General features: G+C 45.4%; 1 pseudogene; it reads right to left on the reverse strand.

Annotated features, from left to right (window-relative positions):
* Window positions 1–23613: 23613 nt before the first annotated feature.
* LOC138667331 (oocyte zinc finger protein XlCOF22-like) lies at window positions 23614–51570 on the reverse strand (annotated as a pseudogene).
* Window positions 51571–72089: the final 20519 nt, after the last annotated feature.

The following is a 72089-nucleotide window of genomic DNA, read 5'->3' on the forward strand; positions in this document are numbered from 1 at the left end:
CTTAACCTCATCACCTGAGGAAGGAAACTCAGAAGCCGCAGTACCACTCTCATCCACCAAAGGAAGCTCATAGACAGAACCAGCCGAAGTACCACTCACGACCACAGGAGGGAGCTTGGCCACAGAATTCACAACACTAGACGCCTCTTCACAGCCTAAGAGCTAACTAGCCCTAGAAATAGAAAATAAAGCCTACCTTGCCTCAGAGAAATTCCCCATAGGAAAAGGCAGCCCCCCACATATATTGACTGTGATTAAAGATGAAAGTCACAAACACAGAAATGAAACAGATTTCAGCAAAGAGAGGCCTGACTTACTAAACAGACTGAGGATAGGAAAGGTATCTTTGCGGTCAGCACAAAACCCTACAAAAAGACCACGCAGAGTGTGCAAAAAGACCTCCGCACCGACTCACGGTGCGGAGGTGCCACTCTGCATCCCAGAGCTTCCAGCTAGCAAAACAAAATCATGATAGCAAGCTGGACCAGAAAACAATTAACAAATAATAACTAGCAGGGACTTAGCATCTGCTGGAGTAGACAGGTCACCAGAAAGATCCAAGAGTGAACTGAACCAGTACAAGAACATTGACAGCTGGCATGGAGTAACGATCTGAGTGGAGTTAAATAGAGCAGCCAGCCAACGAATAAACTCCGTCACCTGTGGAAGGAACCTCAGAAGCAGCAGCACCACTCACAGCCACCAGAGGGAGTCCATGGACAGAACTCACCAAAGTACCATTCATGACCACAGGAGGGAGTTTGATAACAGAATTCACAACAGGTGTGGTATTGGTCACCCTCTCCTTTCCATCATCACAATGTCAGCGATATCCACATTCCCATGATGGTGATACCGCTGAATAGATTAGTGAATCAGGGAGTGGAAAGCTCCTGATCCACCATTCAGCCTTTGCTTCTGTGATAGAAATATATTTATCATATAGATCTCACTTGCATTTATACTCCTTTAATCATATATACTCATATACAAGCCTATATATCTATATACTCAGCTAGTTTATAATCTATTGCTCAGCGTGACCACATGAGCTAGGCCAGATGGTTCCTTGGTACTTTACAAACACCATAAAACAGGAACTTAGGTCAGATGTCCTGAACTAATGTCTAGAATCCCACTAAATCTTGCTGAAATGGCAGGATAAGGGTGACAGCTGCTTCTAAGCGTGCTAAATCAGCTTGTTGCCAGGTAGGCTTTAGTCAGAATATGCCATGTACTCAGTTAAATATATTATGTACTCAGTCAGCCAATGAAATAATAGCTAAATTGTATGTTAATTTACTAAATACCCCCTTTTTATACGCATCTGCAGCGCCCCAGAGTCCTGGTCGTTGCAGTAACGTTGCTCTGCCACTAGGGGAGTGATGTTGCGTCTGATTGCACTAAAGGAGTTCACCTGACCAGGTATCACAGTCACACATTACACTTCACACTCTGGCCACCAGGGGGAGCAAAAGGCACTATGTATTAGGCCACTCCTCACACTCTGGTAAAACTGGGGGTTGGACAGGAAGTTAGACAGAAAGTAGCCTAGGAGAGCTCCAGGGAGGACCTGTCAGAGGTGGGTTCCTGGCAGGGGCCTAGCAGAAACGACAGATCGTACGGAGCCGCACCTGCACTACCTTGTGGCGGCATCCCAAGAAAGGACACGAAGTGAAGTATATTGTGGAGAGGTGAGAAGCGAGATCGTAGCACAAAGGAGATAGAGCCAGTAGGAGTCGTGCGCCGAGATTGGCAACATCCTACTGAGGCGCGAAGCCGGTGGCCGCAGCACGAGGAAGTAACAGACTTCAAGCATTACTTCAGACAGCGGCAGGACAGTTAATTATAGGTTGGCTGTCCGACATAAATCACCTAAGAGGACATAGGAGGCAATCGTGGGAGAGGGGCGACTCTAGGGTCCCAGAATAACTCCAGGCCTACCTGTCATACGGGTTCGTCCCAGCCACATCATCTGGGGGACGGAGAGAGAAAGAACTGATACGAAAGTTGTGAGAACTATCCCGTGGTGCTCAGCAGAGAAGGACTACAACACACAGGCGCTAGTTGGTAGGCACTGATTTCCACCTACAAAGGGAACTCTGGATGTGCCTTGGGACCGGCCGGTCTCAGCCAGCCCTGTTAGCAGTGCTCTGGATTGCGGATCCCGAAACCTTCAGTAAAAAGGTAAAGAGACTGCAACCCTGCATCCTCGTTATTCCTCGCGTCTTGCACCACGCACCATCACCTCTCATTGGACGCCCCTTAGCAGGGTCACGGACCGGGTATAGCCACCGAGACAACCCCAGGACCGAGACAGAGAAGGCCCGGTATCGAGTACCCCGCGTCCCTGCATCTGGGGGCAGTCCACATCTATAAAACTATGTATCAAAGAATAATCCAGAGATCTGAATGGAATGTTATCCTGTCACTTTCGTGTCAGAGTCATTCTTTCTTGAGCGCTCAACATATCTGATCTGATAATTGGGAACGGCTGCAGCACACACAGGGATAGATTTATCCAAACCAAATCAAATTTCCATAACACTTCTAAGTTTGAGACTCCGTGCACTGCAGGCACAATGAAGTCACTACATCACACCTGTAGTACGGAGCGTCAGTACTCACACCGCACAGACCAGAGCAGCGCTCCTCAGGAACCGGGTTGGCGGAGTAGTGTGTGGTTTATTTTTTTTTCAAATATCAGGAATTGTGGGGGCATCATATTAAGAGAAGAGCTGTTGGGACTCTCATACTGAATGTGTGGCTGGTAGGGGCCATTATACTGGGGTTGTGGTGGACTGCAAATGCCTCCATACTGAGTGGGGGTTTTATTTTGTGTAGCAGGTTGTGGTGGCCATAATTAGAGATGAGCGAATATGTTCGGAAAACGATCACCAAACATAAATTCGGCACGAATATGGTACATTCAGATTCATGATCGGTATCACGAGCATTTTTCTTAAGATTGGAAAAAGTCAGTAACATTCGGTAAAAGATATAATAGAGGGAATGGTAGCCAGTGAAGAGATTTGCAGACGGGGGAAGCGGAGGAGTAGCGAGGAGAGAGATGAATTAGTCGGGCAGCAGAGTTAAGGATGGACTGGAGAGGTACAAGGGTTTTAGCAGGGAGGCCACAGAAAAGGATGTTGCATTAGTCGAAGCGGGAAATCATCACACATCCTGCATCCCATAGTCCAGTGCCCATATCCCTATCACACATCCTCCATCCCATAGTCCAGTGCCCATATACTATTATTATTTATTTGGCACCATACATCCTGTACATGAGGAGGGGTTACATACAGATAACACAGTAAACTAACAATCACAGACTGATACAGAGGGGCGAGGACCCTGCCCTTGTTGGGGTTACATTCTGCAGGATGGTGGGGAAGGAGACAGTAGGTTGGGGGGTTGCAGCAGCACCCTCTATTTGATGTGTTGTCAATGTGAAACAAGGGTCAGCCATACCAACTGACCACAGAAGCAAAAGAGGGGTTTAGGGACTGGAAGGAAGCCATTCTCTCAGCCCCAGGACTAGGAATCCCAAGTTATGACCTCCCTTTCCGTTTGTACTGTCATAGATCAGGGGGACATGTTATGGGTGTACTGTTTTAACACAAATACTTGCTAATATGCAAGAGCCACCAATCCCTAATGTAAATCTAGAGCTTTATGTAAGGCTACGTTCACATTAGCGTTGCGCCGCTGTTGCGTCGGCGACGCAGCGGCGACGCAGCGGCGACGCGCCCCTATGTTTAACATAGGGGACGCGTGCGTTTTTTGGGTGGCGTTTTTCGCCACGTGCGTCGTTTCCGACGCTAGCGTCGGACGCAAGAAAATGCAACAAGTTGCATTTTCTGTGCGTCCGATTTTCGTCAAAAACGGCGCACGCGTCGCAAAACGCGCGCGTTTTTGCGCGCGTTTGCGCGCGTTTTAACATGCGTCGCGCGTTGCGTCGCCGACGCAGGGCGGCGCAACGCTAATGTGAACGTAGCCTTAATGGGTCACAGTTTTTTTTTTCAAAGACATAGTACCTCATAGAGGTTGTGCAATAGTTGATCAACATGAAGTGGTAAAAAGTGAAGCTATACGTTCTAGGATGTCTGCTCAGGAAGCTGAATCGAAAGCACTCGCTGAGGCATGTATAATGGCAGAGCATTTACTGATAGTGCCACGCATTCTGCATTTTCCATGATTGCGGTCCCATGTGGAAGAGCAGAAAGTTTATTGGTTCTTCTGGTAAACCCGTTAAAAAAACAGAGTTGGTGGCTCAGCTTCTGAGAGCACTGGAACTGCCCAAGAGAGTAGTAGTGGCTGGAGCTGGAGCCGCCCCTCCCCCGAGCAGCGTAAGTGGAGGCGAACATGACCATGGGATGGAGGGAGGGGTTAGGGTTAATAGGGAGGAATAGTGGAAAGAGCGGGAGCTTATATAGTGGTGGTGGTGGGGGGGCCAAGCAGTTCCCGCTCTCCAGGCATCGTGAGTACACCTTACCTGACAATGGCTGCGGTGGACCAGATCCTGGAGAGCCTGAGGGCTGCGGCTGCCTCGCACCCTCCCGACTGGCTACAGCAGCAAGTGGGGGGCATCCTTGGGAGCGGTGGTCAGGCTGCGGCGGCGGCTTCCCCGCTGCGGCGCTCACGCCGCGCCAGGCCGCCGGACCGACTCTCACCCGACTCTGCACCTCGGGCCCCCCGTAGGCGTAGGAGCCCCTCCAGGGACCCTCCAGGCCGGGCGCCAGCGGGTCGCGGTGCTAGGGGGCCCCGGCCTGGGAGGAATCCATTGGCCACGAGGGGTCCATCTTCGGCTGCTAGGCCTCCGCCTCGCAGCACTGTAGGGGCGGAGCCTGGGCGAGCTGGGCAACGTGGAAGGACTTGTGCGACGGGGGGCCGCAGCGGTGATGTCCCTGCCGCGCGGCCTGCCTCAGCGTCACCGGTGGCTGCGCAGAGCGGAGGTTTCGGTACGGGCGGCTTGGGGTCTCATGCACTGGGGCCGGCCCCGAGTACTGCAGCAGGATACTCTCCTGCCCCGGGAGTGCAGGATGGGATGGCGTTTTCACCAGGACCGGTTGGTGGCTCCGCAACTTCGTCGGTGCAGTCATTTGGAGGGCGGCTGGCACCAGATCTGACACCCTCATCGGCTGGAGCATCGCAGGGATCGCAACTGGATTCAAGCCAGGGGCCCAGCACGGCATCCCCCTATGATGGATCGTCTGCAGCGGGACGGAGTCGTCAGGACCCTGGTACTCTGGCTGGAGGGATCACAGCTCCTTCGCAGCCTGGTGAGTGTGCGTCTTTGTCTTCACAATCTGCTCAATTGTTATCCACGCCAGTGGTTCGGGGTCTGCAAGGCGATGGAGGGTCTGTTTTTGGGGCCGTGGGCCCGAGTGCAGGGGATACAGGGGGGTAAGTGCGCTTTTGGAGAATGTGAGGGATTTATTGACAAGATTGGAGAGGGGTATGAATGATCAGAGGCATTTGGCAGCATGGATAGGTGCTGGCGGTGTGGGTATGGGAACGAGGGAGGTAGCGGTTAGCCCTGTGGCTCCTGTTTCGGTTTCAGTTCAGACGGAGAAGGAGAAAGAATGCCGTATTCACTTGGATGATAGGGCGCATGGGGAGGTGTATGTCTGTTTTGAGGGCCCCTTGGGGGCGCACCTTAAAAAAGAGGTGAGAGAAAAAATTGTAAAAGATGAGTATGTGGAGATTTTTTCGTTACTTCCCCTTGAAAAATTTAACCTGGATAAAGGGAAGAAAGAGGACAGTAAAAAGGAGGAGGAGGAGAAGCGCAGATGGCGTTTAATTCCTCAGACTTTTGTTAACTGGCTGCAAGCCTTTGCTATTTTGGCTAGTGTGATTGGGGAGAAGGCGCCGGAGAATTGTTCGGGCCTGTTCTGTTACATGGATTCTATTGGGGAAGCTCATAGAGTGTATGGGGGCAGGCTTGGTTGAGGTATGACGAACAATTTCGTCAGCGTAAAGCGATTCGGCCGACATTGCGGTGGGACCAAAAGGATATAGGGCTTTGGCTGCGCGTGATGGCGCAGTATAAATTCAGTCATTCCTTTCAAGGGGGGGCCGGATCTTCCGGTCAAGGTAACCAGTCCACCAGTACAGGGGCGTCAAGCCAGTCCGGTCAGTCAGGGGGGCATAAGGCAGGTCTGTGTTGGCAGTACAATGACGGACAGTGTAAGTACGGGGTCAATTGCAAATTCAAGCATTTGTGCTCCCATTGCAATGGATCCACACATGGGGCAACAAAATGCTTTAAAAAAGGCAAGTCAAAGACAGGGGCAGGGAATTCCTATGGGGGTGACGCCGGTGAGGCTGGAAAGGATGGCCCCCTATCTAAGTAGATATCCTTTGAGGGAGGCGGCAGAGTTGTTATTCAGTGGTTTCCAGGTTGGTTTTGTTATCCCGGCTCCGTTGTTTGTGGTGCCTCGGGTCCTTAAGAATTTACATTCGGCTTTGGTTCATAAGGAGATTGTGTCGGAAAAATTGAATAAGGAGGTGGCGCTAGGGAGGATGTCGGGCCCGTTTTCGTCATCACCGTTTAAGGATTTGGTAGTCTCCCCACTGGGTGTGGTCCCTAAGAAGGAGATGGGTAAGTTTCGGCTCATTCACCATCTTTCTTACCCGCGTGGACTATCGGTTAACGATGGTATCGCTCCTGAGCTTTGCTCTGTGGTGTGTATGCATCATTTGATGAAGCCATTGGGTGGGTGCGTAAGTTTGGGAAGGGGGCGCTGTTGGCAAAAACGGATATTGAGGCAGCATTCCAGTTACTGCCTGTTCATCCGGATAGCGTAAGACTTCTTGGTTGTTTTTGGGAAGGGGGGTTTTTTGTGGATCGATGTTTGCCCATGGGTTGCTCGTTATCATGTGCATTGTTTGAAACTTTCAGTTCGTTTCTGGAATGGGCAATTAAGGACGTGTCAGATTGTGATTCGGTGATACACTATCTGGATGATTTCTTGTGTGTGGGCCCGGCTGGGTCTGATCGTTGCCATAGGCTTCTGAAGGCAGTGGAATGGGTGGCGGAGCGGTTTGGGGTACCGTTGGCTCCTGGTAAAACGGAAGGCCCGTGCACGTGCTTGAGTTTTCTGGGCATTGTCATAGATACTGTGGATTGGGAGTTTCGGCTGCCTGTTGAGAAGATTGAGGGGCTTCGCCAGGATTTGGTCAGAGCGCGTCGGGTGAAAAAATTGTCATTGCGGGATCTGCAGTCATTGTTGGGAAAACTCAATTTTGCGTGCAGGGTGATGCCGATGGGGAGAGTTTTCGCCAGATGGCTGGCAAGTGCTATTGCGGGTGTTCGAGCCCCGCATCATTTTGTGCGGTTGTCAGCTGATTTAAAAGAGGATTTGGCGGTATGGAGCACTTTTTTGGAAACTTACAATTGTCGTTCATTGGTGATGGAAGAGGTTGTGGGCAATGACTTGTTGGATTTGTTCACGGACGCGGCTGGCAGCAGTGGTTTTCAGAGCGTACTTTCGAGGGCAGTGGTGTGCGGCACCTTGGCCTGCGGAATGGTTCTCGGAAGGGTTGGTGCGTAATGTTGCGTTATTGGAAATTTTTCCTATTCTGGTGGCAGTTCATTTGTGGAAGCAGGAATTCCGTAACAGGGGCATTCGTTTCAACTGTGATAATATGGGGGTGGTGTGTGCGGTTAATGGTCTCACTGCATCGTCACCTCCGGTGGTAAAAGTGTTGAGACAGCTGGTTCTTTGTTGTTTGGAGTTGAATTCTCAGGTTACGGCTACTCATGTGCCTGGGGTGTGTAATTCAATAGCTGATTCTCTTTCTTGTTTCCAGTTCGACCGTTTTCGGTCCTTGGCTCCAGAAGCGGAGAGCAGCGGTTTGCAATGCCCGGCGGAACTTTGGCTAGTGGTATCCGGGACGCAGAAGATCTGATAAGATCGTCGTTGGCTCCCAAGACGTGGGAGGCTTATCAGGCGGCTTGGTTGTTATGGGAAAGAGAGTTGTCTTTTCACCATGGTGAGGGTGATCCTGATGGACAGGTGGGGGTCTTGTTGTCATGGTTGAGCCAGGGGTTTTCTGAAGGTTGGTCCTGGTCTAAAGCGTCGCGTTTGTTAGCTGCTTTAGCTTTTGGTTTTAAGCTAAGAGGACAGCGGGATTTATCAAAAGTGTTCCTGGTAAAACAGGCAGTTAAGGGTTTTCGTAGACAGTATAATCGTTTGGATTCTCGGCATCCAATTTCTTTCGTGATGTTGGAGCGGTTAGGCGAGGTGTTAGGTGAGAGTTGTGAGTCGGAATTTGAACATTGTTTGTTCAGACTGGCGTTTTCTTTGGCCTTTTTCGGCGCTATGAGAATTGGAGAGTTAGTGTCTCCCAATAAGAGAGTAGTGGGGGGCATTTTGGCACGCGACGTAATTTTGTATGATGGGCGTGTGGAATTTTGGTTACGTCGATCTAAGACGGATCAGGCGGGTCGAGGTAAGAAGATTGTGCTCGGCTCAGTTAGTGGTTCAAGAATGTGCCCAGTTGATTGTTTGAGAGTTTTTTGGGGACGGGGTTCGTCCAGGGCGGGTTCGTTGCTTTGCCACGGGGACGGTTCCTCGCTGTCGCGATATCAGTTTCATATGGTCTTTAAAAGGGCGATTAGAGCCTTAGGTCAAGATGACTCTCGATTCGCTCCTCATTCGTTTCGGATTGGGGCATCAACCGCTGCAGCGGAAGGGGGTCTGGATTCCGAGGTCATCAAGCGCATTGGTAGATGGAAGTCTAACAGATATCGCAGTTACGTTAGGAATTGATGGTAGGGTGCTGGGTGACATCAGGTTTGGTGTCCGGGTCGTTTTAGCGTTGGTTTAACTGCATGTGTTTGTATTTTTTAGATTCCCCCCCACTGCTTGTGTGGATTTTCGGCCATTCTTATGTCCATTGGGGAGCCCTGAGAGCTGATGTGCGGTCGGAGGGTAGACAGCTGGGATTCGATCGCTCGGTGGCGGTGGTTCGATGGATCGGATTTAGGGGCTTGGTATGGAACAAGGTGCTGAAGGAAATCCACAAGGCAGTTATTTTGGATAAGTCACCTGATATTTTGGTGTTGCATGTGGGGGGTAATGATTTGGGGGCAAGACCCTTTAGAGAATTAATCAGGGATATTAAGCAAGATTTGCTTCGGGTAGGGCTTTTATACCCAGGTGTGGCAGTGGTTTGGTCCGAGATAGTGCCGCGTAAGCATTGGCGGAACATGAGATCTTTGGACAAGCTTAACAAAGCTAGAATTAAAGTAAACAGAGCGGTGTCTGCTTTTGTTGTACGGAATGGGGGAGTTGCCGTGCGGCATTTTGAATTGGAAAAAGGTGATGGGGCCTTTTGGTTGGCAGATGGTGTCCATCTGAATGCAGTTGGAATGGATTTCTGGGCACTGGGATTGCAAGAAGGTGTGGAGAAGGCCATAGCGTTTCGTTCTGGTGGGGTCTTGGGCCTTTGAGGTGTTCAAAGACCCTCGTTGTGGTGGCTGGGGGGAGTCCTTGGAGTTGGTGGAAATTGGGTTGGGGGAGCCATTGGCTGATGGCTCCTCTGTATTTAGAGGTCAATTGGTTTTGGATCTGGTGACTGGGGTGGGGGTTCCGGCAGGGGTGGTCGGTTCTCCTGGAATATTAGCGTGAACAGTTAACCCTATGGGGTTCTTTGGTGCTCCCGAGCCAGTAGGGTAACGGCTGGGAGTAATTTTGGTTTGGATAAAGTCACGCTATGCTGTGTTGGTCACCAGATTCTTGGGAGCTCCAAGGACTCCTTCACAGTTTTAATGATTGGTGTTTTTTATATATTCAATGTTTGTTTTATGTTAAATAAATAAAAAGGCTGCTGTGGCCGATATTATTCCAAAGAATATGTTGTAAGTGTGTTATTGGTGGGCAATGGGGTTGGCAAACGGAGGTATGTACAAGTTAAGTAGGATGGGGTGTTTTTCCCCGTTACCCCAATCGCTCGACATTACCAGGGTCAAGTAGTGGCCGGAGCTGGAGCCGCCCCTCCCCCCAGCGGCGTAAGTGGAGGCGAACATGACCATGGGATGGAGGGAGGGGTTAGGGTTAATAGGGAGGAATAGTGGAAAGAGCGGGAGCTTATATAGTGGTGGGGGGGTGGGGCCAAGCAGTTCCCGCTCTCCAGGCATCGTGAGTCCCGCCCGCCCGCCCTATTTGTTATGGTTAGTGGGGGTGGAATGTTATTTTATGGGGAATTTTTGTATCGGGTAACAAGGGTCACTGTGGCTTTGGTGGCTGGGGGGAGTCCTTGGAGTTGGTGGAAATTGGGTTGGGGGAGCCATTGGCTGATGGCTCCTCTGTATTTAGAGGTCAATTGGTTTTGGATCTGGTGACTGGGGTGGGGGTTCCGGCAGGGGTGGTCGGTTCCCCTGGAATATTAGCGTGAACAGTTAACCCTATGGGGTTCTTTGGTGCTCCCGAGCCAGTAGGGTAACGGCTGGGAGTAATTTTGGTTTGGATAAAGTCACGCTATGCTGTGTTAGTCACCAGATTCTTGGGAGGTCCATGGACTCCTTCACAGTTTTAATGATTGGTGTTTTTTATATATTCAATGTTTGTTTTATGTTAAATAAATAAAAAGGCTGCTGTGGCCGATATTATTCCAAAGAATATGTTGTAAGTGTGTTATTGGTGGGCAATGGGGTTGGCAAACGGAGGTATGTACAAGTTAAGTAGGATGGGGTGTTTTTCCCCGTTACCCCAATCGCTCGACATTACCAGGGTCATGCAATAATTAAAGTGCAGGCTCATACTATGGAGCGCACTAGAGAAGCTGAAGGCAATAATAGAGCTGACATTGTGGCAAAGACTGCTGTGCTGCTACCTCTCCCCGCAGAAATATACACTGTGCAGGTGTCCGGGGGGATGGACCTACAACTACTCCAGAGCCTGTAGATCAGGCCTCTGCAGCGGAAAAGGAAGGATGGCAAAGGCACTCCTGTGCGAAGGAAGAAGATGGTTTGTGGAAAATGGATAGTAAGTAGGGTTGAGCGAAACGGGTCGAAATTGTTCAAAAGTCGCCGACTTTTGGCAAGGTCGGGTTTCATGAAAACCGACCCGACCCCAGTGGGGGGTCGGCCATGAAGTCAGCGATCTTTTGAATCTGGAATCGGAATTCCGATCCCGATTCCCGATATGTTTAAGATATCGGGAATTGGTATCGGAATTCAGATTAAAGTGTAAAATATAGAATTAAAATAAAAAATATTGCAATACTTACCCTCTGACGCGCCCTGGTACTAACCGGCAGCCTTCCTCCTTCGAATCCGCGCTTCTAGGACCTTGCCGTGACGTCGCGGTGACGTCGCGGCTTGTGATTGGCCGCGCGGCCGCCCATGTGACCGCTCGCGCGGCCAATCACAAGCCGCGACGTCACCCGCGACGTCACCGAAGGTCCTGGAAGGGCTGATTCTTAGGAAGGAAGGCTGTCGGAAGGAAGCAGGGCGCTTCCGAGGGTGAGTATATACCTAATAGGAATATACTCACCCTCGGAAGCGCCCTGCTTCCTTCCGACAGCCTTCCTTCCTAAGAATCAGCCCTTCCAGGACCTTCGGTGACGTCGCGGGTGACGTCGCGGCTTGTGATTGGCCGCGCGAGCGGTCACATGGGCGGCCGCGCGGCCAATCACAAGCCGCGACGTCATCGCGACGTCTCGGCAAGGTCCTAGAAGCGCGGATTCGAAGGAGGAAGGCTGCCGGTTAGTACCAGGGCGCGCCAGAGGGTAAGTATTGCAATATTTTTTATTTTAATTCTATATTTTACACTTAAATATGGATCCCAGGGCCTGAAGGAGAGTTTCCGCTCCTTCAGACTCTGGGAACCATGGAAACCCAATGCACTGCATTGGGTTTCGAGTTTCGGCCGACCCCGACCCCGACTTTTTTATAGGATCGGCCGATTTCACTCGACCCGACTTTTCCAAAAGTCGGGTTTCGTGAAACCCGACCCGATCCTATAAAAGTGAAGGTCGCTCAACCCTAATAGTAAGTACTGCCTTCCTAGGGCACTGTTCCCCATGATGTGCGCTCTCTCTCATGGACTATCCCATCAGTCCAAAGATGCAATGGTAAATCAGGTAAAAGCTAATTGGGTGACCCCAGAATTCCATTGTGCTGCTGCTAGATTCCTATAGGGATGCGTAGTCTGTGTATGCCTAAATGTGGGAAAAGTGCACCGCCTGACCATTGTACCTGCTCCAGCTACCTCAAATTAATTTCATACAGCTTCTAGAGGTAGGCATCTATAAATATGTGTTGGTATGTGTCGATTAGGTGACATTTTTTATAGTATAACTGATTATTTATTTGATGCTCTAAATGTTGAATCAGCCTACATGAAACAGTTTATAGTTATTATTAATCATCATTCTATAGTACACAATTATCTCACGGCCTCTCTAGGAGGATTCTGTCAGGTGGTAGGACCTGCCTGCTGCCGCTATATAGATCCTTCTGGACTAATGAGAGTTACTCCTGTTATAGAATAACTTGAAATGATAAAGGGAAGGGGTGCGAAAAGCTAATTCACTGGATGATTTAACCCTCCCTGAATGGCTCTTATGGATAAACCCCGTGAACCTGTTCAAAGGAATAGGTGGATGGATATCGGGTGTAATTCATGTCCTAATTCAAGCAGCTTTAGTGATACTAATCATTGCAGTGATGATAAAGTTATTTGTTATGCAATAAAGAAAATTCTCAGTTCTAATTGTAAATGTTTTACAGGTAAAGGTAAAGCTGAAATCGATACTGACTCTGAGATAAGGCAAACTCAAGTGATCACTACCATGATAATAAAGCAAACCCAAGTGATGACTACCTCAATAACTGCACTCCAACCTGAATGCATATTCTGCAACCAGCAAACTTCAGTAGACTTGGCGGATTGTATTTCAGAAGACCAAAGGTCTGATAGAAGACAAAGAGCCCACAGAGAACTTACAAAGACTCATTGACAATATGGACTCTATGAATTATACTAACAAACAAAAATTATATTCTATTTTCTTACACATATTTTAATATATTAACATAAATGTCTATATTTCTATGTCATAAAAATGTATCTATATCATCCCCTTATTATAATCCCTCGATAGAAATAGGGTTAGAAGGAACAGAAGGTCTGACCCACAAGTATAATTTGAATGGATACACAGCATGTCGGTATCCCATGATATAGACGGATAAGCCATGTATTTCGTGAAGTAGGGTTATCTTGCAGACGTGAGTAACAGGAAGGGATCAGCTAGGGCACGGTAGATCAGATGATAAAAAGAGGGGAATTGTTAAAGAAATGGTTAATCTTCACTCTTTAAATAACAGAAAAATGACAGAATTACAGAAAAAACAAGTATTGTGCAAGATGTTATCATCTGGGTCTCCTTGTGGACAATTTCCCGGAAATTCCACATAGTAGTGGTCAGAATTTCTCAGAATTGGTCAAGAACATGTAGTTTATTTCTAGACTAACGATATATGTCTGTTTTTGTCTTCATCCACCCAAAAATCCTGAATGTTCAGCCAAAAGCTCAGAACCAGGGCACGCTGACATTTTCTTATGTAATCTAACTTGTATACCAGGATGTGTCTGACAACCCATTGTATAATATATATCCTTGCCAATTTATTATGCAACTCTATATTTCCTTTTGATCTTGGGGCTTTAAAAGCCCAGCCCTGAAAATAAAGACCAGAGACTACTTGGAAAGACAACGAGCGTGTGTCTCTCTGATTATTGCTTCATCGCTTAGGTACCTATAAGACAGAACAGCTGAGTAGTTTAGAAATCCCATCTCTAACAGAGGAAATGAAGTAGCCAGGTGTTGAAGTGGTCGAGAAAGGTGGAGATGGCTAGTTCTGGGGGCGGTAGATGACAGCCAGCTGGGGGTTGGAGGGGGAATAGATGCGGACGGAGTGCACCTCGAACGAGGGAAGAGTAGCGGAGGGTTGCAGTGGGATTGGAGTAAAGGAGCAAGTGTCAGACAGGTGCAAGCCAACTCCTCCACCGCATTTGTTGCTGGGGCTCAGTTGTTGTGTTAAAATAATCAATGACTTTCTGAAAGACTCGAGACGTTCTTGCTATGTTTCAAAATGTTGATTGGAATCCTTGCTAGACTTGGTTAACATGTGATGTCATTTCGTTATATACGTGTATTCCACACATAATAGCCATCACTGCAGTACAATTCTACCACAACAGATATAGTACTTACACCGATGAATTAAAAAATTATATCATTATGGTTTTGTCCTTTTTACTAACTCATCATTTTTTTTATTTGACAAAAGGTTTTTTTCTTCCAAACAGTGGAGTTTCCATGGGTGCTAAATTCTCCCCCTCGGTGGCTAATTTGGTGATGGCTTGGTGGAAAGATTTATACATTTTTAGTACTGATAATCCATTTTTTTAGTCCATACAATGGTATTCTAGATATGTTGATGACTTATTGCTAGTTTGGAATGATAATGTTTCTAAAATTTCTATATTTTTCGATTACATCAATAATAATCCAATCAATGTAAAATGTACATATTTTTTCAATAAAAAGTCAATACATTTTCTTGATCTTTGTTTATCGTCACCAGCTGCACACATCACAAACCAACTGCAAGGAACGCCACACTGCAGACCCGCGGTCTGCAGCCTTTCCATACCATTAAATCAATTCATCTAGGTGAAACAATAAGGGCAAAGCGCAATTGTAGTGATGGTTCATTTTTTCAAACTGAAAAGAACAATATAAAAAGCCGTCTTATTAAAACGAAATATCCCAACCGGACTATTAATGGAGCTTTACAAATTGTGGATTCTAGATCAATCCTGATCCTAGTGTGAACAGTGGCTGTAATACCATCACAATCCCTTCATCAGAGCAACCTGTTTGGCACTGACAAATACAGTATTATACATCACAATGTGAATATTCTCAGAAATGATGATGCTATGGAAAGTATTTTTAAAAATCGCATTAAAATATTGGCTAGACGTGCACCGACGTTAGATGGTCATTTGTCTCCAAGCTTCCACAATCCAAACAGGAATTCCACCCATCTCATTGGTTGACCACGACAGGTTTTTACAAGTGTGGACAATTTCCATGTAAACATATTCACATTCTAAAAAAACTTTGACTTTTTCAGATAATAAAAATGAAAAATATCCAAAAAATTAAAACATTTTTTAATTGCAGTTCTGACCATGTGGTCTATATTATTGATTGCTCAGCATGCAAACTCCAATATGTTGGTTCCACTCTTCGCAAATTAAAAATTAAAATAAGGGAACATTTATGACATTTCACAACCAGCTACACGGAATATTTCTAATTTATCCAAACATTTTGTCACCGTTCACAACAGACAAACAGCGTTCCTTCAAGTTTTTACAATAGAACATATTAATGCAGATCCATGGGGCGGGGACAGAGAGATGAAATTACGTGATAAAGAAGCATTTTCGATACATTTATTAAATACACGTGTTCCATCAGGGTTAAATCTTAAAAAAGAAATCATGTTGCATTATTGACTGTTCTTTTTTTATTTCATTAACATTAACTTGACAATTCCAGTTTTAACATTTAATGAATTCTCTTATATATTTGTTGAAGGTGGTGATGTGTTTTTTTTTCTTTCCACACCTGTTATGTCTTTGTATAAATTGATGCTATGCGTGGCCAGAGCTAACAGACTAAGAGCACTTGTGTGTTCGAATGGCGAACAATGTACACAGGCCCTCTCCTTCCGGTATATCCAGTTTTTGTATGTCTTATAGCCTATTTTTATTTTAAATGAATACTATTAAAGTTAAGTGATTTTATCTCTTGGAGCTGGATTCTCGTTTTTCCACATGTGAATCAGTGTGTGTGCGTAAAAGCTGAGTGTGTTTCTGGGATCCAGACAGACTCTTGCATCTTTCATCCAGCCACTGACTTTTCTGGATTGTGAATCATGGGGAAAGCAAAAGAATTGTCAAATGATCTACGGAAAAGGTAGTTGAATTGTATAAAACAGGAAAGGGATACAAAAAGATATCCAAGGAATTGTAATGCCAGTCAGCAGCATTCAAACTGATTAACAAATGGAAAATCAGGGGCTCTGTAAAGACAAAAACACGGTCACGTACACCAACAAAAATGTCATCCACAAATGCCAGGAAAATGGTTCAGGATGCAAAGAAAAACCCACAAATAACATCAGCTGAAATATTGGTCTCTCTGAAAACTAGTGGTGTAGCTGTTTCAAGATGCATAATAAGGAGGCACTTGAAGAAAAATGGGCTGCATGGTCGAGTCGCCACAAGAAACCTATTACTGCGAAAGTACTTCACCTACAATACACAAAACAGCACAGAGACAAGCCTCAAAATTTCTGGAACAAGGCAATTTGGAGTGATGAGACCACAACCAAAAATGTTACATTTGGAGAGAGGTCATCAAGGCCTATGATGAAAGGAACATCATTCCTACTGCAAGGCACGGTGGTGGATCGCTGTTTTGGGGATGTGTGAGCTACAAAGGCACATAAACTTGGTCAAAGTTAAAAGAAAGATGAATGCAGCATGTTATCAGCAAATACTGGAGGCAAATCATAAGCACGGAAGTTGCGCATGGGACGTACTTGGATGTTACAACATGACAACGATCCAAAACACGAGACCAAGTGGACCTGTCATTGGCTACAGCAGAACAAAGTGAAGGTTCTGGAGTGGCCATCTCAGTTTCTTGACCTCATTATCATTGAGCCACTCTGGGAAGATCTCAAGCGCAGTTCATGCTAGACAGCCCAGGAATAAATTTACAGGAACTGGAGGCTTTTTTCCAAGAAGAGTGGGCAGCCTTACCATCTGAGAAAATAAAGAACCTCATCCACAACGACCACAAAAGACTTCTAGCTGTCATTGATGCCAGAGGGGTCAATACACGGTATTAAGAAATGTAGTATGTGATCTTTTCATCAGGGTCATTTGTACTGCAGAGGTCGCTTCCCTCCCATTGATGTGGGCTCCGGCGCTGAGCCCACATCTTTCCTGGGACATGTCAGCTGTTTTGAACAGCTGACATGTGCCCGGAATAGCCGCGAGTGGAATAGTGATCCACAGCAAGAAATTCCATAGCATCATAGCAAGTAATTCTACTGCATAGAGGCGATCTGATCATCGACTCTATATGTAGCAGAGCTGATCGGGCTATGGCAGCTTCTCGTCTCCCATGGAGACTATAAAAAAATATTGTTTTAAAAGATATAAGTTTAAATCACCCCCTTTTCGCCTCATTAAAAAAACTAAAATAAAATCAAACATACACATTTGGTATCGCTGCGTTCAGAATCGCTCGATTAATAAAAAAAAGATTAACCTGATCGCTAAACAGCACAGCAAGAAAAAAGTCAAAATGTCAGAATTACGTTTTTTGGTCGCCGTGACATTGCATTGAAATGCAATAACGAGCAATCAAAACATCGTATCTGCACCAAAATGGTATCAATAAAAACGTCATCTCACCTCATGAAAAATAAGCCCTCACCCAACCCGAGATCATGAAAAATGGAGACGCTACCAGTATAGGAAAATGGCGCAATTTTTATTTTTTTTAGAAAAGTTTGAATTTTTCTTTCACTACTTAAATAAAAAAGAACCTAGACATGTTTGGTGTCTATGAAAAAGTAATGACCAGAAGAATCATAATGGCAGGTCAGTTTTAGCATTCGGTGAACACGGTAAAAAACAAACAAAAAAAACGTTATGGAATTGCACTTTTTTTTGCAATTTCACCACACTTGGAATGTTTTCATTGTTTTCTAGTACACAACATGGTAAAACCAATGATGTCATTCAAAAGTACAACTCGTACCGCAAAAAACAAGCCCTCAAGTGGCCATATTGATTGAAAAATATAAAAGTTATGGCTCTGGGAGAAGGGAAGCAAAAACTGAAACACAAAAACTAAAAAGTTAGGGTCTTGAAGGGGTTAAAAAGAGAACGCACAATAGTTTGACAATAAATGGCTTCACCCAACCACTAAATGAGTGAAGAAAAAGGTTTGGTATTGTCTATCGTAAACTCTGGAAAAAAAAACAAGAAAGCAACAATTCTGAGAACAACTGTATGGTGCACTTAAAGGGAACTAGTCACCCTCCCTGGCATTTTTAAGTAAAAGTGCAGCATTAAGGCTGTATTCTGTGAAGGTGGCTCTTCTTTTTGTGCCCCCTTCTAACGCTGCAATATTAAATTTTATAATTTTCACGCCATACCTTTAGTCTGTCCGGGGGGCATGCCTTTTTCCCCGGACACAACCGCCTCCCGGCCATCAGTCAGCCCCTCAGTGCACCTGGCGTCGCCTCCTCTGTCTTCATTCACTTACCCGGCACCTGCGCTGTGCTTTCCTTTTTCGGGTATGCGCCGTTTGCGCTGCCCTCAATTCACATCACCTGATGTATTCATCTCGCGCCTGCGTGTAGCCGAGGCCAGAGATCCCGCCCCACAGTGTGAATAAATCAGGACACACTGCTGGGCGGGATCTCTGAAACTGAACCTGTCAAAAACTGAACTCCTCGTGTTTTCTCCCTCTACTGACCTACCTTTGCCTGACATTGCCATCTCTGTATGCGGTTCCACCATTACTCCCAATCAACATGCCCGCTGCTTTGGGGTCATACTTGATTATGAGCTTTTATTCACCCCCCACATCCAATCATTGGCTCGCTCTTATCTGAATCTCAAAAACATTTCTAGAATTCGCCCTTTTCTTCCTTTCGACTCTGCAAAAACTCTTACTGTTTCACTCATTCATTCTCGTCTGGACTATTGTAACTCTCTACTAATTGGCCTCCCTCTTACCAAACTCTCTCCCCTCCAATCTGTCTTGAATGCTGCAGCCAGGATCATATTCCTCACCAACCGTTACACCGATGCCTCTACCTTGTGCCAGTCATTACACTGGTTACCCATCCACTGCAGAATTCAGTACAAACTTATTACCCTCACCCACAAAGCGCTTCTTGACTCAGCACCAGCCTACATCTCCTCCCTGGTCTCAGTCTACCACCCTACCTGTGCTCTCCTTTCTGCTAATGACCTGAGGTTAACATCCTCAATAATCAGAACCTCCCACTCCCGTCTCCAAGACTTTACACGTGCTTCGCAAATTCTTTGGAATGCACTACCCAGGTTAATACGATTAATCCCCCCAATTTTAGGCATGCCCTAAAAAAGCATTTGTTCAGACTGGCCTACAGCCTCAACGCATTAACCTATCCCTGTGTGGCCCATTCAAAAACTTAAACCATAATCAGGTTCCTCGCATCATGTTCTCATACACTTTATGCAGTTATTAGCCCTCTGTGTTTATACTGTTACATATTCAGGCTGATACCTGGTTCATGCAGCTTTACATGAACACTCGATCCTTACACTATGGCTGGTCTGAACAACAAAAGCAATTGTTACCATCCACCTCTTGTGTCTCCCCTTTTTCCTCATAGATTGTAAGCTTGCAAGCAGGGCCCTCACTCCTCTTGGTATCTATTGAATTGGGATTATTGTTATGCTGTAATGTCTATTGTCTGTACATATCCCATCTATAATGTAAAGTGCTGCAGAATATGTTGGCGCTATATAAATAAAATTATTATCAAGCTGTGTATTTTTGTAATTATTTGTATGTATACATGATTGATTACCACTTCTATTTCTACTAAAACAATCCCCTGTAATGCCTTTCTGACACAAGGTGTAAACGTATGCTGATGTCGGACTCCCCTCCCTTTGATGTGGGGTCTGGCGCTAAGCCCACATCTTTTCTGGCACGAGTCACCGATGGGTTGGTATGACAACCAGCAGTCTCCAGCAGACCTCTGTGGCTGTCACTGCCGGATTGCCATGAGCATCGCCCAGTGGACGGCACTCATAGCAAGTGATCAAGTCTGCTACATACAGGCAATCTGATCATCGCCTGTATGTAGCAAAGCCTGATCGGGTTATGACAGCTTCTAATCTCCAAAGAAAACTTTTGAAGCATGTCTGTGGACACATGGGAGGAAGGGAGGAGATCGGTGGGCTAGCCGAAACTGCATGGACCAGGGATCGTCCCGCCGCACCCGCATTCCTTTTAACATTGCAAAAAGCTACTCAGACAACACAGGGTGAGGGTATAACAGTGTGGCGATGCTTTATTGAACTACAAAACAGGCAGGTAACACATAGAACAGTCCCAGCAAAATACCCAAGATGGTGCACATTACAGAGTCTCACCCTTCCACTGACTCGCCGGGATAATGGCTGCTGTGACTTCAGATCTTCAAGGGTCGCTACCTCACCTGTGGAACACAGAGAAGGCAACAACTAGGGTAGGAAGATAACAGTCCATACAAGGCCAGTTGATCCAAGGACCACAACCTGGCTTCATCTTCCAGAATCAGTTACTCCACTTGTGGCACATACAGAGAGGAGGCAACAACAAGTGTAGGAAGAGGACAGACCATTAAGTCCATACATGGTACAAGGCCAGTTGAGCCGAGAATCACAACCTGGCTTCTTCAAATGTATTCATGGTTCAGCGATGGCCAATATAGCAGATCTGTATTCTTCCAACTGAGTCCCAAAACCACTAGGTTGTTTCCTGTAGAATAATGGCTCCGTGTTCCTCGTGATGGAGCCATGATGTAAAATGGCTACTGTCCTGTCTCAGGTCCTTTTGATATGCATGGATGTCTTGGCAGAATCTCTCTGGTTGTTTCTCTTTCTCGGTCTCTTTATACAGAGTCATGTAACCTATTTTTAGACTTAACAAGTGTCCCTCATTCAGTATTTACATAAAGGGTAAGAATGGAGATAAGATCAAGAAGCATTACTTATTATTTAAACTATTTGCACAGTTTTTCCCTCTCTGCTTTAGAAGTCAACAAACTGGCTCCATAACACAATGCATAATTAGCATATCAGCAAACATCACTAGTGATCAAGAATAAGAGCACAATAAAAGTCAATATTACTGGCTTACACAAACAAAAGTCTGTTTTCTTGACCAACCAGAAATCAACACTTAAATTTGAAAGCCAACATACAGATAACATTCTATTATTCTTCGTTTGCTAAAAATAGTCTTCTGCTTAATTAAGATACAATGATTATTGTCTTCACAATACCAAAAGTAACACAACAAAAAAATAATTAAAAAAAAAAAAAAAAAAGTTCAAATCACCCCCCCCCCCTTTCACCTCAATTCAAAATGAAACAATAAAAAAATCAAACATACACATATTAGGTATCGCCGCATTCAGAATCGCCCAATTTATCAATATAAAAAAAGAATTAACCTCATCGCTAAACAGCATAACGAAAAAAAGTGAAAACGCCGGAATTACTTTTTTTGGTAGCCACAACATTGCATTAAAATGCAATAACGGGCGATCAAAAGCTTGTATCTGCACCAAAATGGTATCATTAAAAACATCAGCTCGGCACACAAAAAATAAGCCCTCACCCAACACAAAAAGTTTCCAACAAACTTGGAATTTTTTTCCATCGCCTCAATAAAAAAGAACCTAAACATGCTTGGTGTCTATGAACTCATAATGACCTGGAGAATCATAGCGGCAGCTCAGTTTTAGCATTTAGTGAGGATGGTAAAAAAAAAAACACAACTGTGGGATTGCACTTTTTTCTGCAATTTCACCAAACTTAATTTTTTTTTCTCGTTTTCCAGTACATGTTATGTTAAAACCAATGGTGTTGTTCAAATGTACAATTCGTGCCTCAAAAAACAAGCCCTCACACGGCCATTTTGACTAAAAAATAATAATAATAATTAAAAAAAGATATGGGTCTGGGAGGAAGGTGATCAAAAAATGAAAATGCAAAACCAAAAATACCTCTTCTGGTTAAGCGGTTAAACTCGGTTTTTAATTGCATGTTCTTTTATACTTTACCCAATAAAGAGGAGTTATTTTTACTGATAAATGTTTGTTTTGGGTCATTTATTTTCTGTTGGTATTTGGTTTATCCTATAAAACTCCCGTATGATATTCTCACCTTGAACGCCGCGCACATCATGTTTTTGTACAATTTGTCAATAATATATATAGGTTCTCCCCGTCTGAGTTATTTTTGAAGGTGAACAAAATACAATTTTCCTGTAATTCATTTCTCACCCTCTAGGTATAATAATGGCTTTTCCCTGTGTGGGATTTTTGCTGTTTATAAAGGTTGACAACTAGTTGGACAAGTCCTTCTCACTCCTCATGTTTGGTCCTGTTAAAATAAAAATCCTCATACAAACCTCCCATGGTGGCGCCGTTTCACTGGTGTTGGCGCTTGTGTTCTTGGGGCTCTTCTGAGGTTTTTACGTCATGTGATCCCTGTGCCCAATCAGCCCTTCGGACAAATCAAGCATCATGAGGCAGAGAGCAGCCGCGGCCCTGGCTTTCTATTCATGTTCAATACGCCCGAAGGAAGAAGCAGTGAAGCTGCCGCTGATCGGGTGCAGGGCTCGTGTGATGTAACAGACTCACATAAGCCCCGGGACAGTGAGTCTCGACACCGCTGAAGTGGAGCCTGCCGCCAGAGGAGTATGAGTGTTTTTATTTTAATGAGGCCAAACATGAGGAATGAGTTCACTGAGAAAAAACATTCTAATAACATATAATTATATATAAAATGATCCATGGATTATAAAATTCACTGAAAAGAGGATAAAACTAAACTTTATTAATTCCAAATGTAAAATTAAATTCACCCCTGAAGGTTAGTCAGTAGGTGACTAACAAAAAAAAACATGTACCTCACAGTTCAGTATATAGGGTGAGGTGACGTATACACACTCACTCTCCAAGCCTCTCATTTCTACGGGTTTCATCGTCCTCACCAAAGGAGACTCATCAGGAGACTATTTAATATTGACCTATATTCAAGTGAGACTAGACAAAAAAAAAAACTAAAATCATGTATCATGTTATCCGAAACAGCCAGAAAACCAGCCACATATTGGCATATCCCAGACATCAAACTATATACTTCGTAAGTTTATAAGCCACTCCAGTGTCAGGAATAGATAGTATGTGAAAATACAGTATATACCGCTCAGGGAACACTTAACTTCCAAAGATAATCTCCACATTCATACTAAATAATGGCACAGATCTTCCAGAAATTATGATTGCAGACATCCCTAGTCTTTATAACGATATTGCACTCATTGACAGACTGCAGCATGGCCATTAGTTAGAAGCTGCTATTGATCTTTGGAGCAAGTAAGTTTTCCCTGAGTGACACATATTGGGCCGTCTGAAGACGGAGTTTAGTCTAGGACAATTTGTCTGCACTACTAATTAACAGCTGTTACAATACCAAACTAGGGCAGTCCCTATAGGAGAAAAACACAAGAATTATAATGTATTGTCACATACTATTCCCGCTTGAATATAGGTCAATATTAAATTGTCTCCTGATGAGTCGCCTTTGGTGAGGACGATGAAACCCGTAGAAATGAGAGTCTTGGAGAGTGAGTGTGTATACGTCACCTCACCCTATTTACTGAACTGTGGGGTACATGTTTTTTCTATTAGTCACCTACTGACTAATCTTCAGGGGGTGAATTATGGGTATAGTTTTACATTTGGAATTAATAAAGTTTAGTTTTATCCTTTTGACAGCAAACATGAGGAATGACTAGAGACAACCCATTTAAGAAGATTCAATTTTGGTTAAAACTATTCCAACATTATTAACATAAAAAAGGCTTTTCCCCTATGTGAAACCTCTGATGTTTATTAACAGTTGATTTCCAAGTAAAATATTTCCCACATTAAGAAAATGAAAAAGGATTCTCCTATGTATGAATGCACTGATGTCTAACAAGAAGTGCTTTCCATTTAAAACATTTCCCACATTCTGAACAAAAAAAAGGCTTCTCTCCTGTGTGGGTTCTATGGTGATTAACCAAATCTGATTTCTGGTTAAAACATTTCCCACATTCTGAACAGAAAAAAGGCTTCTCCCCTGTGTGAGTACTATTGTGCCTAACCAAATCTGATTTCTGGTTAAAACATTTCCCACATTCTGAACATGAAAAAGGCTTCTCCCCTGTGTGAGTTCTCTGGTGTGTAACAAGACTCTTTTTGAGAGTAAAACATTTCCCACATTCTGAACAGGAAAAAGGCTTCTCCCCTGTGTGAGTACTATTGTGCCTAACCAAATCTGATTTCAGGTTAAAACATTTCCCACATTCTGAACAGGAAAAAGGCTTCTCCCCTGTGTGAGTTCTCTGGTGAGTAACCAAATATGATTTCCTCTTAAAACATTTCCCACATTCTGAACAGAAAAAAGGCTTCTCCCCTGTGTGGGTTCTTTGGTGTGTAAAAAGGTGTAATTTATGTGCAAAACATTTCCCACATTCAGAACAGGAAAAAGGCTTCTCCCCCGTGTGAGTTCTATGGTGATCAACCAAATATGATTTCCTCTTAAAACATTATCCACATTCTGAACAGGAAAAAGGCTTCTCCCCCGTGTGAGTTCTATGGTGATCAACCAAATATGATTTCCTCTTAAAACATTTCCCACATTCTGAACAGGAAAAAGGCTTTTCCCCTGTGTGAGTTCTATGGTGATTAACCAAATCTGATTTCAGGTTAAAACATTTCCCACATTCTGAACAGGAAAAAGGCTTCTCCCCTGTGTGAGTTCTCTGGTGAGTAACCAATTCTGATTTCTGGCGAAGACATTTTCCACATTCTGAACATTGATAAGTCTTCACCCCTGTGTGAGTTCTATGGTGTGTAACAAGCTGTAATTTATGTGCAAAACATTTTCCACATTCTGAACAGAAAAAAGGCTTCTCCCCTGTGTGAGTACTATGGTGCCTAACCAAATCTGATTTCTGGTTAAAACATTTCCCACATTCTGAACATGAAAATGACTTCTTTGCTTTAGGAGCAGTTTGTTTTTTAATGCCTCTTTTGTAACTTTGATTTTCCTTAGTAGTCAGTAGTGAATCAGAAGATGGGACCTGTTTCATAGGATCAGATGACATATCTTTGCTGTGAATGGATGATGATATATCTGGAGTAATGGCATTCAATTTTGTTGTATCTTGGAGGATTTCAAGATCATTAGATTTGAAAATTGAAGATGTCAACTGTCCCTCTGATCTCCTGGTACAGTCATCTGTTAAGATAAAAAACAATTATTATTTTTTAATAAAATAGCCTTGAGTTTTATATTTTTGAACATTTCTACTTAAACTGTCCATAAAAATGGCATGCTATGTAAAAAAACTTTAATTACACTATGTAACAATTATTTGTTTTCCTGGGTAGACAGTGTGCTTTCCTAACCCTAAAACAAACAGAAAATAGTTGTTGAGGACTTCCGGGAGGCAGAGCCTGTGAATGGCCGCTTTTTAACAGAGCTCCTGGAACAAGGGCACTAAATCCCACTACACCGCCAGCAATTATAAGCGAGAGACCAGGAAAAGGACCGGACAAGGGTCGCACATCACGGACCCAGCTCTCCGGACCCCCTGGAACTCACAAGGCGCAGTCGGCGCCAGAAGCAGCATCGCGGGCAGCGCGCTCACCAGAGTCCTGAAGAGGCAGGGGGGTCGGCGAAGGAGAGGTGCGCGATCCACCCACCACCAGCCTGTGTGGACTTACCGGACATCGCCGGGAGGAAGACGGGAGCCGCCGGTGAGATTCCGAGGTGCCCTGGGAAAGCGCGCGGCATCGGAGGTGAGCAGGGGGACCAGCGCGGGGAGTGAAGGAGAGCCGGCGCCATCTTGCCAGAAAGTGCACCGGCCGCTCACCGCTAGCTGCACATAACTGGAGGCTGGAAAGGAGAGGAGAGTCGAGCCACATCTATCGCCGCTGAAACAAGGTGAGCGGCGCAGAGAACTGTTTACTAAGTCCAGGCACAGGGGAAGCAGGGACCGGCGGCAGACTTGGAAACAAGCTTGGCGCCTTTCCAGCTGAAAAGCGCGCCAAGTCCCCACACCATAGATTATACTGAAGTGAGGACCTGCAGAGGGAGACAGAGCCACTGCAGGAGCAGAGGAATTTCAGAGAGGGTCTGCAGCATTTTCGGCCCCAGACAAACATAACAAAGAAGAGGGTGAGAGGTGAGGGGGTAAAGCATCCCTAAAACATCCCTATAAGCCTGCAGAGAAGTACACCTGATATTGGAGATATTTTGCTAGGCGGTTTGCACAATTAAGCTGCTCAAGTCCTGCGCGGTCTTCTATCATAGCCATACATAGGCTGAAGTATATATGCAACATATCCGTGAAAGACACACTCAATTCTTCTGGCTTGACAAGTGTAAAAATCTGAAGTGCAGGCTTACCCGGTGTAATAAAGACTTTCACACCTACCGCCAGATGTAATCAAAACGTATAACGATATCACTGACAATTTTTACTAATTATCTCGGTCATTCATCCCATCATGGACAAATTCGTGGGTAAAAATGCCAAACCTGGCAGAAGTTCCACTCGTAACCAGGCAGGCACATCTCCTGTATCACAAAATGCTGATGCTAATACAGAAAACCCACAATCTATTGCAACAGCTATTATAGAACGGTTGATGCCTGAGATAGACAATCGCTTGGCTGCTTTTCAAACTTCACTGGACACAATAGTCTCACAGGTTAATACTCAGGGGTTAATACTCAGGGAGCACGTATAGCGGAAGTGGAACAAAGAATTTCAGACCTGGAGGACTCCACCATGGCCCTCAAAGACAAATTAGACGATAAAGAAAAGGTCATTTCAGACCTTCTGGACAAAGTAGATGACCTTGAAAATAGATCTCGTCGCAATAACTTGAGACTTATAGGTCTTCCAGAGTCTATTCCCTGTTGTGAATTCTGTGGCAGAGCTCCCTCCTGTGGTCACAAGTGGTACTTCGGCTGATTCTCTCTATGAGCTTCCGTTGGTGGAGGTAAGTGGTACTGCAGCTTCTGAGTTTCCTTCCTCAGGTGATGTGGTGAAGTCGTTAGGTGCTGCTCTATTTAACTCCACCTAGTGCTTTGATCCTGGCTTCCAGTCAATGTATTGTACTTGCTTCCTCCTGGATCGTTCCTGTGGCCAGCTGCTCTGCATAGCTAAGTTCTGCTTTTGTTTTTTTTTGTTTGCTGTTTTTTCTGTCCAGCTTGCTTATTTGTTTTTTTCTTGCTTGCTGGAAGCTCTGGGACGCAGAGGGTGTACCTCCGTACCGTTAGTCGGTACGGAGGGTCTTTTTGCCCCCTTTGCGTGGTTGTTTGTAGGGTTTTGTGTTGACCGCAAAGTTACCTTTCCTATCCTCGCTCTGTTCAGAAAGTCGGGCCTCACTTTGCTAAATCTATTTCATCTCTGCGTTTGTCTTTTCATCTTACTCACAGTCATTATATGTGGGGGGCTGCCTTTTCCTTTGGGGTATTTCTCTGAGGCAATGTAGGCTTATTTTCTATCTTCAGGCTAGCTAGTTTCTCAGGCTGTGCTGAGTTGCATAGGGAGCGTTAGGCGCAATCCACGGCTGCCTTTAGTGTGGTTGGAGAGGATTAGGGATTGCAGTCAGCAGAGTTCCCACGTCTCAGAGCTCGTTCTATGTTTTTGGGTTATTGTCAGGTCACTGTATGTGCTCTGACTTCTATGTCCATTGTGGTACTGAATTACCTAATCATAACAGTACTGGAAGCCATAAGTACTAATGATTCTCAATAGAGGGAAAAAAGAAGTTCTGAGACCATTTTTTTTTCTCTGCACTGTGTTTTGCCTTTTTTTTTCCCTAGACATTTGGGTGGTTCAGGACACAGGTGTAGCGATGGACATTAAAGGTCTGTCTTCATGTGTGGATCAGCTCACGGCAAGAGTACAAAATATTCAAGACTTTGTGGTTCAGAATTCTATGTTGGAATCAAGAATTCCTATTCCTGATTTGTTTTTTGGAGATAGAACTAAATTTCTGAGTTTCAAAAATAATTGTAAACTATTTCTGGCTTTGAAACCTCGCTCCTCTGGTGACCCAGTTCAACAAGTTATGATCATAATTTCTTTTTTACGTGGCGACCCTCAGGACTGGGCATTTTCTCTTGCGCCAGGAGATCCTGCATTGTGTAATATTGATGCGTTTTTCCTGGCGCTCGGATTGCTGTACGATGAACCTAATTCAGTGGATCAGGCAGAGAAAAATTTGCTGGCTCTGTGTCAGGGTCAGGATGAGATAGAGGTATATTGTCAGAAATTTAGAAAGTGGTCCGTACTCACTCAATGGAATGAAGGTGTGCTCGCAGCTATTTTCAGAAAGGGTCTCTCTGAAGCCCTTAAGGATGTCATGGTGGGATTTCCTATGCCTGCTGGTCTGAATGAGTCTATGTCTTTGGCCATTCAGATCGGTCGACGCTTGCGTGAGCGTAAATCTGTGCACCATTTGGCGGTATTATCTGAGCATAAACCTGAGCCTATGCAGTGCGATAGGACTTTGACCAGAGCTGAAAGGCAAGAACACAGACGTCAGAATGGGCTGTGTTTTTACTGTGGTGATTCCACTCATGCTATCTCTGATTGTCCTAAGCGCACTAAGCGGTTCGCTAGGTCTGCCACCATTGGTACGGTACAGTCAAAATTTCTTTTGTCCGTTACCTTGATCTGCTCTTTGTCATCTTATTCTGTCATGGCATTTGTGGATTCAGGTGCTGCCCTGAATTTGATGGACTTGGAGTATGCTAGGCGATGTGGGTTTTTCTTGGAGCCCTTGCAGTGTCCTATTCCATTGAGAGGAATTGATGCTACGCCTTTGGCCAAGAATAAGCCTCAGTACTGGACCCAGCTGACGATGTGCATGGCTCCTGCACATCAGGAGGTTATTCGCTTTCTGGTGTTGCATAATCTGCATGATGTGGTCGTGTTGGGGTTGCCATGGCTACAAGTCCATAATCCAGTATTAGATTGGAAATCCATGTCTGTGTCCAGCTGGGGTTGTCAGGGGGTACATGGTGATGTCCCATTTCTGTCTATTTCGTCATCCACCCCTTCTGAGGTCCCAGAGTTCTTGTCTGATTACCAGGATGTATTTGATGAGCCCAAGTCCGATACCCTACCTCTGCATAGGGATTGTGATTGTGCTATCGATTTGATTCCTGGTAGTAAATTCCCAAAAGGTCGACTGTTTAATTTATCTGTGCCTGAGCACGCCGCTATGCGGAGTTACGTGAAGGAGTCCTTGGAGAAGGGGCACATTCGCCCGTCATCGTCGCCATTGGGAGCGGGGTTCTTTTTTGTAGCCAAGAAGGATGGTTCACTGAGACCTTGTATAGATTACCGCCTTCTAAATAAGATCACGGTTAAATTTCAGTACCCCTTGCCGCTGTTATCTGATTTGTTTGCTCGGATTAAGGGGGCTAGTTGGTTCACCAAGATAGATCTTCGTGGTGCGTATAATCTTGTGCGTATTAAGCGAGGCGATGAATGGAAAACTGCATTTAATACGCCCGAGGGCCATTTTGAGTACCTAGTAATGCCATTCGGACTTGCCAATGCTCCATTAGTGTTTCAGTCCTTTATGCATGACATCTTCCGAGAGTACCTGGATAAATTCCTGATTGTATACTTGGATGATATTTTGGTCTTCTCGGATGATTGGGAATCTCATGTGAAGCAGGTCAGAACGGTGTTTCAGGTCCTGTGTGCTAATTCTTTGTTTGTGAAGGGATCAAAGTGTCTCTTTGGTGTTCAGAAGATTTCATTTTTGGGGTTCATTTTTTCCCCTTCTACTATCGAGATGGACCCTGTTAAGGTCCAAGCCATCCATGATTGGACTCAGCCGACATCTCTGAAAAGTCTGCAAAAGTTCCTGGGCTTTGCTAATTTTTATCGTCGCTTCATCTGCAATTTTTCTAGTATTGCTAAACCATTGACCGATTTGACCAAGAAGGGTGCTGATGTGGTCAATTGGTCTTCTGCTGCTGCGGAAGCTTTTCAAGAGTTGAAGCGTCATTTTTCTTCTGCCCCTGTGTTGTGTCAACCAGATGTTTCGCTTCCATTCCAGGTCGAGATTGATGCTTCTGAGATTGGAGCGGGGGCTGTTTTGTCGCAGAGAAGTTCTGATTGCTCGGTGATGAAACCATGCGCCTTTTTTTCCAGGAAGTTTTCGCCTGCTGAGCGAAATTATGATGTTGGCAATCGAGAGTTGCTGGCCATGAAGTGGGCATTCGAGGAGTGGCGTCATTGGCTTGAAGGAGCTAAGCATCGCGTGGTGGTCTTGACTGATCATAAGAACTTGACTTATCTCGAGTCTGCCAAGCGGTTGAATCCTAGACAGGCTCATTGGTCGCTGTTTTTTGCCCGTTTTGACTTTGTGGTTTCGTACCTTCCGGGCTCTAAAAATGTGAAGGCGGATGCCCTGTCTAGGAGTTTTGTGCCCGACTCTCCGGGTTTATCTGAGCCGGCGGGTATTCTCAAAGAAGGAGTAATTGTGTCTGCCATCTCCCCTGATTTGCGGCGGGTGTTGCAAAAATTTCAGGCTAATAAACCTGATCGTTGCCCAGCGGAGAAACTGTTTGTCCCTGATAGGTGGACGAATAAAGTTATCTCTGAGGTTCATTGTTCGGTGTTGGCTGGTCATCCTGGAATCTTTGGTACCAGAGAGTTAGTGGCTAGATCCTTTTGGTGGCCATCTCTGTCGCGGGATGTGCGTTCTTTTGTGCAGTCCTGTGGGGTTTGTGCTCGGGCTAAGCCCTGCTGTTCTCGTGCCAGTGGGTTGCTTTTGCCCTTGCCGGTCCCGAAGAGGCCTTGGACACATATCTCTATGGATTTTATTTCAGATCTTCCCGTCTCTCAAAAAATGTCAGTCATTTGGGTGGTTTGTGATCGCTTCTCTAAGATGGTCCATTTGGTACCCTTGTCTAAATTGCCTTCCTCCTCTGATTTGGTGCCATTGTTTTTCCAGCATGTTTTGGTTCGTTTACATGGCATTCCAGAGAACATCGTTTCTGACAGAGGTTCCCAGTTTGTTTCGAGGTTTTGGCGAGCCTTTTGTGCTAGGATGGGCATTGATTTGTCTTTTTCCTCGGCTTTCCATCCTCAGACCAATGGCCAGACCGAACGAACTAATCAGACCTTGGAAACATATCTGAGATGCTTTGTTTCTGCTGATCAGGATGACTGGGTGTCCTTTTTGCCTTTGGCTGAGTTCGCCCTTAATAATCGGGCCAGCTCGGCTACCTTGGTTTCGCCGTTTTTCTGCAACTCTGGGTTCCATCCTCGTTTCTCTTCAGGGCAGGTTGAGTCTTCGGACTGTCCTGGTGTGGATACTGTGGTGGACAGGTTGCAGCAGATTTGGACTCATGTAGTGGACAATTTGACCTTGTCCCAGGAGAAGGCTCAACGTTTCGCTAATCGCAGACGCTGTGTGGGTCCCCGACTTCGTGTTGGGGATTTGGTTTGGTTGTCTTCTCGTCATATTCCTATGAAGGTTTCCTCTCCTAAGTTTAAACCTCGTTTCATTGGTCCATATAGGATTTCTGAGGTTCTTAATCCTGTGTCTTTTCGTTTGACCCTTCCAGATTCTTTTTCCATCCATAACGTATTCCATAGGTCATTGTTGCGGAGATACGTGGCACCTATGGTTCCATCTGTTGATCCTCCTGCTCCGGTTTTGGTGGAGGGGGAGTTGGAGTATATCGTGGAGAAGATTTTGGATTCTCGTGTTTCAAGACGGAAACTCCAGTATCTGGTTAAGTGGAAGGGTTATGCTCAGGAAGATAATTCCTGGGTCTTTGCCTCTGATATCCATGCTCCCGATCTTGTTCGTGCCTTTCATATGGCTCATCCTGGTCGTCCTGGGGGCTCTGGTGAGGGTTCGGTGACCCCTCCTCAAGGGTGGGGTACTGTTGTGAATTCTGTGGCAGAGCTCCCTCCTGTGGTCCCAAGTGGTACTTCGGCTGATTCTCTCTATGAGCTTACGTTGGTGGAGGAAAGTGGTACTGCGGCTTCTGAGTTTCCTTCCTCAGGTGATGTGGTGAAGTCATTAGGTGCTGCTCTATTTAACTCCACCTAGTGCTTTGATCCTGGCTTCCAGTCAATGTTCTAGTATTGTACTTGCTTCCTCCTGGATCGTTCCTGTGGCCTGCTGCTCTGCATAGCTAAGTTCCGCTTTTGTTTTTTTTTGTTTGCTGTTTTTTCTGTCCAGCTTGCTTATTTGTTTTTTTCTTGCTTGCTGGAAGCTCTGGGACGCAGAGGGTGTACCTCCGTACCGTTAGTCGGTACGGAGGGTCTTTTTGCCCCCTTTGCGTGGTTGTTTGTAGGGTTTTGTGTTGACCGCAAAGTTACCTTTCCTATCCTCGCTCTGTTCAGAAAGTCGGGCCTCACTTTGCTAAATCTATTTAATCTCTGCGTTTGTCTTTTCATCTTACTCACAGTCATTATATGTGGGGGGCTGCCTTTTCCTTTGGGGTATTTCTCTGAGGCAAGGTAGGCTTATTTTCTATCTTCAGGCTAGCTAGTTTCTCAGGCTGTGCCGAGTTGCATAGGGAGCGTTAGGCGCAATCCACGACTGCCTTTAGTGTGGTTGGAGAGGATTAGGGATTGCGGTCAGCAGAGTTCCCACGTCTCAGAGCTCGTTCTATGTTTTTGGGTTATTGTCAGGTCACTGTATGTGCTCTGACTTCTATGTCCATTGTGGTACTGAATTACCTAATCATAACAATTCCCCCCTCGGAGCTAGTCAAAATTACATCTGAATGGCTGCCTAAAACTCTTGGGGTATTGCCGACATCAGGAGCAATGGCTATTGAGAGAGCACACAGGCTAGGACCCCCGAGGGGAGGTGAGGGTGACAGACCACGTCCAGTCATCTTTAAAGTCCTAGACTTCCAAGATAAAGTTTGCATTTTGTCAGCATTCAGGAAACAACGCTCCCTGTTGTATGAGAATCATAAACTACTCCTGTTTCAAGACTAAACCAGGGATTCAAGCTTCAGGAGGCTAATTTGCATATTCCAGGTGCCTTCTGGGAGAAGCGAAGTCTCCCTAAGCTAGAAGATCGTTGGGTACAGCCGGGACCAGCTGCTTCGAAAGCATCACCAAACCAGGGATTCAAGCTTCAGGAGGCTAATTTGCATATTCCAGGTGCCTTCTGGGAGAAGCGAAGTCTCCCTAAGCTAGAAGATCGTTGGGTACAGCCGGGACCAGCTGCTTCGAAAGCATCACCAAACCAGGGATTCAAGCTTCAGGAGGCTAATTTGCATATTCCAGGTGCCTTCTGGGAGAAGCGAAGTCTCCCTAAGCTAGAAGATCGTTGGGTACAGCCGGGACCAGCTGCTTCGAAAGCATCACCAAACCGCGCGGCTTACGGCGCGCAAATTTTTGCCTGTAGGACATTATTGCAAGAGAGCTTGGCTGAGTAGATTACACAAGAAGGAAAACACACAGCAAGTCAGCAGGATCTAGGAGCAACATGGCAGATGTGACAACCTACATGGTGAGCTGCAGCATGTGCTACATGTTCACAGATCGATCAGAAGAAGAATCCAATTTCACCTGTCAGAAGTGTAGACTAGTGGCCCTTTTAGAAGAAAAGGTGCGGTTTCTGGAAGAAAGAATAACAACTTTGAAACTCATCAAAGAGAATGAAGACTTTCTAGACAGAACAGAAGCATCTCTACTGGTCACAGAAGGTGAAAAAAGTGTCAGAGAACCTCCAAAAGCAGATGAGTGGAAGCATGTGACCAAAAGAAGCAAGAAGACCATGGAGAAATCACCAACCACACAACTGAAGAACCGATATCAAATCTTTGTAGAGGATGAAGATGGCACACCTAAGGATGAAGCAATACCAGCAAGCAAAAAAGAAAAGGGCACACAGCAACAAGTGACAGCAAAAAGTACAGCCAAGAAGCAACGAAGAGTGGTGGTGGTGGGAGACTCACTACTGAGAGGCACAGAAGCAGCCATCTGCAGACCGGACATAACTGCAAGAGAAGTATGCTGCCTTCCAGGTGCGATGATCAAGGATGTGACCGATAGGATACCAAAGCTCTTCAGCTCCAAGGACGTCCACCCATTTCTTCTGATACATGTTGGCACCAATGACACGGCAAGGAAGGACCTACCGACAATCTGCAAGGACTTTGAAGAGTTGGGGAAGAAAGTAAAGGAACTGGATGCACAGGTAGTTTTTTCTTCTATCCTTCCAGTAGACGGGCATGGCACCAGGAGATGGAACAGGATCCTTGATGCAAACAACTGGCTAAGACGATGGTGCAGACAACAAGGATTTGGACTCCTGGACCACGGTGTGAATTACTGGTATGATGGACTCCTCGCCAGAGACGGACTACACCTCAACAAACCTGGGAAACACACATTCGCCAGAAGACTCGCTACACTCATCAGGCGGGCGTTAAACTAGAAGAAGAGGGGACGGGAAGAAAAACATTAGACTCGAACAAAGACGACCCAGGAAAACGTACTCAGAAGGGAGGTAAGAACATTTCTAAAACAATCCACAGTGAGGAGATTGGAACAAAACAAAATCCTCTAAACTGCATGCTCGCAAACGCCAGAAGCCTGACAAACAAGATGGAAGAACTAGAAGCAGAAATATCTACAGGTAACTTTGACATAGTGGGAATAACCGAGACATGGTTAGATGAAAGCTATGACTGGGCAGTTAACTTACAGGGTTACAGTCTGTTTAGAAACGATCGTAAAAATCGGAGAGGAGGAGGGGTTTGTCTCTATGTAAAGTCTTGTCTAAAGTCCACTTTAAGGGAGGATATTAGCGAAGGGAATGAGGATGTCGAGTCCATATGGGTTGAAATTCATGGAGGGAAAAATGGTAACAAAATTCTCATTGGGGTCTGTTACAAACCCCCAAATATAACAGAAACCATGGAAAGTCTACTTCTAAAGCAGATAGATGAAGCTGCAACCCATAATGAGGTCCTGGTTATGGGGGACTTTAACTACCCGGATATTAACTGGGAAACAGAAACCTGTGAAACCCATAAAGGCAACAGGTTTCTGCTAATAACCAAGAAAAATTATCTTTCACAATTGGTGCAGAATCCAACCAGAGGAGCAGCACTTTTAGACCTAATACTATCTAATAGACCTGACAGAATAACAAATCTGCAGGTGGTTGGGCATTTAGGAAATAGCGACCACAATATTGTGCAGTTTCACCTGTCTTTCACTAGGGGGACTTGTCAGGGAGTCACAAAAACATTGAACTTTAGGAAGGCAAAGTTTGACCAGCTTAGAGATGCCCTTAATCTGGTAGACGGGGACAATATCCTCAGAAATAAGAATACAGATAATAAATGGGAAATGTTTAAGAACATCTTAAATAGGCAGTGTAAGCGGTTTATACCTTGTGGGAATAAAAGGACTAGAAATAGGAAAAACCCAATGTGGCTAAACAAAGAAGTAAGACAGGCAATTAACAGTAAAAAGAAAGCATTTGCACTACTAAAGCAGGATGGCACCATTGAAGCTCTAAAAAACTATAGGGAGAAAAATACTTTATCTAAAAAACTAATTAAAGCTGCCAAAAAGGAAACAGAGAAGCACATTGCTAAGGAGAGTAAAACTAATCCCAAACTGTTCTTCAACTATATCAATAGTAAAAGAATAAAAACTGAAAATGTAGGCCCCTTAAAAAATAGTGAGGAAAGAATGGTTGTAGATGACGAGGAAAAAGCTAACATATTAAACACCTTCTTCTCCACGGTATTCACGGTGGAAAATGAAATGCTAGGTGAAATCCCAAGAAACAATGAAAACCCTATGTTAAGGGTCACCAATCTAACTCAAGAAGAGGTGCGAAATCGGCTAAATAAGATTAAAATAGATAAATCTCCGGGTCCGGATGGCATACACCCACGAGTACTAAGAGAACTAAGTAATGTAATAGATAAACCATTATTTCTTATTTTTAGTGACTCTATAGCGACAGGGTCTGTTCCGCAGGACTGGCGCATAGCAAATGTGGTGCCAATATTCAAAAAGGGCTCTAAAAGTGAACCTGGAAATTATAGGCCAGTAAGTCTAACCTCTATTGTTGGTAAAATATTTGAAGGGTTTCTGAGGGATGTTATTCTGGATTATCTCAATGAGAATAACTGTTTAACTCCATATCAGCATGGGTTTATGAGAAATCGCTCCTGTCAAACCAATCTAATCAGTTTTTATAAAGAGGTAAGCTATAGGCTGGACCACGGTGAGTCATTGGACGTGGTATATCTCGATTTTTCCAAAGCGTTTGATACCGTGCCGCACAAGAGGTTGGTACACAAAATGAGAATGCTTGGTCTGGGGGAAAATGTGTGTAAATGGGTTAGTAACTGGCTTAGTGATAGAAAGCAGAGGGTGGTTATAAATGGTATAGTCTCTAACTGGGTCGCTGTGACCAGTGGGGTACCGCAGGGGTCGGTATTGGGACCTGTTCTCTTCAACATATTCATTAATGATCTGGTAGAAGGTTTACACAGTAAAATATCGATATTTGCAGATGATACAAAACTATGTAAAGCAGTTAATACAAGAGAAGATAGTATTCTGCTACAGATGGATCTGGATAAGTTGGAAACTTGGGCTGAAAGGTGGCAGATGAGGTTTAACAATGATAAATGTAAGGTTATACACATGGGAAGAGGGAATCAATATCACCATTACACACTGAACGGGAAACCACTGGGTAAATCTGACAGGGAGAAGGACTTGGGGATCCTAGTTAATGATAAACTTACCTGGAGCAGCCAGTGCCAGGCAGCAGCTGCCAAGGCAAACAGGATCATGGGGTGCATTAAAAGAGGTCTGGATACACATGATGAGAGCATTATACTGCCTCTGTACAAATCCCTAGTTAGACCGCACATGGAGTACTGTGTCCAGTTTTGGGCACCGGTGCTCAGGAAGGATATAATGGAACTAGAGAGAGTACAAAGGAGGGCAACAAAATTAATAAAGGGGATGGGAGAACTACAATACCCAGATAGATTAGCGAAATTAGGATTATTTAGTCTAGAAAAAAGACGACTGAGGGGCGATCTAATAACCATGCATAAGTATATAAGGGGACAATACAAATATCTCGCTGAGGATCTGTTTATACCAAGGAAGGTGACGGGCACAAGGGGGCATTCTTTGCGTCTGGAGGAGAGAAGGTTTTTCCACCAACATAGAAGAGGATTCTTTACTGTTAGGGCAGTGAGAATCTGGAATTGCTTGCCTGAGGAGGTGGTGATGGCGAACTCAGTCGAGGGGTTCAAGAGAGGCCTGGATGTCTTCCTGGAGCAGAACAATATTGTATCATACAATTATTAGGTTCTGTAGAAGGACGTAGATCTGGGTATTTATTATGATGGAATATAGGCTGAACTGGATGGACAAATGTCTTTTTTCGGCCTTACTAACTATGTTACTATGTTACTATGTTACTCGGCCGCTATGGCAGCCAAACGTAAAGCCTTCAACCCTGCTTGCAAACTCTTGGTAGATAAAAACATTCGCTTCAGCTTGCAATATCCCTCAATTTTGCGTTTTGTAATGGAGGGGAAAAATCGGTCCTTTAGCGACCCAGGGAGGGCTCTGGAATTCCATCGGGAAGCATCCCGAGCTGGTTCTGATGCTGACACTTCCTGAATGAGAAGAGCTGCTTCAACTTGTCATTATTATGTGATGTCGTGTTTATGCTGAAACTCTTATGCCCTTAGGAGGCATATTTATTTTTTATGTTATGCTCACTTTAAGTTTGTGTGCATCTGTTACAGTTATAAAGTTTAATAGGGGAAGGGAACTGGGGGGGAGGGAAGGGCTCTGCATGCGCGCATTTTTCTGTTTGGTCCAGGGAGGTCTCACGCTCACTCGCTGGGATGGGTGGGGATCTCACTTACAATTTCTGCAGGTGGGTCTGGCGGTTATCCGAAAAGGGATAGGTTAATGACGGACCAGGCAGGCACTAAAGTCACCACTATCCGTTCCTTACAATGGTGCTCATGGAATGTCAATGGACTGAACTCCCCAGTTAAGAGGAAAAAAGTTCTAAACTTCTTACAAAAACAAAATTTCCATATCATTTTCCTTCAGGAAACACATTGGATTAAGGGTAATCACCCCTCTCTGCTTAGTAGGAAATACACACTTTGCGCCGAGGCTTCATACACTAAAAAACAGCAAGGAGTAACCATATTGATATATAATGGCCTTAACTTTGAGTTACTTGACACCCTAGAGGACCCCCAGGGCAGATTCCTCCTGGTTAAAATTATTATTGAGGGAATGAGTTTTAATCTGGTCAACATTTATGCCCCAAACACGTCTGATGCTCAGTTTCAGGTTAAATTGTTGGAGAATCTGGCGGGGTGGGATGCATCACGGGTGGTCATGGGAGGGGACTTTAATGAGGTAGTAGACATCTCAATGGATAGATCCAATTCAAAGGAGGCTCATCGACTGGCACAGGGGAGTGGTGTTCAATCACTGATGGATCACTTAGACTTGATTGACATTTGGAGACTGCAACACCCCTTGGAGAGGGACTATTCCCATTACTCCCATGTTCATGACTCACACGCCAGGATTGACTGCTGGTTGCTACACGAATCACTGATACCCATGATAACACAGTCAAATATACAAAATATTCATATTTCAGATCATGCTCTGGTAACGTTTCAATCTAAACTAACATCCCCAGTTCACCAGGAGAGGAGATGGCGTTTCCCATCATAACTCTACCAATCAGATGATTTTAAAAAATATTTGCAGATGTCATGGGGGGTCTATAAAAGTGATAACCAAGTCCATTGTGATGACGCACATTTGTTTTGGATGGCCTCTAAGGCCGTGCTGAGAGGTCAAATCATCTCCTACGTTAGCCATAAAAAAAAGACATCATGAAAAGAGTAGTGGAAACACAAAAATTAGTAACCCAAACTTACAAAGACTTTAAACTAAATAACACCCCACTGACAAAAGAAAAATTTTTGAGGGCTAAGGAAGAGGCGGACACTCTAGCCCATGAAATGGCTATGTTTAATTTAGACTATCAAAAACAAAAATATTTCAAATGGGGCAATAAACCAGGGAAGGTGTTGGCATCTCTTACAAGGCCATACAGGAAAGCAACGAGAATACACAAAATAAAACAACGCAACGGTCACATTCTAACAAATAATGAAGAGATAGTGAATGAATTCCGATCTTTCTTTGGCGAATTATACAGGTTGGATCAGGGAGGAGGGTGGGGGAGCGGGGAATTCCTTAAAAACCACCTTGCACCAGCACTCATGGAGGAGAGGGAGACTATTAACTCCCCAGTAACACCCTCAGAGATCTTACAGGTCATAACTAAACTCAAACTGTCTAAAGCACCAGGCCCAGACGGGTTCAGTAATGAACATTATAAGATTCTGGGTACATATATAGCTCCTCATCTGAGCGAGTTATTCAATAACATAGTTAAATTTGGCGATTTGCCGGATCGATTTAATGAGGCAGTGGTCATTGTTCTCCCCAAACCGGGCAAAGACCACACGCAAGTTGAAGGATATAGACCTATCTCGTTATTAAATTCGGACTTTAAAATATTTACTAAAATTCTGGCAGATAGATTACAGAAAATAATCCCAAAATTAATTTCACCACAACAAACTGGATTCATTCATGGGAAATCCATCACGTACAACATCAGGACAGCTTTGGGTGCCATATCTTATAGTAGAACACATAAACACATGAAAACTATAGTGGTCAGTCTCGACGCTGATAAGGCGTTCGATAGGGTAGAGTGGGATTACCTATACGACCTACTTTCATTCAGAAAGTTTGGCCCGTGGTTTTGTGAAGCTGTTAAATCAATTTATAAACAGCCATTGTCCAGGATGTCCATGAACAATGTATTATCTAGACCCTTTGAGATTCAGCGGGGGACACGTCAGGGCTGCCCTTTGTCTCCACTCTTGTTTAACATAGCATTAAGGTACCTTCACACTAAGCGACGCTGCAGCGATACCGACAACGATGTCGATCGCTGCAGCGTCGCTGTTTGGTCGCTGGAGAGCTGTCACACAGACAGCTCCCCAGCGACCAACGATCCGAAGCCCCCGGGTAACCAGGGTAAAAATCGGGTTACTAAGTGCAGGGCCGCTCTTAGTAACCCGATGTTTACCCTGGTTACCATCCTAAAAGTAAAAAAACAAACGCTTCATACTTACCTTCCGCTGTCTGTCCCCGGCGCTCTGCTTCTCTGTACTGGCTGTGAGCACAGCGTCCGGAAAGCAGAGCGGTGACGTCACCGCTCTGCTTTCCGGCCACTGTGCTCACAGTGAGTGCAGGAAAGCACAGCGCCGGGGACAGACAGCGGAAGGTAAGTATGAAGCGTTTGTTTTTTTTACTTTTAGGATGGTAACCAGGGTAAACATTGGGTTACTAAGCGCGGCCCTGCACTTAGTAACCCGATGTTTACCCTGGATACCAGCGAAGACATCGCTGGATCGGCGTCACAGATGCCGATTCAGCGATGTCAGCGGGAGAGCCAACGACCAAATAAAGTTCTGGCCTTCTAGCCCCAACCAACGACATCACAGCAGGATTCTGATCGCTGCTGCGTGTCAAACTGAACGATATCGCTAGCCAGGACGCTGCAACGTCACGGATCGCTAGCGATATCGTTTAGTGTGAAGGTACCTTTAGACCCTTTCCTGAGAACACTACAGAATGAGGCGAAATTTGAAGGGGTGAGGGTGGGAGCCACAACCATAAAAATCTCAGCCTTTGCAGATGATGTTCTTTTATTTATCTCTAACCCAGCGGAGGCAATCCCGGCCATCATGCTTATTTTGGAAAGATTCGGTAAATGTTCTGGATTCAAGGTGAACTATAGTAAATCCGAAGCCTTGGCGATTTTCAGGTCTGGGAGGTTGGGCGATCCCTCATTCCCATTCCACTGGTGTCAGGAGTCTATCAAATACTTGGGGATAAGGCTGCCTGCAGACCCATCTACTCTTTATAGAATCAACTATAAACCACTAATGTCCTCCATAATTAATCTCCTTCATTCATGGAAACACTTCACACTGTCATTTTCTGGGAGACGCCATTTAATTAAAATGATAGTATTTCCTAAATTGCTATACGCCTTTCAGACGTTGCCCCTTCTCTTGTCCCGGTCGGATCTGGGCTTGCTGAACCTAAAATTTCGGAAATTTATTTGGGGGGTTGGAGGCAGAACACGCATAAGTCTAGTAAGATTACAGGCGACGAGATTGGAGGGTGGTATAAATTTCCCTGATTTGGGAGATACAATTTAGCGGCTAATTTTAGATACGCAATTGATTGGATCAGGGGTATCTCTCACTTTGCAAATGTTGACTTAGAACAACAACTCTATCCACTTATCTCATTACCTGCTTTATTACACCTGAGTGGGGAGGATCTCCCAGAGGAGATTCGGGAGCACCCATCGCTTTGGCAAACGTTGCTAACTTGGCGACGCTGCAGAAAGATTTGTAAACTAAAATACAATTTGTCCCCATACCAGTCCTTTTTGGGAAACCCTGGGTTCTTGAGGGGCTCTGCTCCATATTTTTATAAACTTTTGGCCTCCCAGGGATGTGGGCAGGTAATAGATCTCATGGATCTTAATTTTTCAATACTGTCCTTCGAATCAGCGTCACAACGCTTCCCACTATTTAGTAACCGACCGTTCCTATTTCTCCAGGCGCGCAGCTTGGCACAGAAATGTCAATCGACGGGAGAGATGGTAGAGGGGAGGTCTAACCTAGATGGGTTTATTCGAAATGCAAAGTCACATCCGGCATCCATAAGCAACATTTACCCAATGTTGCGTAGAAAATGGGTGGGAGAGGGGAAACCCACTGGAGTGGCAAGATGGCTGAGAGACATGCCGTGCCTAGAGGTGGGTGATCTCTTTGAGGCCACTGTGGCACAGAGAAAGACTTTGCCATACAGCAGCTATACTGACATGGCACTCTTAATATTACACAGAGCCTACATTACACCTTTCTTGCAATCCAAAATGTCCCCCCACACCACTTATCTATGTTCCAAATGCAAATCTCGCAATACTGACATATACCACCACCTATGGAACTGCACACATATTCAGAGGTTGTGGGGAGAGGTACACAATGAATAGCAGAGAATGTGCGAAATTAACTTCATGCTTACCCCACAATGGGCTATTTTTAATATTTTAGACGAGGCATCCCACAAACTACCTAGACACATTAAAGCAACACTTATGATTTGGGCCTCGGCAACCAGGAAAAGCATTTTACACCAGTGGTTGAGTCCAGGGGTCCCTTCGTTGTCTTTTATCCGCACTAAAATCCAGTTCATATTCAGAATGGAGTGGCTAGACACACTAACTAACAGAGAGAAACAAGTAGGTAGATTCCTATCCACGTGGGCATCTTTTATTCCTTCGCTTCCTCTGGAGACTAGGGAGAAACTGAAAACACACTTTGAAAATACTCAATGGTATCTTTTGCAGCGGATAGGTGGCAGATCGCCAATTCCATAAGACACCTCTATGGTTGCGCGCAGGCAGAGTATGGGGTTTTCTGGTTATGTTTATGTGGGGGGGGTGGAATTTGGGGTTACAGTATCATTCAATATTGTTACTCTTTCATTTGACCTATTGATGGTAATGTTTGGTTTGTACTGTATTTACAAAACTTTAATAAAAAGATTTATAAAAAAAAAAAGAAAATAGTTGTTGTTCCACCAAAACTTTGCTTCTGTGATCAAGACAATGAAATTTAGAAATTTTTATGTTTTCTGTAAAAATCTCGATTCTTATTCAATACTGAGTAGTCTTCTAGAATATTCTTGAACTGCTAGAATTGTGGAGAGGTTTCTACAATATTCCAGAATTATCTAGAAGTTTCTAGAAACTTTTAGAACTTTCAAGAACATTCTAGGACTGTTCAATAGTAGTCATGCAAGTATAAAAGCACAGGTGACTCGAACCAACATTTCGATTTGTTATTGCTGGGTAAGAGAATAACGAATCGTAGTTAAAGAGCAATTTTTTTTTGCATCAAAACTATGAAAACTATGTGTAGTTGGTTCAGACTCTCAAAGAATTACGCCATAATGGGATGCAGAATGTCTCTCAAAGTCCATATCCTTGACGCTCATCTTGACAAGTTCAAGGAGAACAAGAAAACTCAGAGGAGCAATGCGAGTGCTTTCATCTAGATATATTGGACTTTGAACGTTACCAAGGACAGTATAACGAAAACATGATGGGGGACTACATTTGGGAGCTCCATCGAGAAAGTGATTTGCAGTACACCCGCAAATCTAAAACACCTACTAATTTCTGAACCTTTTTGAGAGATTTTTGACTGTAGTCGTTTTTCCATAGTCTTTAAACATAAGCACTTGAAATATTACACTTGGAAGCCAGGAACAAAGATTGTGTTTCATCGTGTTATTTACCAACACCATGACTGTTCACAGTCTAATAGAAAACCTTGTTGGATGAACCAGTAGTGTGTGGTGTTCAACTGTTTGTTCATTCTGCCTCCCAAATATCAAATAAAAAGAAACCAATCAATGTTATGTAGGCGAAAATAATAATTCTCATCTCACAAAAAACAAGTCCCCACTCAGGTCCATCATCTGTCAATGGAAAAACAGAGGTTCCCACACTATTAGTGGCTCAAAGGCTGGTAACAGTTTCTATAAACCAATCCTGCAAAATCGGCTCTCACTTCTGAGTCTTGTAGTGTGCTCAAACAACATGAAAAGTATCCACTTAATTTGCGGTGTGTGTCTCCTGGAGCACAATCTGGGCACTAGGTGCTGGGTAATAAAATGGCAAATGTGTAATTTTCACTCTCCAACATCCACTGCGTGTTAATTTCCATAAAGTGGCTGTGGAGTCAAAATATTAATTCCTCCTACACACGTGGTCTAAATTGTTGGTACCCCTCGTTTAATGACAGAAAAACCCACAATGGTCACAGAAATAACTTGAATCTGACAAAAGTAATAATAAATAAATAATTTATGAAAATGAACACATGAAAGTCAGACATTGTTTTTCCACCATGCTTCCACAGAAATTAAAAAAATAAAACTCATGAAATCGGCCTGGACAGAAATGATGGAATCCTTAACTTAATATTTTGCTGCTCAACCTTTTGAGGCAATCCCTGCAATCAAACAATTTCTGTAACTGTCAATGAGACTTCTACACCCCTCAACAGGTATTTTGGCCGCACTTCAAGAGCAATCTGCTCCAGTTGTCTCCTGTCTGAAAGTTGCCTTTTCCAGACGCAATGTTTCAGCTCTTTCCAAAGATGCTCAATAGGATTTAGGTCAGGGCTCATAGAAGGCCACTTCAGAATAGTCCAATGTTTCCCTCTTAGCCATTCTTGGGTGTTTTTAGCTGTGTGGTTTGGGTCATTATCCTGTTGCAAGACCCATGAGTTGCGACTGAGACCAAGCTTTCTGACCCTGGGCAGCACATTTCTCTCTACAATCCCTTGATAGTCTTGAGATTTTATTGTACCTTGCACAGATTTTAGACATCCTGTTCCAGATGCAGCAAAGCAGCCCCAGAACATAACAGAGCCTCCTCCATGTTTCACTTTAGGGACAGTGTTATTTTCTTGATATGCTTCATTTTTCCGTCTGTGAACATAGAGCTGATGTGCCTTGTCAAAAAGTTCAATTTTTGTCGCATCTGTCCACAGGACATTCTCCCAGAAGCTTTGGGGCTTGTCAACATGTAGTTTGGCAAATTCCAGTCTGGCTTTTATAAGATTTTTTTGCAACAATGTTGACCTCCTTGGTCATCTGTCATGAAGTCTACTTTAGCCCATACAACGACAGATGGTGCGATCTGACACTGATGTTCCTTGAGCTTGAAGTTCACCTTTAAATCGGTTTAGAAGTTTTTCTGGCTCTTTTGTTACCATTCGTATCATCCATCTCCTTGATTTGCCTCAATTTTCCTCCTGCAGCCACGTCCAGGGAGGTTGGCTACAGGCCCATGGATCTTACATTTCTGAATAATATATGCAACTGTAGTCACAGGAACATCAAGCAGCTTGGAGAACCTTTACCTTTAACCTGTTTGTCTATAATTTTCTTTCTAATCTCCTGAGACAACTCTTTCCTTCGCTTCCCCTGGTCCATGTCACCAAGGAGCACAATGAGTATCTGAGAAACCACTGATACATACTAGTTAAACTGGTCCGATTACATACCTTTTCAAGGGACTAGATCAATATGGACACTACAAAATAGATAATTCCTGCAGAAACACACAGAGAAAATGTCCAAAAAGAATTACCGTATATACTCGAGCATAAGCCAGGAATTTTAGCCCATTTTTTTAGGCTTAATGTGGGAGAGCATACATCACTGTAAATAAACCCATTAGCCAAATATCACTACCCTAGGGAAAAAAGCGACACTCAAACAAAGTCCTGCTTACCCATGTCGCCTCTCAGCGTGTTTCCAGGGCAGCCCCAATGGGCGCTTCGCGTGGGCTTCTTCAGGAGACTGCCTACTGAACGTACGTCGGGGCTGCCCTGGACACATGCTGACAGGTGACATGGGTAAGCAGGAGTTTGTCTGAGTGTTGCTTTTTCCCCCTAAGGTAGAGATATTTGGCTAATGGGTTTATTTACAGTGATGTATACTCTCCCACATTAAAGGTACCGTCACATTAAGCGACGCTGCAGCGATATAGACAATGAGCCGATCGCTGCAGCGTCGCTGTTTAGGTTGCTAGGAGACGTCAAACACCGGCAACAGCAGAACGATGCAGGAGCGATCCAGTGACGTACTTATCGTTCTCGCTGGTTGTTCGCTCCATGGAAAAACATTGCAGGCATCGTTGCTTTTGCTGTCAAACATGACGAATCACGCCGACCTGACGACCAAATAAAGTTCCGGACTTCTAGCTCCGACCAGCGATGTCACAGCGGGATCCTGATCGCTGCTGCGTGTCAAACACAACGAGATCGCTATCCAGGACGCTGCAACGTCACGGATCGTTATCCTTCTCGTTGGTAAGTTGCTCAGTGTGAAGGTACCTTAAGCCACATTAAGCCCTCTACATTTTCGGATAATTGGTATAATGTTTGCACCTTATTTGCACTATGCACTTTTTTGCTATTGCATTGATGTTTATTAAGGTGGAGATTTATGACCTCTGTTTGCCCAGCCTGCTTTTTCTCAGTGCCACTGTTTTTGTGTCCTTCACACAGAAGCTCTCTATGTGCCCTGTCATTGATAAGACGTTTTTAGCATGATTTTTTGGTGATTTCCATCTAATATGTTTTCAATAAACTGTTATTTTTATGAAATAACTCTTTTTGGACCGTATCTGTAGCCCTATATACAGGCCACTCACTGAATCCAGGATTGTAGACACGTGTGATGCTAGTTACTGGACACACCGTGATTTAACATGTCCCGTTTGTCACATTATTTTCAGGGGTACCATCATTTCTGTCCAGGCCGATTTCATGAGTTTTATTTTTTTATTTTTTTTTATTCTGTGGAAGCATGGTTGAAAAGCAATGTCTGACTTTCATTTGTTCATTTTCATAGATCTTTTATTTCTTATTACTTTTGTCAGATTCAAGTTATTTCTGTCACCATTGTGGGTTTTTCTGTCATTAAACGAGGGGTACCAACAACTTTGACCACATATGTATAGATTATAACCGTCAGGAAATAATTTATAAAATGGAATCACTTTATGAGGATTTCGACTATTCTGGTTTTTTATCATTTAGGCTAGGTTCACATTGCGTTAGGGCAATCCGTTTAGCGCATTGCGCTAGCGGATTGCGCTAACGCAATGTCTTTATAGGGGTCGCGTTTGTAGTTCCCGCTAGCACAGATCCCCGATCTGCGCTAGCGAGGAACAGACCTCGGATGCAACTCGGACGCTGCAAGCAGCATCCGAGGTTCGTCACAAAATAACGGCACATCGCTAGCGCGTGCCGAAAATGGCATGCGCTAGCGATGCGCTACAGAGAAAAATCACATTGCTGTCAATGGGTGCACTAACGGACCCATTGCACGGCGTTAATTGCGACAATTTCGCCGTACAACGCTGACCGTTAGCGTTAACCCATTAACGCAATGTGAACCTTCGCTTTAGACATATTAGGGCTTCTGCATATGGTGTGTCCAATCTCATCTGGGATCTGTTCCTGCTGTCCAGCTAGAGTAATCTGCTCCGTACTTCAGCCAATTGGAAAGTACCACACCCTACTAAGCTCAAAGCACATGGCTGGAATCTGCGAGAAACAGCGTTGTTCTCCTCTGGTTCAGTCCTCTGTGCTCAGCTTGTGGCTTGTGTATTTGTTTCCTGTTGTGACCATGGCCCGTTTACTGACTACTCTTGTGTCTTCTGATTCTGTCCTTCCGGTTCTGACCCAGCTACCTGACTATTCTTCTTGCCATCTAATACCACAGAATAGCAGGTAACGCCATGGTCCAAGCCTAGGGGTCCCAGTGTAAGTCCAGATCCATGTAATGGTGTTAAAGGGCGATGAGCAAGGCGATCCTTGGGATACGGAAAGCAAAGAAGAAAGGGCTCTACGTTCCAGCACCCAACAACTGGAAAAATATATGAGATAAAAGAATATTTGACATGTAACTCAGACTATGTAATATACCTCCTTATGTGTCCATGTAATCTTTGGTATATCGGTGAGACGACCTGTGAATTCAAGGTCAGGATGAATCACCACCGATATACCATAAGAAAGAAAAGGTTGGACCTTCCAGTCCCCAAACATTTTGTAGAATGTAACCATTCCGAAAAAGAACTTAAGTGCAAAGTAATTGATGTTGTTCCAACCCTGAGAAGAGGGGGTGATAGAGAGCAAATACTAAAAAAGAAGGAGTTAAAATGGATATATGAACTTAATACTCTTAAACCCAGGGGTGTAAATGTGGATTTTAAAATACACACGGTAATTTGAGGGGGAGTATGTGAACCCTGTCCATTCAGTTTAGTTGAAGACTTGTAGGCGACAAATATTGTTACTTAGAGTTGGGGGTATGAAATATCCCTAATTTTAATTGTTTTTAATTTTTTGCCTTTCAGACACACGTTGATGTAGAACACTTGCCTTGTGAGAATGTGGTATTGTGGAGGACGGAGATAATAAAATACAATATACTTTTCTTTTTCTTTATTAAATATTTTTCATAATTATTATTATTACTTTTTGAATATTATGGATTGCTGATCAAGTAAAAAACCAAAAAAAGCAATATTAAAAAATCTTAATGAAATTCTATATGGTAGTGCAATTTTCTGTGAGGGTGTGAGTGTCTGACCTGGACAGGGGTGAAACTACCTTACAGTATGGTCCAGAGGGATCATTTGGGGCATTTGGACACTATATGACTCCCGGAGACCGCCTAGATAAGGTGTTGTCCGGTGTGTGAGGGTAGAAATAGGTACCAAAATAGTCCGGGATGTGGTCATGACGCAACACCAGTGCGAGAATGATTCTCTAGCACAACGCCAAAGTGGCTTCTGTGCGGATGTGAAATGACTTTGATACAATTCAAAACAAGTATGGCACAACAATGTGTCCTGTTTAAATGCATATAAAACAAAGTACTATATTATTGGTGACAATCTAATTCATAGTAAAAGCATATTGCGGGTTTTATCATACGTTTTTTTATACGTTCCTTATGGAGTACGCCACTATGTGCATTTGCGCGTGCGCATATAAGTACATTTGATATGATGCCACAACAAAGATGGCGTAGGAACGTGTGACGGCGCATGCGCAATCAGGAAAATGCCACACGAGACTGATCATTGGCTAGTGGCTCATCCCTCTGCAATGACGCATTGGGAGCATGCGCAATGAGCTTTCCTGACCGCCGTATATCAGAGATGGCGTCCTCCATGAATGCACATGTCTCATTAGGGTAAGTGTAACTATTATTATAACCTATACAGTGATTAGTCGCATACTATGGAATATCATCAGAATTTGGCAATATTATGAGTGAATGTAAAAGCACTAAAGCACTTTTGCACATGTACACTTTATATTAATCGAAGAAAACAATGCACAATGTATCATATATTTAATGCACTGTTATGAAATGTGTAACTTTTTTGTAAAAAAAGACTAATTGCTGGTTGTTGAGACACATATAAATATGTACTAAGTAGAGACACCCACTGCTGGAGAAAGGATCATATGGAGCCGAAACGTCGCCCAGACATGTGGGTGGATTAAATCTTCCACGCTTTCACAGCAGATATGGAGTGCGAATACTTGTATATTGGTGTAATCATTGGACGGATCACCTGGGGCCTCGCTCCCGAAGATAAGATAAGAGTTGTGCTGTTCCTTCTTTATATTGCAAACTATTCCAGCTAGATCTGCATTCAAACAGCTAAATGGCGCTCCTTCCCTTCTGAACACGGCCATGTGCCCAGAGAGTAGTGTACAATTGTATGTAGGGTATTGTGAGAAGGTGGAAAATAATTTGTAAGATCCATTTGTTTTCTATTATCCTTTGTGAATAATTCCAAAGTTATCCCCACAAAGTGACACACGTCAGATGGTAAAAATGGGGCCTGATTAAGAACACAAAACTGGCTGCAGGAAGGGGTTAAATCAGAGTATTTTGGACTCTACTGTAATCAAAAACTGTGACTATAGACAATAACATCTACTGAAATGCTCAAACTAAACAGTCTCCATCAGTAATAAATGAGCAGCTAATGGTGAAACCTCTCTGGGGTAATTAGAGCACGGGGCTCGGTGACTTCACAATCTAAACTATCGGAAGCTCCAATATTTTCTGTCAGATGAGATTCAAGAAGAAATATTACACATTTAAAGAGAACTGTGTATAATAGTGCAGAGCGGAGATGTCTTAAAGGGAACCTGTCAGCAGGATTGTGCTCAGTAACCTACAGACACTGTCAGGTCGGTGCCGTTATACTGATTACACCGATACCTGGTGATGAAATCCGTCTTGTGGTTGTTGTTTTATCTGTATTTGCAGGTTTCAGTTAATGAGATTCTCGTGCTCTGGGGAGGGGCTGTGGATGGCCTGTGGGTTGGGCTTTGTGGTGTTCTGGGGCGGGGCTGTGGGCGGGGCTTTATGTGGTGTTCTGGGGCGGGGCTTTATGTGCTGCTCTGATTGCCTGCGTAGTAGCATCTATAAGAGATAGATGCTACTGGAAAGGCGTCGCTGGTGACATTTTGCTGGATGTAACTTTTTTTCTAAGCCTCCCAATAGCCACAATATTATAGGCATTATCAACAATAATATTAACACTATTATATGCATTATGTAAAATGGGGGGCAGGACAGTGAGGGATCAGCGACCTGTAATAAGCCAATACAGATGAATATGTAATCAGAGCACCACATAAAGCCCCGCCCACAGCCCCGCCCCAGAGCACCACATAAAGCACCACCCCAGAGCACCACATAAAGCCCCCCCACAGGCCACCCACAGCCCCGCCCCAGAGCACCACATAAAGCCCCGCCCACAGTCCTGCCCCAGAGCACGAGAATCTCATTACCTAAAACTACAAATACAGATCACACAACAGTAAACCAGTTGCATTCATTTATGGTTGACCATTGGAGCTACTATGAATCTTGACCAGAAGATTAGAGGAAATAATATTGCTCCCCATTTCAGGAGAGATTGTGCAGTAATCTGAATTTCTTAGGATCAAAACAATGTAATTTATGAGGTGGAGTGAATCCATGAAACCAGAGCTGGAGCCAACACATCTCCTGCAGGCAGGGTTGTAAGTTCTATAGAAAAGGGCTTTCAATGACCAAAGTCATTAGAACAGTGTTGGGTGGAGGAGAATGTTGCGGTCTAGAGGCAAAATGGTGATCATGGTAATACGGCCGGACTACACCACCGATAAAGCAGCCACAGCCGGTGATGAGAAGAATCTGTGACTTCTCTGCATTTAGTGGTTACTACTCACCTGGGTAGCCATATGTGGGAATCTCCTCTTTACACCACTCATCCCCCCTCACATATGTCTCTGTAGTATTAATATGGGTCAGATCTTCACCCTGAAACAAATATTGTAAAAGTCACCGACAGATGGAGAAGTCACATCTATGATCAGCTCTAATCCTGCCATCTCCACCGTTCTCATTACGCAAGTATAAAACATATAATACTGGTGGATAAAACAAGACTGAGCACAAGACCTTCACCGGCGTCTACACATCATGGGGGAGATCTCCTGACACCTTCTCTCCATCTACCTGATGATCCTGAGGAACATTGAGATCTTCTTGGTTACAGTCCTGTGGAAGAAGAGGACGGGGACATCTCTCTGGTGTTGTCCTCTTACTGGATAGATCTGGAGGAAACACATACAGGGAGTGAATTCATTCTTTACATACAGATAATTATAGGCCGTGTGTATTTAGTCCTATTACCTGGAGATGTGAGGGGCTGGGGAACCTCCATTATGACGTCCTCGTACAGATCTCTGTGTCCTTCTAAATACTCCCACTCCTCCATGGAGAAATAGACAGCGACATCCTGACACCTTATAGGAACCTGACACATACAATGATACCGTCATCCCCCGATCCCTTCATAGCGTTACTGTATAGTGTCCCAGCAGTCTCACCTCTCCAGTCAGCAGCATAATCATCTTGTAGGTGAATTCTAGGATCTTCTGGTCATTGATGTCCTCATGGATCAGGGGGTGAGGTGGAGGCCCCATGATTGGGCTCAGGGGTCTTCCCCATCCCTCAGACACAGGGTCCTGACAGCGATCACTAGAGGTCTTCTTCACCACTGTGTAATCCTGGTAATGGAGAGACACATTAATAAATCTCACTACAGACATTTCCAGAGTCCTCACCTCTCCAGTTCTGTCCATCTGTTATTCCCATAGATAAGAATGATGTAATGTGACGTCATCAGAATCTCTCACCTCTCCAGTAAGCCGGAAGAGGATCTCTAGGGTGAGGTGTAATATCCTCTCCGCCATCTTGTCTCTGTCCATATCCATCTTTGATGGGTAAATCTGGAAAATTCTCTTTTGTAGAAGATCTTCACTGAGAGGATCCGATATTGTAGAGACCTGAATGAGAAGATGAGCCGATGTAACATCATAAGAATCCTGTAATAATACAATTACTGGAGATAATAAGGGAAACATATGAGGAGAGTTATTATTTTACAGTATTTAGTTTCCTTCTTTACATCTACTAATAAAACCTATATATTTAGGCCACAGACAACAAGCAGTTTCCTCCTCGGAGTCAGCAGCTGAATACGTTTCTCATAGACTCATCTTCCATAACGCTAATTCTCGTCTCATTTACCGACCCTGGAATCGGCATTAGCAATACTGCAGGAGATATTCATTACACGCGACATGAGAAATAACTACTTCATGATGAGGACGACATCTTCATTTTCTACTACGGCTCTAGAGACAGATTTGGCCAGAGTCGGTCACTGACTCCATCACCACCGGCCGCCTATATGAAGGTTTCCCGTTTTCCCCGCACTGTAATCTTCTATCACGTTAGATCTCAGGTCAGACAGAGTTTGGCTGAATGCCCCCCGCCCCCAAGTACTCAATAGTATGGGGCGGCCTAGTTATTACGATACTTACATACCTAATAATGGGGTCTGGGCTGCAATGTATGAAGGTGTATTAGGCCGGGCCAGAGTCAGCGTCCAATAAGTTACCTTTTAACGCTCCCATACACATTAGACTAAAGTTACATGAAATCACTGATTTTGGGGGTTTCGGCGACTATATAATGTATTTGGGGGCCTCCCGACAGATGATGTCAGGGCAGAGAAGCATCTGACATCCTGAATTTCAGAGGATAATCCGTTTGTTCTTCATGTAGATAATCCTCCGCTAGAGGAGTCTGGAGGCGACTCTCTCATACAGACCCCAGGAAAGCTGGAATATTTGTGTGTATGGGGGAGTCGGGAGAGATGGCCGTCGGCCAAATGACCGTTCAGCCAACCCTTATCTCATGTGTATGGCATACCTCTCAACTTTTGAAGAAAGGAAAGACGGACAAAGTTTGCGGCACGTGCAGCTGCAAATTTTAGGCTATGCCTCTGACCACACCCATTTCACAACTGGTCACACCAATATCCACACCCCAACTCACCCATTTATCACTGCTGATCACACTGTTTCATAAACAATAATTATAAACAAAAAAAAATATGGCCAGACAGTGCTCCATACTGTATAATGGCCACACATGATGCTAGGAACAGTATAATTGCCCCACATGATGCTCCATACTGTATAATAGCCCCACATAGTGCTCCATACTGTATAATGGCCCCACATAGTGCTCCATACTGTATAATGGCCACACATGATGCTCCATACTGTATAATGGCCCCATGTGATGCTGGGTACAGTATAATGGCCCCACATGATACTGCGTACAGTATGATGGCCGCACATGGTTACCCCACCCTCATTATTGCCTTCTCCATCACTACACACACACACACACACACCTTTCAACGCGCTCCAGCAGCAACTGGCAACTTCCACTCCCGCGGTGCTGAATGATATCATCCAGCCACACCGCGCCACTGAGTGCTCACGTCGCTGCAGCTCCGGTACGCCACTGATAAAGACCTCTCCGTGTTTCCTGTGCCAGTGTCAGAGCGAGGAGCAATATCTGCTCCGATCCGACACAGCTAGCGTCCGCTGCGTACACCTCGTATACACGCAGCTCTGCTTCGTACACACACACACGACTCCACTCAGTACACCTCGCACACACGCGGCTCCGCTCCGTACACCTCGCACACACGTGGCTCCGCTCCGTACACCTCGTACACATGCGGCTCCGCTCCGTACACCTCGTACACACGCGGCTCTGCTCCGTACACACAAACGTCTCCGCTCCATATACCTTGCACACGTGGCTCCGCTCCGTACACTTCATACACACATGGCTCCGCCTCCGGACACCACTGCTCTGCGCCATTCACACGCGGCTTCGCTACATACACCTTGTACACACACGGCTCTGCTACATCCACACTGTAAACACCTCCTGACCCTACACAGAAACTTACCCTCATCCAGCACCATGACACCCAGCAGAGTACTGCATGTATACACGGAGGCCTCAATCATGTGACTCCTCCCCTCCTGTGACCTCATCACAGGTCCTGTGCGCACAGAGCAGCCATATATGTGGTGTGCTGCTCTGCGGGTGGAGAGATTAGGCTGAGGCTCACATTGCAGTGCGGGAAAGGTGAGATCCCGCCTGTGACAGCGGGGTAGACTGTCAAAATCAGGACTGCCCTGCTGGATCTGGGATGGTTGGGGGGGGTATGGTATGGGGCCATTAGTATTACACTGACAGGCAGTAATTACATGGCACTACAGTAGCACAGGGCATCATCGGAGCCATCAGAGGCTTGTATGTTATATGATCGCACTGATCAGAGGTGTTTAACAAAGATTTAAAGTGAAAAAAAATATATATTTTAACAAGAAGAAATATCTGTCACTATATGGAAAGCAGAGCCGCTGCACAATGTTAGTTAAGTCTTGTCCATAACTATTTTATTATACTCTATTATCCTGTACACAGTGGAGTAGATAGAAATCACAGGTCCGACAGCAATAGCTGGAATTGAGCCCTCCAACGTAAAGAAAGAAAATCTATCTATCTACCGTATTTTTCCGACTATAAGACGCACTTTTTCCCCAAAAAAATTGTGAGGAAAATGGGAGGTGCGTCTTATAGTTGGAATGCAGGCTTACCGGTAGTGTGGCGGCGGCAAAGGTGCGGGGATGATGTCACGCGGTGAGCGGTATGGCGTGAGCAGGATCCCTTCCACATCTGAGGTGACGCCGCGGCCCGGTATTGAAGGAGAGCAGTATAGCTGGGTGAGTCACGGCGTTCCCGGTGGCGGCGGCCATCTTCCTGAGGCCGCGCGTGCCCAGATTGAGTTTTCTGCTTCCTGGGGCTTCAGGAAAATGGCCGCGCAGATGGAGATCGCGGCGGCCATTTTCCTGAAGCCAAGTTCGCAGATTGAGATCTCGGCTTCAGGAAAATGGCCGCCGCGATCTCCGTCTGCGCACGCGGCCATTTTCCTGAAGCCCTGGGAAGCAGAGTACTGAATCTGCGCACGCGAGGCCTCAGGAAGATGGCCGCCGCCACTGGGAAAACCGTGACTGACCGAGCTATACTGCTCTCCTTCAATACCGGGCCGCGGCGTCACCTCAAATGTGGAAGGGACCCTGGATGCCGCCACCTGAGGAAGTGACCGCACATCTGCTGCTACCACAGCCTCCCCATGGACACCAGGCCATGGCGTCGCCCACCTAAGCAGGAAGGGACCCTGCTTAGGTGCACGCCGTACCGCCCACCGTGCCTCAGCATCACCGCACCTCTGCTGACACCATGCCTCCTGTGACCCTGCTCTGCCACTGCCTGCCCTCAGGTAAGAGATCTTAAATTCGGACAATAAGACGGACCCCCATCTTATAAAAAATCTTTTTTTCTGCAATTTTCACCCCAAATTTGGGGTGCATCTTATGGTACGGTGCATCTTATAGACTGAAAAATACGGTATCTATATATATACAACCCCTGGCAAAAATTATGGAATCACCGGCCTTGGAGGATGTTCTTTCAGTTTAATTTTGTAGTAAAAAAGCAGATCACAGACATGGCACAAAACTAAAGTCATTTCAAATGGCAACTTTCTGGCTTGAAGAAACACTAAAAGAAATCAAGAACAAAAAAATGTGGTAGTCAGTAATGGTTACTTTTTTAACCAAGCATAGGGGAAAAATTATGGAGTCACTCAATTCTGAGGAAAAAATTATGGAATCACCTTGTAAATTTTCATAACCAAAAACAACACCTGCATCAAATTAGATCTGCTCGTTAGTCTGCATCTAAAAAGTAGTTATAATACCTTGGAGAGCTGTTACACCAAGTGGACTGACATGAATCATGGCTCCAACACGAGAGATGTCAATTGAAACAAAGGAGAGGATTATCAAACTCTTAAAAGAGGGTAAATCATCACCAAAACAGGAAATGCACAACAAAACAAATGAGGAGCGAATGGGTGGAAACTGGAGTCAACGTCTGTGACTGAACTGTACGAAACCGCCTAAAGGAAATGGGATTTACATAGAGAAAAGCTAAACGAAAGCCATTATTAACACCTAAACCGAAAAAAACAAGGTTACAATGGGCTAAGGAAAAGCAATTGTGGACTGTGGATGACTGGATGAAAGTCATATTCAGTGATGAATCACAAATCTGCATTGGGCAAGGTGATGATGTAAGTCTCATCTCGCGAGACCGCTACGTCATCATCTCACAAGACCGCAATGCATTCTTGGGACCGGAGTGTCACGAGGAGCATCGCTAAACGCCTCGCCTGGATTCGGGGGATGCCTGCCGGAAGGTGACTATATAACTATTTTTTATTTTAATTCTTTTTTTTTAACAGGGATATGGTGCCCACATTGCTATATACTACGTCGGCTGTGTTATATACTGCGTGGACTGTGTTATATACTGCGTGAGCTGTTATATACTGCGTCTATGTGCTATTTACTAAGTTGGCTGTGCAATATATTACGTGGCTGGGCAGTATGCTACGCGGCTGTGCTATATACTGCATGAGCTGAGCTGTGCTATATACTACGTGAGCTGTGCTATATACGTGAGCTGTGCTATATACTACGTAGCTGTGAAATATATGACGTGGCTGGCCAATATACTATGTGGCCGTGTTATATACTGCGTGAGCTGTGCTATATATTACGTGGCTGTTATATACTACGTGGGCTGTGCTATATACTACGTAGCTGTGCAATATACATGACTGGGCAATATACTATGTGGCCTGTGTTATATACTACGTGGGCTGTGCTATATACTGCGTGGGCTGTGTTATACACTGCGTGGGCTGTGCTATATACTACGTGGCCTGTGCTATATAATACGTGGCCTGTGCTATATGTTATGTGGCTGTGCTATATGCTACGTGGATGTGCTACATGAGCTGTGCTATATGCTATATGGGCTGTGCTATATGCTACGTGGGCTGTGCTATATGCTATGTGGGCTGTGCTATATGCTACGTGGGCTGTGCTATATGCTATGTGGGCTGTGGTATAATTCTCTGCTGTATCTGTGAATCATGAATCGTGGTATGTGTTAAAGAGGGGGGCCTGTTGTGAATTCTGTTTTCGAACTCCCTCCTGTGGTCATGAATGGTACTTCGATGAGTTCTGTCCATGGACTCCCTCTGGTGGCTGTGAGTTGAGCTGCTGCTTCTGAGGTTCCTTCCACAGGTGACGTAGTTTATTCTTTGGCTGGCTGTTCTATTGAACTCCACTCAGATCGTTACTCCATGCCAGCTGTCAATGTTCTTGTACTGGTTCAGTTCGCTCTTGGATCTTTCTGGTGACCTGTCTACTCCAGCAGAAGCTAAGTCCCTGCTAGTTATTATTTGTTCATTGTTTCCTTGTCCAGTTGGCTATCATGATTTTGCCTTGCTAGCTGGAAGCTCTGGGATGCAGAGTGGCACCTCCGCACCGTGAGTCGGTGCGGAGGTCTTTTTGCACACTCTGCGTGGTCTTTTGTAGTTTTTGTGCTGACTGCAAAGATACCTTTCCTATCCTCAGTCTGTTTAGTAAGTCTGGCCTCCCTTTGCTGAAACCTGTTTCATTTCTGTGTTTGTGACTTTCATCTTAACTCACAGTCAATATATGTGGGGGGCTGCCTTTTCCTTTGGGGAATTTCTCTGAGGCATGGTAGGCTTTATTTTCTATCTTTAGGGCTAGTTAGCTTTTAGGCTGTGAAGAGGCGTCTAGGTCGTGTTAGGTACGCTCCACGGCTATTTCTAGTTGTGTGATAGGATTAGGGGTTGCGGTCAGCAGAGCTCCCACTTCCCAGAGCTTGTCCTGTGTGAGTTTAACCATCAGGTCGTTCCGGGTGCTCCTAACCACCAGGTCCATAACAGGGGCCCACTGAGACCCTTTCGCCCTGGGCCCTCAAAAACCTGGAGCCGGCCCAGGCTTCACTGATTGTTCGCGGCCGGCCGAACGTGACCAATCAGCAACAGACGGACGAATTCTGTGTATAAATCGCATTATTCTGAAAACTTCATAAATAAACTACATACATATTCTAGAATACCAGATGAGTTAGAATCGGGCCACCATCTAGTTTTCAATAAATGCACAAGTTTATGTTGATATTTTGGACACTTTTCTTATCCCATCAATTGAAAGGATGTTTGGGGATGATGAAATCATTTTTCAAGATGATAATGCATCCTGCCATAGAGCAAAAACTGTTCAAACATTCCTTGAAAAAAAGACACATAAGGTCAATGTCATGGCCTGCTAATAGTCCGGATCTCAATCCAATTGAAAATCTTTGGTGAAAGTTGAAGAAAATGGTCCATGACACGGCTCCAACCTGCAAAGCTGATCTGGCAACAGCAATAAGAGAAAGTTGGATCCAGATTGATGAAGAGTCCTATGTGACACTCATTAAGTCCAGGCCTCAGAGACTGCAAACTGTTAGAAAAGCCAGAGGTGGTGCAACAAAATACTACTGAGGTGTTGGAGGGGTTTTTTTTATTTGTTTTTCATGACTCCATAATTTTTTCCTCAGAATTGAGTGACTCCATAATTTTTCCCCTATGCTTGGTTAAAAAAGTAACCATTACCGACTACAACATTTTTTGTTCTTGATTTCTTTTAGTGTTCCTTAAAACCAGAAAGTTGTCATTTGAAATGACTTTAGTTTTGTGCCATGTTGTGATCTGCTTTTTTTCTACAAAATCAAACACCTGAATGCGTGTGTGTATTTGGATGTTGCTGCTTTCCTTGCCTCCTCATCATGGTTACCGTATCCCTGTGGGATGCCGAGGTACTTGTAGTATGTCTGTACATCTGCTATCTGCCCTGCTGGTAATTCCACTCAATTAGTCTTGACTACCTTGCCTCTCTTTATTACCAACCGGCCGCACTTCTGCAGTCTGAAGAACGTCCCGATGTCTTCACTGTAGATCTTTGTCAGGTGGATCAGTGAATTGATGTCTCGTTCGTTTTTTGCATACAGCTTGATCCATATAGAGGAGGTAGCTGATGGTGCTTCCACTCTTGAACTTGTATCCATAGCCAGACTCTGTAATTATCTGACTGAGGGGGGTTTAAGCCTATGCAGAACAGCAATGGGGACAGTGCATCACCTTGGTATATGCTATATTTGATAGTCTCTTGTGCTAGTTGTCTTTAGTTGACTTCCAATGTTGTTCTCCATAGCCCCATTGAGTTTCTGAGGAAGGTTCTAAATTTCCTGTTGACATTGTACAGAGCCAAGCATTCACAGATCCATGTGTGTGGCATTGAGTCATAGGCTTTCCTGTAGTCAATCCAGGCTGTGCTGAGATTGGTCTGTCTGGATCATGAGTCTTGAGCGACTGCTCTATCTACTAGGAGCTGGTGCTTGGAGCCTCTGGTGTCAGTCCCAATGCCTTTCTGAGCTGGATTCATGTACTGGTTCATATGGTTCTGTAGCTTGGTGGCGATGACGCCTGACAGAAGTTTCCATGTTGTTGTAAGGCAGGTTATTGGGCGGTAGTTGGATGGAACTGTTCCTGTGTGAGGATCCTTCATGATCAGCACTGTTCTTCCTTGTGTTAGCCAAGCTGGGTGGTGGCCTGCTTTCAGCAGTTGGTTCATCTGCATTGCGATTCATTCATGTACCGCTGTGAATTTATTTAACCAGCAGGTGAGGATCATGTCTGGGCCAGGTGCTGTCCAGCTCTTCACGTTCTTGAACCGTTGTTGGATGTCTGCTACTGTAATGGTGACTGCTTCCTGCTCAATGTGGTTGCTGTGTTTCATTCTCAGATATTGCAGCCACATTGCACTGGTGTTGTGTTTTTTTACACTTTGGATATTTCTTTGGAGAACAGGGCATTTATGTTCTTGGCCTCAGCTTCTCCAATGTATCTCCCTAGTCTTGCAGCAAGTTTTGTGAGCCTTTGTTTAGCAGTCTCTTCAGTTGGGGTCAGGCCTTTGTACTTATCCAGCTTGATCTTATTCTTGATCTTTACACACTTCTGTATTTCAGATAGTTGACTGACTGCCCTTTGTGGCACCTTGATCTTTGTCTACAGTCTTTTCCAAGGGGAGCACGTACTTCTGTTGTTCTTGATGGTTATATAACCAAGCATTTCCATGAATGCTGAGGCCGTAGCATAGATCAGATTATTAGTTTGAGTTATGGTGGTGGTAGGTATTAATGCAAGAGCTGTTCTATTGGCATCCTCTAGCATACTGTGTGGTGGTGTTTCTTTGCTGAGCCTTGGCAGTCGATCTCTGGTATTGATGTTATTTAGTTTATCTAAGATCTTCTGTTTCAGACCAGCTGCAGTGCTCTCTAGTTGCAGGGTTGGATCAGGATCTTCAGGGGGTTGCACATGTTGTTCTTCCAGGTCTTCATGTGAGGTGGATCTGCAGTGCAGTTGATCCATCTCAAGTTGTGATAATAGCTTTCTCTTTATGATATTGAAATGTTGGGTGACTAATTGTTTCTCAGTTAGTGGAGATGCAGGGCTTGTATCCATCCAGAGTTTCCTCATACGCTTCATATATCCTCTCCCATTTCATCTGCTGTTACTGTAGCATTTCATCAGATTCAGGTTCTCTTGCCTTGTCCATGTATGGTTTAGTCCAGTAGCCCATTTATCATCAGATTGTCCTGGTTCCTCAACATCGGACGCAGACCTTGTTAATCCAGGCAACGTCCGAGCCGGCATGACTCTCTTTGCTCTTGACACTCTCGTTTATTGAGGTAGGCAGCATAGTGTTATGGACCCACACAGATGCTGACCCGCTTCTTATCAGCAGGTGGCGCAGCCTAAGGCAAAAGACTCAAGTTGCATCATGATAGGTGCTCCTCGGGGTGGATAGTACCATATTGTGCATGTAGGGGGCAGTACTGTGTGTGGGGTATAGCGGTACTGTGAGAACATTATACTGTGTGTGATGGGATGGCGGTACTGTAGGAACATTATACTGTGTGTGGGGGTATGGCGGTAGTATGAGAACATTACACTGTGTGTGGGGGTATGGCGGTAGTATGAGAACATTATACTGTGTGTGGGGGTGTGGCGGTTCTGTAGGAACATTATACTGTGTGTGGGGGTATGGCGGTACTGTAGGAACATTATACTGTGTGGGGGGTATGGCGGTACTGTAGGAACATTATACTGTGTGTGGGTGTATGGCAGTAGTGTGAAAATACCTTTTTTACGAGAGATGCCAGTACTGTGGAAACATTATACTGTGTGAGCGGCATCATATATATTACATAAGGGGTGTAAAAAGGAGAGTCATAAAAAAGACTCCTCAGGGCTGTGCTGCATTTATACAAAAAGACTGCTATCTGCCGTCCAGACGGGACCATGTGACATCAATGGGAAGAGGGAGGGTTTCCGGAGGGAAGAGTCTAGAGGGTGCACCTGGTCAGGAGACCTTGATGACGCAGTTACTGATATTATAAAGGCCGGAGCCCCAAAGGCAGAACAGATTTGGTGCCAACAAAGGAAAGGGGTGCGGGGAAGAATCTGAGGTACCAGCTCATGGTAAAGTGCCCGAGGCAGCTGGGTGTGGGGCAGAACCCTGCTTACAGGGCATAATGGGGGCATTACACTGTGTGGGGCCAAGAAAGGGGCCCTGTACTAGGAGAACAATCCGCTCCCTCACTTCCTGTCCTCCATAGTTGGCTCGTATGTATCTATTACAGAAAACAGAACAACATTATGATTCTTATAAAGTGGCAACAACAACCCCAAAAGAGTCTCAGTGCAGAAGGGGTTAATGTCCCCGCGCTCAGTAATGGGGAATCTCCACATACCTCCACCTGCAGAGCCGCACTCCACATATATGGCTGCTCTGTGCGCACAGGACCTGTGATGAGGTCACAGGGGGAGGAGTCAGGGGTCACGGGATCCGCAGTGAAGACGCTACATGGAAACTTCTCCTCAGTCAGTGACACTTCCGCCATTATTCGCGCTCACTACTGGCACAATTACCTCGCGCCGCCTTTTCTACACAATGTTCTGTGTGGAATGTAACGTGTGATTTCTCTGGAGACAAATAGACCCCACACATGATGGGAATTATTACCGGTTACCGGACATCTAGTATATGGCGGCATATGATTGTGCTATCGCCTCCACACCAGGAGCTAAAATGCCGAAATCTGGCTTATTTACCCCCTTCCAGTGTCCGGCTAAGGGTCATATACGGCCATGCCCCTCTCCAGTCGCTGTGGGGGTTTTGTTAATAGGATGAAGGGCGGCGTCCATGTTTGGACTTCAGAGATAGTAATAAAATCACAGCTCACCTTCCCTGTCCTTCACCCCTTACACCTGACCTGTTTAGCCAATTACCTGGAGATAAATGGTTTTACAGACTTAAGGTACCTTCACACATAACGATATTGTTAACGATATCGTTGCTATTTGTGACGTAGCAACGATATCGTTAACGATATCGTTATGTGTGACAGCGACCAACGATCAGGCCCCTGCTGGGAGATCGTTGGTCGCTGAATAAAGTCCAGAACTTTATTTCGTCGCTGGACTCCCTGGAGACATCGCTGGATCGGCGTGTGTGACACCGATCCAGCGATGTCTTCACTGGTAACCAGGGTAAACATCGGGTAACTAAGCGCAGGGCCGCGCTTAGTAACCCGATGTTTACCCTGATTACCATGCTAAAAGTAAAAAAAAACAAACACTAGATACTTACCTACCGCTGTCTGTCCTCCAGCGCTGTGCTCTGCACTCCTCCTGTACTGTCTGTGAGCCGGAAAGCAGAGCGGTGACGTCACCGCTCTGCTTTCCGGCTCACAGCCAGTACAGGAGGAGAGCAGAGAAGCAGAGCACAGCGCTGGAGGACAGACAGCGGTAGGTAAGTATCTAGTGTTTGTTTTTTTTTACTTTTAGCATGGTAACCAGGGTAAACATCGGGTTACTAAGCGCGGCCCTGCGCTTAGTTACCCGATGTTTACCCTGGTTACCGGCATCGTTGGTCGCTGGAGAGCGGTCTGTGTGACAGCTCTCCAGCGACCAAACAGCGACGCTGCAGCGATCCGGATCGTTGTCGGTATCGCTGCAGCGTCGCTTAGTGTGAAGGGGCCTTTACCGTGAGAGGGGCATATAACCTTATATGTATCACCATGGTGACAGATGGAAGACCGCACACAATACACCTGAGGGGCAGATTGAACATTTGATGCTGCCATTCGGGGAAACCAATGCTTCTACAGTCTGTGAAAATGTCATTAATTATATTTTTCTCCCTGATTGGTAGATTTGTGTTAATTTTCCAGGATGATATATTGAGTTCCTCACGTACTCTGGAGGAGCATGGTGAGCATGTCAGACAGGTTCTCTGGGTTCTACGTGACAACTATTTATTTGCTAACCTGGAGAAATGGCAATTTGTGGTACAGCAGGTCCAGTTCTCAGGACATTTGGCTTCTGCATTGGGGTTTCAGATGGACCCGGTTAAGGTCCAAGTAGTCCTTGATTGCTTCTAACCAAGTAACCTGAAAGCATTACAAAGATTTCTTGTAATCGAGATACTGAGGAATAGTGTTGAGCATTCCGATACCGCAAGTATCGGGTATCGGCCGATAATTGCGGTATCGGAATTCCAATACCGAATCCGGATATTTCCCGCATATCGAATACCGGAATCGAAAGTTCCTAGAATTCAAAACTGCACGCAGCAGCCAATGAGGAATGAATGGAAGTGTGGGCACATCCTGTTTAGCATGGTGGGCATGTAACTACTGGCAAGGCTGTGATTGGCTGCTGAAATGATGTCACGATGCACTATAAAAAAATGCTGCCGCCATTTTGCGCTCACTCTGCTGTGATTTCAGTTAGGGACAGGACGCTGTGTTCTAACTGAGGGCCAGTTGAGATAGCGAATTGCTTCATTGCGCTTTTCCAAGTCTAATTTAGCAAACGCTGTGTGTTCACCTTGCTCTTGCCTTGCAGCGCTGTTTTAACAGCGTTCTGCAAGGTCTCTGTGTGTGTGTGTGTGTGCAGCTCACTCTGTAGTCTGTGTGCAGCCATATACCCGGTTGTATTAAGCTCAGGGGGGGTTCACACTGCCTCATACTGTTCTATCCATTGTCCTTTTTGGCTCCTAGTGCAGCCTTCTGCACATTTTTTCTAAAATTTCCTATTAGTGTCTTTCCACCCGTCTAGCTAAATTGTGGAAAAACACTACATAGGATAACCTATAGGAGGGTTTTTGGGCCTTGCAGCGCCGTTTACGGCTGTCTGCACGGTCTCCGTGTGAGCCCAGCTTGCCCTGTAGTCTGTGTGCAGCCACAGCCGGTTGTATTCAGCTCCGGGTGCGTCACTGCCTCATACCGTTAAATAACTTGTCCTTTTTTGCAAATAGTGCAGCCTGCTGCAAATTTTTTCTAAAATTTCCTATTAGTGTCTTTCCACCCGTCTCCAGCTAAATTGTGGAAAAACACTACATAGGACAACCTAGAGGAGTGTTTTTGGGCCTTGCAGCGCCGTTTACGGCTGTCTGCACGGTCCCCGTGTGAGTTAAACTCGCTCTGTAGCCCGATCTGCAGAAAAAATAAAGTAAAGTTCACCAAACACCACTTAACACTTGTGTAGGCCACATTTTATCAATAATAAAGTCTAGTCCACACTTTACAAAATTAGTGTTTCTTACACCTGTTAGGAGGAGCATTTCAGGAATAAGCACACTAAGGCCTTAGTACTTTTCTGCTTATCTTTATCTGTCAACCAAGATGAAGAGGGCAGGGAGTAAGGCACGTGGGCGTGGGCGCGGAGCAGGGAGAGGAGCAGGGAGAGGACGTGGTGATTATGTGCCTGCTGCCGGCACCGGTGACTCATTATCACTCAGTTTCAGCAGGGAACAATCCTTCATGCGCAGCTTTGTCGGAGAGCGCCGTGCACCGCTGCTGCGTGAAGATCAAATTGAAGCCGTTGTCGGATGGATGGCAGCTAACGCATCGGCATCGACTTCAATTAGTGCCACATCCTCTCAGGCACAGACCACTGGAGAGCAGCCATCTGTCTCTTCACCACCTGCCAAATTGGCCAGGCAGTCAGAGAGCCCAGGACAGGAGCCGTCTCTACTTCTGTTATCTGAATCTCTTGGCTTGGAAACAGGGGGCCAGCCAAGCAGCATTGGAGAAATGGAAGAAGAGGCAGTGTGCAGTGATGCCCAACAGCTTTGTCTCTCTGACTCTGAAGAGGCGGGTGGGCCAGTGCCTCCGGTGACCACAGCACAGTACGCATCTGATGATGAAACTCAGGTGCCGCTTTCTGGTGCGTACTGTGCTGCCGAGACTACCCAGGAGGAGCAGTTGGTGGCAGAGGGTAGTGGAGATGATGAGGTCCTTGACCCATCGTGGCGTGAGGAACAGGAAGGTGGTCTGAGGAAGAGATTCCCCTAACGGGCCAAAGAGGGAGAGGGAGGGGGAAGCCTGTAGCCTCCACTTTGGCACCCGTTAGGAGCCTGTCTTTTCCAAAAGCCAAAAAGGGCGCTCCCAAGACTTGCAGTGCCTGGTCCTTTTTTGACACAGTTGCAGATGACATTTGTTTTGTCAAATGCAAGCTGTGTCATCAGAAAGTCAAAAGAGGTAAAAGTGTCAGCAACCTCAATACCACAAATATGTGGAAACATGTGCGGACCAGGCACGCGGTGGAGTTACAAAAACACACTGAAGACCTAGGCCAACCAACAGCGGCAGCTACCACCTCTTGAGCTCATGCTGCCTCTTCCTCCAGCTCACACACAGCTGGTTCGGCTTCCTCCCAGGATCGCCATGGAAGAACCTCTGGCACTGTTGTCCAGAGACCTAGTGTAATTCCACCCACAGCACCACGTTCCCAGTCATCCTCACACTCCCAACCTAGTCTACAGCCATCGGTAGTACAGGCATGGGAGAAAAGGCGGGCATTCTCGGCCAACCACCCCCGAGTACAGGCTCTGAATGCAGGCATTACCAAACTACCTGTCACTGGAAATGCTCTCATTCAGGCTGGTGGAGACTGACAGCTTCCGTGACTTGATGGCATTGGCAGTCCCACAGTACAAGGTGCCCAGCCGCTTTTACTTCAGCACGCAAGCTGTCCCTGCCCTGCACAAGCATGTGGAGGGACACATAAAACACGTGCTACTGAACGCCGTCAGTAGCTAGGTCCACCTCACCACCGATGTGTGGACCAGTCAACATGGACAGGGGCGATACCTTTCCCTCACTGCCCATTGGGTTAATGTTGTTGAGCCAGGTACAGATCGTGCGAGTGGCGCAGGACGTGTCCTGCCCACTCCAAGGATTTCAGGAATCCAGTCTGTACACATTGACTCCTCCTCATACACAAGTTCCTCAGAATCATCGCTGCAGGAGCCGTCACAGTCCACCTCCAAATGGACCCGTGAACGTTTACCTGTTACGACCGACATGAGCACAGCCGTGGCCAAACTTCAACAGGCCGTCTTGAAACTAGTTTCTTTGGGGAATCAAAACCACACAGCGCAGGAGCTCTGGAATGCCATCAAGCAGGAGAGCGATGTGTGGTTTGTGCCAGCGAATCTCCAGCCAGGCATGGTAGTGTGTGACAATGGCCGAAATCTGGTGGCAGCTTTGGCCATTGGCAACCTCACTCACATCCCATGTCTGGCACATGTGCTCAATTTGGTTGTGCAGAGTTTTCTGAGGGACTATCCGGATCTTGATGCACTGCTGCACAAGGTCCGCCTAGAGTGTGCTCACTTGCGGCGTTCCAGCTTGGCAAGATCCCGCATTGCTGCTCTGCAGTGCCGATTCCGCCTTCCGGAACACCGCATCATATGTGACCTACCTACCAGGTGGAATTCCACGTTACATATGTTACATAGTTATTATTAAGGTTGAAGGAAGACTATATGTCCATCTAGTTCAACCCATAGCCTAACCTAACATGCCCTAACATGTTGATCCAGAGGAAGGCAAAAAAAAACCATGTGCAAGAGTAAGCTCCACATTGGGGAAAAAAATTCCTTCCCGACTCCACATACGGCAATCAGACTAGTTCCCTGGATCAACGCCCTATCAAGGAATCTAGTGTATATACCCTGTAACATTATACTTTTCCAGAAAGGTATCCAGTCCCCTCTTAAATTTAAGTAATGAATCACTCATTACAACATCACACGGCAGAGAGTTCCATAGTCTCACTGCTCTTACAGTAAAGAATCCGTGTCTGTTATTATGCTTAAACCTTTTTTCCTCCAACCGCAGAGGATGCCCCCTTGTCCCTGTTTCAGGTCTATGATTAAAAAGATCATCAGAAAGGTCTTTGTACTGTCCCCTCATATATTTATACATTAAAATAAGATCACCCCTTAGTCTTCGTTTTTCCAAACTAAATAGCCCCAAGTGTAATAACCTATCTTGGTATTGCAGACCCCCCAGTCCTCTAATAACCTTGGTCGCTCTTCTCTGCACCCGCTCCAGTTCAGCTATGTCTTTCTTATACACCGGAGACCAGAACTGTGCACAGTATTCTAAGTGTGGTCGAACTAGTGACTTGTATAGAGGTAAAATTATATTCTCCTCATGAGCATCTATGCCTCTTTTAATGCATCCCATTATTTTATTTGCCTTTGTAGCAGCTGCCTGACACTGGCCACTGAATTTAAGTTTGTCATCCACCCATACACCCAGGTCTTTTTCATTGACGGTTTTGCCCAGAGTTTTAGAATTAAGCACATAATTATACATCTTATTACTTCTACCCAAGTGCATGACCTTACATTTATCCCCATTAAAGCTCATTTGCCATTTATCAGCCCAAGCTTCTAGTTTACATAAATCATCCTGTAATATAAAATTGTCCTCCTCTGTATTGATTACCCTGCAGAGTTTAGTGTCATCTGCAAATATTGAAATTCTACTCTGAATGCCCCCTACAAGGTCATTAATAAATATGTTAAAAAGAAGAGGGCCCAATACTGACCCCTGTGGTACCCCACTGCTAACCGCTACCCAGTCCGAGTGTGCTCCATTAATAACCACCCTTTGTTTCCTATCCCTGAGCCAGCTCTCAACCCACTTGCACATATTTTCCCCTATCCCCATTATTCTCATTTTATGTATCAACCTTTTGTGTGGCACCGTATCAAAAGCTTTTGAAAAGTCCATATACACTACATCCACTGGGTTCCCTTGGTCCAATCCGGAACTTACCTCTTCATAGAAACTGATCAAATTAGTCTGACATGAACGGTCCCTAGTAAACCCGTGCTGATACTGGGTCATGAGGTTATTCCTCTTCAGATACTCCAGTATAGCGTCCCTTAGAATGCCCTCCAGGATTTTACCCACAGTAGAGGTTAAGCTTACTGGCCTATAGTTTCCGAGTTCAGTTTTTGTTCCCTTTTTGAATATTGGCACCACATTTGCTATACGCCAGTCCTGTGGCTCCGTCCAGAGGAGGGAGTTACACAATTGTCTAGTGGTCAGTGTGTACAGCAAGGGTGGGGTGATGACGAGCGGGCAGAGATCATGTCTCAAGCAGGGGACAGCGTTTCTGGGCCAGTTGGCAGTCTGCAGCACATGGTTGATTTCATGCTGCAGTGCCTGAGAAACGACCGCCGCATCGACCACATTCTCAACATGCCTGATTATTGGGCGTTCACCCTCTTCGATCCTCGCTACCGGGACAACGTCCAAAACCTCATCCCAGCGTTGACCCGGGAGCGTAAAATGCGGGAGTACCACGACACACTGGTGAATTCCATCATCTTCTCCAGTCCAACTGAGAGGAGTGCTGCTAGTGCTTTACAAAGCAGCTCAGTGCGTCGAGGCAGTGGAGGAGGCTCTGCACAAAGAGGGAGCAGAAGCAGTGCCTTTGCCCAAGGCAAGACCAGTGTGGCACAACTGTGGCAAACTTTTGTGTGCCCGCCCCAAATGTCTACACCATCACCGGCGGCTCCAGTCAGCAGGAGGCAACGGTTCCGTCAGATGGTGACAGACTACATGTCTTGCCCTCTTACTGTACTCCCAGACGGCTCTTCCCCTTTCAAGTTTTGGGTCTCTAAGCTGGATACATGGCCAGAGCTAAGCCAGTATGCATTGGAGGTGCTGGCTTGCCCTGCGGCTAGTGTCTTATCGGAACGTGTCTTTAGTGCCGCAGGTGGTGTACTAACAGACGGTCGCATGCGACTATCCTCCGATAACGTTGACCGGCTTACTTTTCTGAAAATGAACCAGGCCTGGATCTCGCAGGAATTTGCCACTCCTCTGCCTGATTAAGTAATTGGGTGTCATCCAGGTCTCCTGATGTGTTCATCTTTCTACCACCTGAACTGCTATTCCTGGGCTCCAACACCGCCAGTTGCGGCTCAGAAGTGCAGGCTGCACAGTCAAAACATACGACCCAGTGTTATTGGGTTTCAGTAACGTCAGCTGATCCCCAGCTGTGTAGCCGGCAATGTGTCCTGCGACCGCCACGCTGGCACAACAACCTAAATGTAAGGGAACCTGTCCCCCGCCCCCCCCGGCGTTTGTTACTGAAAGAGCCACCTTGTGCAGCAGTAATGCTGCACAAGGAAAAGGTAGCTCTTTTAGTTTAGCTCCTTGCACACGTAGAACTTAACACTTATAAAATGTGTTCACTGATACCGTTATACCGTCCCGGAGTTGGGACTTTCCTTCGTAATGTGACGCAGCACAGCAGTCATTCCTACCCCCTTGGTGCCGTGCGCTGCCTCCTCAGCGTTGTTTTAAGCTGTCACGGACCCTGCGCTGTTCTGTTATCCCTTGGCCATGCCCAATTTGCGCTGCCTGTCTTCTGACATAATTTGGTGTCAGGCTGGCTGCGCCTGTGCGGCCGCGCTGCCCGAGATCCCGCCTCGCAGTGTCTTCTGATTGAATCACACTGCGGGCCTGGGATTCATGGGCATGCGCAGTGCATATCTTCCCCTCAGGCTCTCGCTCATCTCCCTCCGCCTTCTTCAGACTGTGCGCCGTCAGCTGATCCCTAATAGCATGCCACGGCCGTGACGCCGCACAGTCTGAAGAAGAGGGAAGGAGGGGAGTGAGAGTCGAGGATATGCACTGTGCATGCCCATGGATCCAAGGCCCGCAGTGGGATTACATTAGACGACACTGCAAGGTGGGATCTCAGGCAGCGTGGATGCACAGGCACTGACAGCCTGACACCTAAATGATGTCAGAAGACGGCCACCGCTAAGTGTGCATGGCCAAGGGATAACATAACAGAGCAGGCTCCGTGACAGCTTAAAACAACGCTGATGAAGCAGCGCACGGCACCAAGGGAATAGGAATGACAGCTGTGCTGCGTCACATTACAAAGGAAATTCCCACCTCCGGGACGGTTTTACGGTATCAGGGGACACATTTTAAGTGTTTACTTCTGTGTTTGCATGGAGCATAATTAAAAGAGCAACCTTTTCCTTTTGCATCCTTAGTGCTGCACAAGATGGCTCTTTCAGCTACAAACGTCTTGGGGGGGGTTAAAGGTTCCCTTTCAACTTGCTCCAATCAGGCTTCGGCCTACACTCGGTTCCTCTGCTACTCCTGCTGTCCCTGGGCTCTAACACCGCCAGTTGGTGCCTGGAAGTGCTGTCTGCACAGTCAACACTCGCTCCTCTGTTATTGGGGTTCAGTAACGTCAGCTGATCTCCAGCTGTGTGTGCGGCAATACCTCCAATCTGCTCCTCCTGCAGTCCCTGGGCTCTAACACCGCCAGTTGGTGCCTGGAAGTGCTGTCTGCACAGTCAACAGTCGCTCCTCTGTTATTGGGGTTCAGTAACGTCAGCTGATCCTGTTATGACCTGGTGGTTAGGAGCACCCGGAATGACCTGATAGTTAAACCTCATACAGGACGAGCTCTGGGATGTGGGAGCTCTGCTGACCGCAAGCCCTAATCCTATCACACACACTAAAAATAGCCGTGGAGCTGACCCTTCTCCAAGGATTCCTTTATATAACTCCGCATAGCGGCGTGCTCTGGCACAGATAAATTAAACAGACGGCCCTTAGGAAACTTACTACCAGGAATCAAATTAATAGCACAGTCGCAATCCCTATGAGGAGGTAGGGCACCAGATTTGGGCTCTTCAAATACATCCCAGTAATCTGATAAAAACTCAGGGACTTCAGAAGGAGTGGATGGTGAAATTGACAGCAATGGAACATCACCATGTACCCCCTGACAACCCCAGCTGGACACAGACATAGATTTCCAATCCAACACTGGATTATGGACCTGTAGCCATGGCAACCCCAAAACGACCACATCATGCAGATTATGCAACACCAAAAAGCGAATATCCTCCTGATGTGCAAAAGCCATGCACATGGTCAATTGAGTCCAGTACTGAGGCTTATTCTTGGCCAAAGGCGTAGTATCAATTCCTCTCAATGGAATAGGATACTGCAAGGGCTCCAAGAAAAAACCACAGCGCCTGGCAAACTCCAAGTCCATCAAATTCAGGGCAGCGCCTGAATCCACAAATTCCATTACAGAATAGGACGACAGAGAGCAAATCAGAGTAACGGACAAAAGAAATTTAGACTGTACCGTACCAATGGTGGCAGACCTAGCGAACCGCTTAGTGCGCTTAGGACAATCGGAGATAGCATGAGTGGATTCACCACAGTAAAAACACAGCCCATTCTGACGTCTGTGTTCTTGCCGTTCAGCTCTGGTCAAAGTCCTATCACACTGCATAGGCTCAGAGAATACCGCCATATGGTGCACAGCTTTGCGCTCACGCATGCGCCGATCGATCTGAATGGCCAAAGACATAGACTCATTCAGACCAGCAGGCGTGGGAAATCCCACCATGACATGAGTAAGCACAGACCACTTTCTAAACTTCTGACAGTACACCTCCGCTTCATCCTGACCCTGACACAAAGCCAGCAAGATTTTCTCTGCCTGATCCACTGAATTTGGTTCATCATAAAGC

Source organism: Ranitomeya imitator, chromosome 2, assembly GCF_032444005.1.
Source record: "Ranitomeya imitator isolate aRanImi1 chromosome 2, aRanImi1.pri, whole genome shotgun sequence".
Lineage (NCBI taxonomy): Eukaryota > Metazoa > Chordata > Amphibia > Anura > Dendrobatidae > Ranitomeya > Ranitomeya imitator.